General features: G+C 39.7%; 5 protein-coding genes across 7 annotated transcripts; 1 reads left to right on the forward strand and 4 right to left on the reverse strand.

Moving 5' to 3' along the window:
- Positions 1–5,217: 5,217 nt before the first annotated feature.
- On the reverse strand, positions 5,218–9,570 carry LOC104435004. Its single transcript, XM_010047839.3, has 2 exons — positions 8,825–9,570; positions 5,218–7,533 (listed from the first exon to the last, which is right to left on the reverse strand). The coding sequence occupies exons 1-2, from the start codon at positions 9,503–9,505 to the stop codon at positions 6,895–6,897; spliced, it is 1,320 nt and encodes a 439-aa protein (XP_010046141.2). The 5' UTR covers positions 9,506–9,570; the 3' UTR covers positions 5,218–6,894.
- LOC120290672 (protein FAR1-RELATED SEQUENCE 7-like) lies at positions 5,569–6,717 on the reverse strand. Its single transcript, XM_039307025.1, has one exon. It carries the CDS (start codon positions 6,715–6,717, stop codon positions 5,569–5,571), a length of 1,149 nt encoding a protein of 382 aa, XP_039162959.1.
- A 23,945-nt stretch (positions 9,571–33,515) lies between the features above and the next one.
- Positions 33,516–36,673, reverse strand: LOC104430881 (pentatricopeptide repeat-containing protein At3g12770). Its single transcript, XM_010043595.3, has one exon. The coding sequence runs from the start codon at positions 36,595–36,597 to the stop codon at positions 34,156–34,158; it is 2,442 nt and encodes an 813-aa protein (XP_010041897.2). The 5' UTR covers positions 36,598–36,673; the 3' UTR covers positions 33,516–34,155.
- A 2,330-nt stretch (positions 36,674–39,003) lies between these two features.
- LOC104430859 (hypothetical protein) lies at positions 39,004–45,053 on the forward strand. 3 transcript variants are annotated; one of them, XM_010043575.3, is made up of 4 exons: positions 39,004–39,376; positions 40,264–41,307; positions 43,377–44,244; positions 44,492–45,053. In XM_010043575.3, exons 2-4 carry the CDS (start codon positions 40,342–40,344, stop codon positions 44,545–44,547), a joined length of 1,890 nt encoding a protein of 629 aa, XP_010041877.1. In that variant the 5' UTR covers positions 39,004–39,376; positions 40,264–40,341; the 3' UTR covers positions 44,548–45,053. The 3 variants fall into 3 exon arrangements, with proteins under 3 accessions (XP_010041877.1, XP_010041885.1, XP_010041881.1); XM_010043583.3 differs by having other exon boundaries at positions 44,501–45,053; XM_010043579.3 differs by having other exon boundaries at positions 40,303–41,307.
- Positions 45,054–46,222: 1,169 nt separating this feature from the next.
- Positions 46,223–50,954, reverse strand: LOC104430849 (caffeic acid 3-O-methyltransferase). The gene is made up of 4 exons (XM_039306394.1): positions 50,382–50,954; positions 49,723–50,033; positions 49,445–49,509; positions 46,223–46,720 (listed from the first exon to the last, which is right to left on the reverse strand). Exons 1-4 carry the CDS (start codon positions 50,777–50,779, stop codon positions 46,418–46,420), a joined length of 1,077 nt encoding a protein of 358 aa, XP_039162328.1. The 5' UTR covers positions 50,780–50,954; the 3' UTR covers positions 46,223–46,417.
- Positions 50,955–72,089: the final 21,135 nt, after the last annotated feature.

Below are 72,089 nucleotides of genomic sequence, written 5' to 3' on the forward strand. Positions count from 1 at the left end.
TTTGAATTAGCCGGAAGGATTGAATTAGTATTGAATCAAAATATTTAGGACTAAATTAGCACTAGTTCAAAAGGTTTCAAACAAATTTGGCACCATTAAAAGGTTTAGGACTGAATTGATACCGAGTCAAAAGGTTTAGGATTATATTGCCGCCAATTAATAGATTCAAAACTTTTCCGACACTTTTTCCTTTAAGAAATTAGGCCTTTAAACATGATGAGAGAGACGATTGAGATACAGATCTACTAGCATGTGTGAGTACCATATTTAAGATGACATTATGGCTGTGCAACCAATCCAATTCTACCCTAGAACTAGACTAGACCACCCATATAAATAGGTCCCGTTGTTGGTTCAAGTGGAAATAGATTCGTTCTTGATTCCAAATTTTTGGAACTGGTACTATGTGAGTAGGTTCCTAATTCAGGGTGTTCAACCTACCAATTCTTTTGGGAACCTATTGGAACATGTTTTTTTTTAAGTTGAAAGAAGATTATTTATTATTCATTATTCTTAAATGAGCTTAACTTCTCTATGGTTTAAATTCATTTTTGTTTTGTATCGATTTTTTTATCTTGAGTTGTTTTGTTGCTTATATTATTTTGCTATAACAGCTATTTGCACAATATAGAAAAAAGAAGAAGAAGAAAAAAAACCAATTCCCAAGTTGATCTTGGATAGGACCAAACAAACATAGTAGGTTTCAAGATTGCTTTTAAGACAAATAAGATAAGTTCCGGGCTCTAATTCTGAAACATATCCATCTTAAAACCAATTACCCCTATATGGTATACATAGAAAACATAATAACGTTGCAAAATGATAGTGAAATGGATTTAACAATTACGTCACCAATAGCCCAAGATGACGTAGCAGTAGTATATAATGATGCGACATGATCGTGCATGACTGTACCAAGTATGCAATTGACAGGATGAGCGCGCACCATACTCTGTTGAGCCCGTGACCATAGCGTCTGGGGCTTCGTTGAGCTTGTGGCCATAGTGTGGGAGTTTCTTCCAGCTCGCGGCCATGGCGCTAGAGTTTCTTGCTCGCCTTCAACTGCCATGGCTGCTTGAGTTCCGTTTAGCTCAGCCATAATTGTTCGAGTTTAGTCCAGCTCGACCATGGCCACTCAAGCTTCGTGACCTTGCAGCCGCAATGTCCGAAGCTTCTTCGAGCTTATAGTCATGCCCACTCAAGCTTCGTCAAGCTCGGAGCCATGGTGGCTGGAGCTTCACTGTGCTCGTGACCGCGGCCGCTTGAGGGTTTTGCATGGGTGGGAATATTAGATTTTGTGGGTTTTTGTTTGGATTTGATGGGGTTTAAGTGGATAAAGAAGAAGATAAAAAAAATTATTCCAAGTCAACATATTTCTAAATGGCATAAAGCCAAGTTAGTAAATTTTTATAGGCTGCGTCAGTATATTCCATCCCTGGATTAATTATTACTGACTAATGACAGTTTTTAAAAAGCATAGGAATGATTTTGAAAAAAATATAAAGATGGACATTTTTTAATTTTCTGGACTAAAGTATAAAGACCTCGGGCGACACTTCACCTCAAGAAAAAAAGAGTGATCTTTCCCTATTTAGGGAAGTGCATGTTTCCCTTGTTTTTGGAAAGACCACCTACTTTGCATAGTGCATTTGTCCGGCTACCTCAATGGTCATACCCATCTGATTCACACCCCACCCATCTTCTTGCTGTGCTCGAATTTATATCATCCAAGTAATTTTCTTAAGAATTAGTACCAAACTTCATGCTCCATCAATGGTCTATATATATGTTCATCGACTTGTTTTGCACAGAACTCGCTTCCCTCTTCGATTTCCTTTTTGTTTCATCTTCCTGGCTCCACACATATCCCAAATTAACCAAATTCAAATATTCTATATCCCCACCTCGAATGGCTAGCTTTCCGAGATCATCGGGCCCAAATGCTCAAGGTCCTAGAGTAGTATTCGCAAACATTTCACTCGTATCGAACAGGCACTCAAACTGCTATCACTACCACTCATGGTCGGCCCAAGACGAACGGACCGTTTCCAACAAAATCAACCCTGTCGTTCTCTGTTTCACGCCGATCTTCCTAAACCTAGTCCAGTTGAAGTATGGCGGGGCTGGCGCTTCTCCATATAGGACACACCCGTTGACCATGGGCTTCAGCATCGCCTGCTTGCTCGTGAGCTGCCTCGCCTATCTTCTGAAGAATGCGTACCTTCCCGATTCGTCTCTCCTCGGTGTCTGTGGCCAAGCGCTCGAGCGTACGACGCTGTTGCTCGGGTCATTGTCGTTGGCGTCTCTGGTTACCCTGATTCTGCTCGGCTCATGGACCGCGTATTCCTATGTAGGATACATCTTTCTCTCCGTGGGAGCTGGGGCACTCGTGTGCTCCATGCTTCTTAAGTGCAAGATCAGTACATCATCCAAGACCGGGACAGCGCGTGGAAACTTGCTCTTGTCTGGCGCGGCGTCCGTTGACCAAGAAAGCGACCTTCCGGTCTAAACCCGGCATGTTGTACTCTGTGCAATAGGTCGCTCGGTGGTTGCTTTTTCTGTAGTTTTAACACGATGTATAATTTTGTCGACCAGACCGATGAATTTGAGATCATCTGCCCCATCGATCCAAACTAGTAATGTTTTTTTACTTTAGGCGACGGCTCATTTAGGCCTTAGATGGGGGATGCCTGACCGTGTTGTTAATTCGGATGTGCGCATTAAGAGATTCGATTTGTCAAACTCTCCTTTGATATCAGTTATGACCTACTTCATTAAATGAATGCTCCTAGTTTGTTTCATTAATCTCCAAACGAGATTCGTATGCGAATATTGATTCAGGTAAGCATTATTGATTACATTAATGATCTCCTCATCCATCTTCTATCTTTCCTTAAGAGAAGAGGAGGGCGCGTGTTAGAATATTTTTCTTTTTCTCTTTAAGAATATTTGGAAATGATAAATATTTCTTATACATTACGTTAATAATAGAGCGATGCTATAGTAACGGCTCCGTCGCTCTTTCCCCAATAACGGTGCCTTCCTGGTCACATAATATCCCATGGAACCGGCTTTCAAGGGAAAAATAAAAGCCTCACCTACCATATATATTGTTTGGACACAACAACAAAGAAATGAAGTTATAAGTAAAACATGGAAACGACGCACATGAAACAAATACTTTCATGTTTGTGATATTATGAAATATTATGTAGGCACAAAAAGATTTATTTGTTAATCAGTACAATGAAAATCAAGTTAGTAATCGCATATGTAATTTAGCCTAAATTAATGGAATTTTAAAGTATTACCGTACAAGTTTTAAAAAAAAAAAAGTCAAAAGTTGGTTAGCATTGAGAAAGTGGAGCCGTACGAAAAGAAAAAAAGTGCTGAGGTAAAAAAGTTTTATTCAAACACATCCAATATATTTGGTTAGTCACTAGATAATTATGATTTTGTGTATTTTCATATGTCATGAATCTTTAAAAAAAATAGTTTTTAAAAAGTTGTGAATTAATAAAAGGATGAAAAGTCATTGTATAACTTATTTACACATTCTTTGCCTAACAAGTTTGCAGACTTCAAGGAATTGTTTCTTAGTTTTGCATCACAAGAACTAGACAAAAAAGATAAGGTTCCAGGTGCAAATTTGTGGTTGGTAATGGCCCATCACTCTCTGCACGAGTCACGGTCCGTATTTAAGCATTATTGTTAATAATACCCTCATTACCTTTTTGTTTTAAGGAGTATTTGAAAGTAATAAATATTTCTTATTGAATTACCTTTTCTTCTTTCGACCCAAAAATTACCTTTTTACTTTATTGGATTTAGTTTTTGCAACTCCAACTCTTGCTCAGAGAGAGAGAGAGAGAGAGAGAGAGAGAGAGAGAGAGAGCTGCCGGTCAACGGAAGCCATGACGTATTAGGTTAGAACGATGGAAGAGTTTACTATATTGCTTATGATTTTGGCTTCATCATCACTAGAAGAGAGGCGAATAAAGAGAAGGAAGATAGATATATATTCGCAACATTAATTTTACAAGCCAAATGCATTGCAATTGTGTAACATGTTCAATAATGTCATTCTGTTGGTCGGGGGTCTGGCTCATTTGTGGTGCTCAGCTAACATTAAAAGGAAAAAAAGAAGTCGAAAGTCAAAAAGCAACAAGAACAAAAGAAATAAGTGCTTCGTGCAGGTGTGAGGAGCCCAAGAGAAAGAGAAAAATGTGCACATTTTTTTTTTTTTTATCTATCCTACTCTAACTCTTAATTTACTTTCATATTTTTGCTCCACTTCTTTGCTAAGCATGAAAATCGAGTTCCATACATAAAATTAAATTTCCCCAACCCAACCATTGAGCAAGTGGAGAATCAAATTCCCTACCTTCCCTTCTCATTTGGGAAGGGTGACTACTGAAATTATCTGTGATGGTTAGACAATGCATTTCACCGAGAGGAGGAAGGAGGACATGCTTATAGGACTTGGAGTGTGAATAAGCATGAACACCAAGTGCGACGAGTTTCTTTTCCGTGCTTGCTTTAAACCATTGGAAAACTTTTATGTAATTTGGGAAGTGGTTAGGATTTAGGGAGCAGATAATCCACAAACCCGGGAGGTCCGGATGCAGCTCGCTCAGCACCAAAGCATTTTCAATTTCGAGTTGATGATCGACCGGCCAAGGCAGAAGGCATGGGAGGAGCAGGACTAAATATCAACGTTGCGGGCCGTGCCTTTTCGTTCAGTTTATCCTTTGACAACCGGGCTAAAGTTTTACTTTCCCAGGCCAGGAGTACCATGAGTATTTTGTTTATCCCTTAAAACACGCTTGGACCGGGCAAGATTCATAGACGAATCACAAGAAAACAGAAAAGTGTCACAATGAAGGCGGAATTCTCACGATGCCCGCCCCACGAATCCATTCGCTGACATTTGTGGGATGCTTTCATCGACAGGAAGCGTTCACAACATGATTCACGATATATGAAGTTGAATTATTTGTTGAGGGCAGCCACAAAAACATAACTGGGAAACGAACGATTGGCTATTGAATTCATGCATTGACCGCTATCCTAAATATTGATATGCCTCTTTCATGTCAATCTGCAAGTTTCGAAAGTCAGTCAGACATGGACTTTGGAGGCTCCGAGCCCGTACGTAGGCACGTTTTGGACTTGATTGTGTCAATCCTCTATTCGATTGTCCAGCGTATCCACTTAAGGCAAAAGAAGAGTTCATGTTTTAAACCAATGAGTAATACCTATTTGTCGTTCTTAATTGGTAATAATGGTTACTATAAGAGAAGAAGACTAATCCTACTGAGATAATGCATTCTAATGTGGAAGTGCAGACACGGGGCAGTGAACTTGAGAAACAAATTGGTAAGGAAAAGACTAAACCTCTCTTCGGTTTCCAGCTGGTCCATGGCCTTCAAACTTCGCGTTTCACTCTCGAACATCTCATCCCAGATTTAGCTACGTTGTCCTGCTCGAGTTGTGATCTGAGGAATAATTCCAAATGGTCTGACCCATGTCATCGTTAGCATCTGAATTGTCAAGAGCAACCGTAACTTATTCTGTCTTCGGAACCTTGGCAATGTCCTCCAATGCAGATTTCATGATCGCCATAGCTTTTCTCTTCCTCTTCTTATTTACAGACATATAGGCGACATGCAAAGCCTGTCGCATAAACTCACCCATAAACAAATTATCAGGACCTCCGTCACGTGCAGTGCCTGTGCGGGGGCTGTCCAGTGGAAGGCTGTCTTTGGCAGATTTCGTCCATCGTTTCAGTAAGTAACGAGACGGTATATTGAATATATTCATAAAATTGAGTACTTTCAAAGCATGAAAGCATAAAATACCGACTGACTCGAACTTCCCACAGCTACATACCAATGTTGAATTGGAAGGATCAAACTTGACAGTGTCTATGTTCATGCTGCCTTGTTCGGTCAATTTAAACTCACGAAGAGTCGCCTTGCCCCCGATTTCTTCAATTGACAGTGATAGGATATTGCTCAACTCCTTTTGAAACATGTTGAAGATCGGTTTAGTATACAAGCGTTCAGCTTCTTTCTCTACCGGATTCTTGGATTGCAAATTCGCCGAGATTTTCTCGCAACGCATGTCCTCCAGAAATTCTTTCCGACGCATGTGCTCGGCCATCTTTTCACACTGTTGTGCAAATTGGGATAGTGTCATGGTCTTGCAGGAGAGATTCCCAAAAATAGCACGAGCATCCTCATTGTTTTGTATCGAGATGAGGCCAGCTGAGAACACGTTCTTTGTGAACGCATGAGACCATTTCTCACGCATTCCATACAAAGAAGCAAACCACCTATTTTCATGTAGCTTGTACTTTCCTATAAAAGAATTCCATTTAAACTCGAATTCTACCTGCGAGTGGACATGGAAGACGCAGTCCCTGAAGAGGTTGCCGACACTGGCTCGATCACTCAAAGTAGACAAGTTCTTAAAACCGTTCAAGATAGACCAAAATTGCAAACAATGGGCTGTCTCTGGCAAGACTACCCTTAAGGCATCGGCAATTTCTTCACTGACTTCAGTAATAATCGTCTTCGGTTTGTGACAGCTTACTTCGACGAAACTCCGGAGCAACCAATTTAATGAACCCACAGTTTGATCGACCAAGAAAGCACATCCGAATATGATGCGCTGCCGGTGATTATTAAGTCCCCAAAATACTGCACAGATCATGCCATACTTTTTTATCTCAGTTCTTGTGTCCAGGACCAAAACATCTCCGAAATGCTCGTAATCGATCTTAGACCGGCTATCCCTCCAAAAAAAAATTCGCCATGCCAGATGCCGCTTTTACTTGTGCCGTGTAAAAAAAGGAAGGATCTTCAATCTGCCTATTCTTGAAGTGATCAATTAAGTCTTGAGTATCCTTATGCTCAAGCATTGGGTGAATTTTCCACGTGCCTGGGGGACATCACTAGAATCAACATCGGAAACAAGAGCCTGCTCTCCAACTGTCCTAACTTCGTCCACAGTCTTGTCCGTCGAATGAGTCATCGTAGCACATGAATCGTCCGCTCTCCCATGGGTGATAGCGAGACATCCCTCGAGACTGTGATTATGCTCGAGAACAACCTTTGAGATCTTCCACATTCCATCACTTACCACACACTTGATGTTAGCTTCACAGCCTGTTCTCGTGTCCCGTCTTTTGTACAGCGTCTGCTTTTCGATCTGCTTTTTGGACTTGTGGCCTTGGCAAGAGCACAAGAAGTACTTTCCTGTGATGGTGTCCTTGTTTAATCTCGAGCGTTGTGGTTTTCCCTTTCTCACCCTGAAACCCGTTTGTTTAGCATACTTGTTGTAAAAATTATATACCGCCTCCTCTGAACAGAACTCCAGCCCCACTCTCGGCACCCCCAGATCAGACACGAGCTCCTCTCCATCTATATTAGCAGAAGTAGACTGCGCTTCATCTTCGTCGCCAATCGCCTCGGGCAATGTGGAGCAAGATGCTCCCTGACTCAATTTGTGATTGATCAAGCTATGTTCCTGTTGATTCCAGCACAAGAATGAATTTGATATAAATGAAGAGAACAATATGGAGTTTCAGTACAAAGAAATGGCTGAATGGCTAGTCGATGATTTTGTCTTCTTGAGAAATCTAATGTATATGCATGATTTAAAAAAAAGAATACATTAATTGACTTTAACTACCTATTAAAGTTTAGCCGGAGCGCAACATTCCTCTTTCTGCATTTCCATTTTTCATGGCTTTTTATTCCTTTTCTCGTTTTCTTTTTATTTTTTTGCTAGGTATTTACTGGGCGTTATCTAGTTCCAATAATCCTGCACAGGGCACAGAGAGAGAGAGAGAGAGAGAGCTCACTCCCCTCTCTCTCATCCCCTCTTTGCAACCACAACTTCTGGTGTTTATTTATTTATTTAGCTTTTTTTTTTTGGTCGGTATTTAGCTTTTCTGAAAGTGACCCAAATCGACGGGTCTTCTCTCTCTCTCTACCCATATCATAATGAATCATATTGCGACAAACATTTGGTCTTCTTCTTCTTCACAGTGACAAATCTGAAAAACCCAATTTTGTCCTCCTTCAAGACCGATCCACACTGATCTAACTATAGCACATCGATCAAGATTCGAAAAATGGGGTCTTTCCTTTGGGGGTACTGCTCTCTCCTCTTGCTCTTGTTCCTCCCTCTATCCGGCCTCGTTCCCACCGTCAGATCAGGCGACGCCGAGGCTCTACTTGCTCTCAAGTTTGCCGTCGACCTCTCAACTCGCTGCCCTGGCGAGAAGTGAACCCGAACGCGTCGGCACCGGCTGGGGTTAGAGACTGCAAGAACGGTCGTATCCCCAAGCTCGTCCTTGAGTCCTTGAACTTGACCGACACGTTGGACGGGAAGAACCTGTACCGGCTCGGCCAGCTTCACGTCATCAGCCTTAAGGACGATTCCATCTCCGGCAATGTCCCCGACTTCTGTGGCCTAGTCAACCTCAAGTCCCTCTCTTGTCAAAAAAAAAAAAAAAAAAAAAAAACCTCAAGTCCCTCTACCTAAACTCTTCCCCGCCTCCCTTACCGCCTCAAGATTCTCGTATTCGCCCACATCTCCGGCGAGATACCACGCAGTCAATAACCCCATAAATTTCTTTTATCTTGAATATTATTGGATTTGATTTTTCTAAAAATACTACATAAGTGCAAAATAGATGGTCTTCTACAGCAAATTCGTGGTCCGGTTGCCCATTAACAAGCAAAACCAAATGGATGGCCTAGATTGCAATGAAAAAAAAAAAGTATTGCTGAAATTGGAGACGGTTGATTACCTGGTTCCTGAAGCGATCGAGCTCATCTTTCCCAGGGTTGTAAGACTGAGTGCTGCACAGCTGGCTTGAGACCACAGTCTCGGTGTTGCCGGCTCTCTGGTTGCCACGGTGGATGCCAGAGATCCTGGAGTCCGCGAGGTTGTTGGAGCCATATTCATGAGTCGCCATTGCCTCCTCGAAATCATTATCGGCCCGATTCCTATCATTCGCTGTGTGCTCGACCCCTGGTTGCTGGTCGGAGTTGGAGAAGTAGACTTCGATGGCGTTCTGGGACTCGAACTCGCGGTCCAGATTAGCCATGGCCTCCTTTTCAGCTGTGATCGTGCCGAGGTAGAAGTCAGGGAAGAGAGGGCTCTGGGCCTGTGCCGCTGCCGGACCAGCCGCAGAAGGAAGAGGCTCTGTTTGTTCAGTGTTCGCTTCTTCCACAGCGTTGTCTCCGGGACAGAAGACCCTCGGTTCTCCAAGGCCGAGAACGGATGCTCTCTGGTTCTCTACCTCCGCTGCCGCCGCCTCAGCGAAAACAGCCGCAGGAGGATTGGGATCTGTTGGTTCGGTGTTCGCTCCATCCACAATGTCCTCCCTGTGACTGAGGTTCAACGGTTCTCTATACTCGAGGATTTTTAAAATTTCCGACGGATCCATTCCTTCCCAGAGTTCGCGACAGAAGTCATCCACATCCATTTCTTGCGAGCTAGCGAGAGAGAGAGAGGAGAGAGAAAGAGCGAGCGAGAGAGAGAGAGGAGTGAGAGAGGAGTGTGTCGACTGGACCATTCGCACCCCCAAACCTTAAAAAAAATATAAAAACCACCCCCACTCCTGCCATAAAAAAAAAGGGGGCAAAACGGGGGAAAAATCTAGGAAGGTTCGTCCGTTACGCCACATGTACGAGTATATTCACGCGTGAATCGGAACGAGCTTTATATTTGACGTCTCATCATGGGATCATGGGTGTGCAACGGAAACCGCCTGAACTGAAAATCGGCCGGACCGGACCAAATCGGTTGGTTTTGAGCAATTCTAGAGAGTCTCGATCCGGTCTTAGGTTACTATTTTAGAACCGGTGAATTCTTAGTTTTAGGGTCGGAACCGGATCGATCGGACCGACCATTTATATCTATATATAGTTTATGAACTAATCTACAATACCCATTACCATCAGATTCATTTTTCCTCTTATAACTCAAAGCTAATCCTTCTCCTCTTTTGAACTAACCTACAGTAACTATTACATCATATTTTCATTTTCAACTATTGCAATTCTCACTTACCCTTTCCCTCTTGAAACCTAAACCCCTGTCTCTGGTTTTTTAGTTTCTGCTCTAATCCACGAAAGCCATCACATCAATTCCATTTTCCCAAATTTTGCAATCCAATTCAGCGGCAATTACCGCAAGTCTCACTTTGCCTTTCTCTCTCAAAACCGTAACCTGTCCCCTCTTGCTCGCTCGACACCTTGCCCCCAACACCTCACCTCACGCCCCACTTGCTCTGATGCTCATCTCTCTTCCTTTGAGTGCCTCGTCGCAACGTCCTGCCTCACACCTCGCGCTTTTGGACACTTAGCTCTCTTCCTCCTCCGAGTGCCTTGCTGCAACATCTCGCCTCACACCTCACTCCCTCGGACGCTCGGCTCTCTTCCTCCTTCAAGTGCCTTGCCCCAACGCCTCGCTCTCTTTTTTGTTAAATGAAATGAAAATAAGTAATGGTTCATTGGAACCGGACCGGACTGGACCAGACTAGACCGGTTGGTTTGGTCCGATTCTCGATTCCAAGATCAACCGGTCTGGTCTAGAGTCTTGAAAAGTGGGATCGATCCTCCCAATCTAGTTCCTGATTCTTGGGTGGAATCGGACCAAACCAGGAACCAATCACCCCTACTACATCTTATGTCCTAGTAAAAGTGCATGCATGTGAAAAATTCACATTCAGAAATTTTTTGTAACTTGACAAAAAAGAAGAAACATTTTGTAAAATTGCCTTATACCAAAATACATGAATTGCAAATTAAATAAGAGAAGTCACGGACATAATATGAAGAAATTGTACAATAAATATGTAAGAAGAGAAAATAATTTAAGATTTACACTTTGTTCACAAGATTGATTATAGAATAGAATAGGTTCAAATTGTGAAGTTAAAATACGTTAGAAATAAACAGCTAGTTTATTCATTTACCCATTTTTTTCTTTTTGGTCGACCCATTTACCCTTTGATAGGATAACTAATCGAGGATTTTTGGGGGAGAAAACAAGGTTTATGATCCTTTAAGAGAAAGAGATCCTCTTTACTTTGTGTGATATTATAGATGGTAAATGTCTCCCTATTGGAAGTCTTTATGTTTAGGAGTTTCCCATGAAAATTCAAAAATTAAAACGGATGAACTTTAAACTTTAAAGTTGGCGTAAGATAAAGACAAAAAGTGTCATAATTCAAGAGAGACACTTAAGTGCCATAACTTTAAAAATGGTACACTTGAGTGCCAGTTTTAAAGTTAAATGAAACACTTAAGTGCCACTCCGCGAAAATCCGGCCAAATAGCTGACGTGGCGATTTTCCGGCGAGTTTGGTCCAAAATGGCGTTGTTTTGCACGCCGACGTGGCAGAAAATGCAAAAACGACGCCGTTTCGTGTCTACGTGTAAATAATAATATAAAAATTAATTAAATTAGATTTAAAATTAATTTTATTTAAAATATTCAAAATATTTAAAAATTTTAAAAATTAAGAAAATTTTAAAATTTTTAAAAATTAAGAAAATTAAAAAAGGGAGGGGGGGAGGTCGAAGGGGCGGCCGAGGGCGAGCCCTCGCCGCCGCCTCCCCCGTCCTCGCCGGGAAGGGCCGGCGACGGAGGGGGAGGGTCGGCCGGGGGTCGCCGGCCCCCTCGACCGACCGACGGCGAGGGCCGTGAGCCCGCCGCCGCCCCGGCCAGCGCCTGAGGCCGACCGACTCTCCCCACTTTGTTGCCGGCCCTTCCCGGCGGCGGCGGCCGACCGGCGGCAAGGGCCCGCGAGCCTCGCCCAGATTTGGGGCGAGGGTCGCGGCCTCGCCGCGATCCGGCGAGGGCTCGCAGCCCTCGTCGTCGGTCGGCCGGGGCCGGCGACCTCGGCCGACCCTCCCCCTCCGTCGTCGGCCCTTCCCGGGCGACGGCGGCGAGGGCTCACCCCGCCCGCCCCTTCGACCTCCCCCTCCTTTTGCTTTTTTCTTAATTTTTAAAATTTTTAAAATTTTCTTAATTTTTTAAAATTTTCTTAATTTTTTTAATTTTTTGAATATTTTTAATAAAATTAATTTTAAATCTAATTTAATTAATTTTTATATTATTATTTACACGTAGACACGAAATGGAGTCGTTTTGCATTTTCTCCGCCACGTTAGCGTGCAAAACGACGCCGTTTTGAACCAAACTCGTCGGAAAATGGCCACGTCACCATTCGGATTTTCGCCAGAGTAGCACTTAAGTGTCCCATTTTACTCCGATATTGGCACTCAAGTGTACCATTTTAAAGTTATGACACTTAAGTGTCCCTCCGTGCCAAGTTATAGCCCCGCGAACGAGAATTGGATTTGCAAAAAATAAGAAATATTTATCGATAAGAAATATTTATCATTTTCAATGTTTTACTTATTTCTTATTGAATTAATTGGCTGAGAGAAGAATGCTTTTAATTACAGGATAATATAAGCGTCAATGGCATCTAAAATCGGAAATCATTGATAAGAGCCGTGAATCGGAGAAGGGAACAATTTCTTCCTCATCCCACCTTCTCTTTTTTACAAGTTTCGGATATTCCTCCAAAGAAAAAAAGAGAAAATTCTAGCCCTCTCTCTTCTCTTACCTTAAGCAGAGTGAGAAGATGGATTGGGCGATGATTAACTTTAAAAAATAATGCTACGTTAAATAATATTGGCATACGAATTTCATTTGTAGATTAATGCAATAAATCGTCATAACCGACATCCAACAAGAGTTTGACGAATCAAAATTTTTAATGTGAACACAGAGGCCTCAATGGCTGGGCAATGAAAGTCAAAATGTTTCCGGCGTCAAACTACACAGGAAAAAGCAACTGTCGTGCGACCGACGGATGCAACACCGAATGTGTCCTTTGCGGGAGTTCGCTTTCTCATTCAATAGACGAAGCGCTGGACACAGAGCAAATTTCCACGCGCTGTGCTGGCCTCAGATGGTGATGGCCCCGTTCGGTTAAGCACTCCAAGGAGTTTTGAGCCCCTAAAGCCTTTTGAAAAAAAAATATTAGGTATTTGATTCAGATTTTTGAGACTTCATTAGCTAAATGCTTGCATTTGAAACGTTACCTATTTTAAACTTTCAGCATTTTTGGAATGTTAAATGAGGGTTTAATGATTTCTTTTTCTAATATTGCCCTCGTTGATAATCGTATTTTCTTCTTTTGCCCTGAAAAATCACTGTTCATCGTCTTCTTCCTCGGACTTGGACTTGCTGGTCCACCATGAAGCTTAGCCGACGGGCAACGCTTAGTTGCGAGCAAGACTCAATTGCCGATCTCAAGCGAGCCGCCTGCCCACCACCACCACCACCATTATCAAGCCGCCTCCCCCACAATTTTCCCCTCTCCAATGCAGTTGCATCTCCTCCTCTTTTTTGTTTTTTTTTTTTTTAACTTTTTCTTTTCACCTCAAAAGTTGTTTTGCAAAGTATACACAAAAAATGAGTATCAAAACACGCTTACTTTCACCAAAAGCCAATTTATTCAAAGATATTTAGGGAAATGCAAAGCCATTTCCATAAAGTTAACCAAATGGGTCTGATGTACTATGCTTGCACTTAGTAAAGCATCAAGCACGGTTGAAAATATAAGATTGAGAGATATACATGAAGGAAGAAGAACTGTTGCAGAAAAAATTTATAAAACTGATGCCATAGCCTTTATATAGGCTTTAAACCAACAGGTAACTACCACAGCCCACTAACTTAACATATATAGACCGACAAAAAAAAAACATGTACAGCAACAACCCCACATAATAGAAGTGCTTAACAGACTACTAACACATGAAAAACAAACCGAAAGGAAATTGACTCATTCAACAAGCATATCACTGCCCCCACCTCCCATGGAGAGACAGATAAACGCTTTATAGGAATACGAGGTCCATGATAGCTGGGCGAATGCAGAATAAACCAGAGATGATTGAGGTGGCCGTACTAGGAAAATGCAACAACACCTCCGCATAGGCAATGGATCACGCAAGGTAGGTGGTCTTTCCAAAACAGGGGAACGCGCTCTGCTCAAAATGGGGCACGATGCATATCGCTCTATTTTTCTTTAGGTGAAATGTCACGGTCGTTCCCATACGTTAATCCAAAAATCGAAATCGTCATTCTTTTATGTTTTTGTTAATTTTTTTTTGTTCAAAATCATTCCTATACTTTTTTAAAAATGTCACCAATCGTCCATAATCAATCCGGTGATGGAGTATACTAAATGCAGCGTTAAATGCCGAATTCGTCCACTTGGATAAGTTTTTTTTCTACGTCCACTTAAACCCCACCAAATCCAGAAAAAACCCCACAAATTCTAATATTTTCATCAACGCAAAACCTCAAGAGGCCACGGTTCTGAGCTTGAAGAAACTTCAGCTGCCATGGGCTTCAAGCTTGACGAAGCTTCGGCCACCATGGCCGACCTCGACGAAGCTCCGCCCGTCATGACAACAAGCTCAAAGAATTAGATAATTGACTTCCTTCTAGCACTTAGGGCTTTTTCTTAGGGTTCCGATTAAGCCTGTAACTTGCCCAGTACTTAGGATTAAGGAATGTCGTATAAATGTTAAGAACGGCAGCTTGGTGACCTTAGGTCGTTTGAGTTAGGATTGTCAGGAGGTGCTACAGAGCATTTAATCAATTATCCATGCTTATCCGTTTAAGGGATTGTCAGGAGGTAGTTTGATCCGATCCTTTTGATATCCGAGCTGCCATTTTCTTTTTCACATTCCTAATAGATGCACCTACCTTTGCTCACTGGTGGTCTGAAAGGGATGTCCCTGTCAAGCTTGAGGAGTGAGGAGTGAAAAATAAAATGATGAGGAGGGACTCACTTAGGAAAAAGAAAGGACCATCCAACTTAACCCAAGGGGCCATCCACAGGGAAGAAGAGAAGACCACCTACCTCGTCGGCTTCCCTCTTGTCCGCCTCTCATTTAGTCAGCATCAACCAATGACTACTCCTGGCGTTGAGTTCGTACAACCTACTAAAACGGAAACAGTTGGTCGTGCCGACGCGCGGGCAACATGTCTCCTATCAATGATCCATGAAGTAATCTTTCGTCAATTATTGATTGAATATTGCAACTCGTTGATGCGTCAAAAGAGTTCTATATTATTCGATAAAAAAAGAAAAGAAAAAGAGTTCTATTTTAACCAAGCTGAATATGTCTTATTGATTAGATTCTAGATGGGAAAGTGGAGTACTTTTCGTAATGAAGAGAGTGAGGTTTCTCACAGCAATGGTTAAACTATTTTGCTCCATACGTAGAGATCCGTGCTATCCACCGAGTTGATCATCGTTATACTTTACTTAAGTTTTGGGACGCATTTAATTTATTGTGTAGTTGGTAAGTCAGCATCTTGTGTCGTTTTTATTTTTTTATTTATTTTTATCATGTTACTTGTTGAGAATATGTCTTGAATTTGAGCTTGTGAAGGAAACCTAATCCAAGTAGTTTTCCTAATTTTAGTAAATTTCCTACTTTGAGCGGTTTTCTAATTTGAAAAGGTTTCAAGAGTGGGTCTTCTTTGTGAACTGTATCCAAGAGGAGCTTTTGGTGTTCAAGCCAATAGATCTTGTGGTAAGATTTGCGAATTTCTTTGTGAAATTAAGAGATTGTTTTGTAAGAAATTGTAAATGATGGACTAGTGAGTTATTGGGTATAACTGGGCTGAAAAATACTAAAAATATTTGAGTAACTTGAGTGTAATTACAATCTTTGTTGTGTCACTTGATTTATAATGGAATCATGTTTTGCTCTCTTTGTGGAGTAGGTCCTACTAACTAAATCACGTAACTTTGGTGTTCGGTTTATTTTTGCTTTATTTACTTTTTTGTTCGATCACTTGTTTTATTCTCAACAACTAGTATCAAAGCTAGGCTTGGCTTAGTTCAAGTGAACTGATAGTGACGAAAGAAGGAAAATTGAAAATCAACAAATTTGATGGGAATGATTTTGGTTTCTTAAACATCTTAGATAGAGGTTTATTTGTAATAAAGGAATTTGTAGTTACCTCTGTCTGGGTAGAAGCCAGGGTCAATATGGCAAGTTGACTACGATTTGCTAGACAAATGTCATTGGGTGTTATTTGGGTGACATTAGCTTGTAATATCACATATGGTAATGTGAAAAAGAATACCACTACGGGACTATGAATTCCTTGGCAAACATGTACAAGAAGCCTCTACACCTAACCAGGCTTACTTGATACAATGTATGTTTTACATAAAGATGGGAAAAGGTGTGTTGGTGGCTAGGCATATCAACGAATTCAATGTGGTTGTTAATCAATTAAGTTTAATTGAGATTGGTGATGATGATGAGGCACGTACTTTGATTCTATTATTCTCATTATTTGATAGTTGGAATACTACAATTACCGTTGTTAGTAATTTCTTTGGGTTAAGAAGCTTGAAGTCTAACGATGTTTGCAATTTGATTTCTAGTGAAGACATCATAGAAAAGAATATGGTGATCCTATATGGCTACTGTAATTGGTGGAGGTAGAGGAAGAACTAGTACTCGTGTTAACAAGATTGGTGCGAACCTAAATAGATGAACTTAGCTAGTACTTGTAATGCTATAATGTTGGAATTTTGACAAATTGGGCATCTTAGAATAGATTGCCTTAAGCTAGAACGAGGAGGGTAAATGAATTAGAGTTGAGTCTTCCGATAATATTATTGCAATAGTTATTTTATTATTATTATTATTATTATTATTATTATTATTATTTTATTATTATTATTATTATTATTTTATTATTATTATTATTATTATTATTATTATTATTATTATTATTATTATTATTATTTTTTGTCTTTGGAGGAAACCGCTTGACACCCGCGCCGTAAACCCCAGGTGACACTTAAGTAGGAGGACCCACCACCCTTGAGTCACACTTAATACACCTAGCGCCTCTCTTGGGTTTTGAACCCTTCATCTCTGGGCGAGGAAAGCAGGGCCTTATCCACCGGAGCTACCGCGGCCGGTGGTTTATTGCAATAGTTATTGGTATCTCAAATAATGTTGATTATATCTTGTCGTTTATTTAGGATTTATCATTTGATGGAAGGGTTGTGGATTCTGGTTGTTTGCTTCACAATACTCTATATAAAAATTAATTTACTACTTATTTGCATGGATAGTAGTGAAGTGCAATTGACAATTATCCACGTCAACGACTGATCATGCCACATAGGATAATCAGTGCTAACTAAATCACCACATTAGCAATTTTCAATCCAAATTGATCGGAATAATTAAATTGCCAAATCATCAAAAGTTTTAGGATTAAATTGGCACAATTAAATGTTTAGAATTGAATTGGCATATAATCAATGGATTTATGACTAAATTGATCAAATTGAAAAGTTCATGATTAAATTAGTACATGTATAATAAGCTTTCAAACTTTTTAGTAATTTTCTCTGTATATTTGGAGTATGCATTATAGAACAAGATGTAGTAAACAATGTAATATCGCCATGTACTATAGTCGGAACGTACATGATATAGTGATGAACGGCATGATATTATGAAATGGGATACGAGTAATATCATGGTGACATGACAACACAAAGAAATCATGATGATGGACTTAGTAAACTACGTAACAAACAATAATGTAAAAATCAAGGTTGGTAAATCCATCCATATTCGATCCACACAGCTATTTATGTTCAAGATTCTCACCCTCTCTCGAATGCAGCAGTCCACTACTCCGCCTAGCACTACGACAACCAAATAATTAATTTTATCAAATTCAAAATGATTGTATTTGTAAAAGCATCCATTTGACCAGAATTATCAATGAACCCGACCATTAGTATTCTGAATATCAAAACCAAAGCCGAAGAAAAATCCCAGAGTCAACTCATAAAGGGCAACTCGAGACAATAAGAAAAAGGCGAAGTCGTACTAGTAGTCCCTATACTCTTGTCCACAATTTAAAACCGCCCATGTATTTTTTTTTTTTTTATCTTTGTCCAAATCATCAATGTAAGTTTTTAGAATGCTCCATAGTTAGTCCTATTGCTAGACTTTTCTATTGGTCCATTTTTGCTGATGTGGATAATTGAGATGTCTGGTTAAGCGTTGGCATGTCCTATTATGATTTGCAAAAAAAAAAAAAAATTATGTGGCGTTTCATCAAACAAGATAAGCATAAAGATGAGAGAGAGAGAGAGAGAGAGAGAGAGAGAGAGAGAGAGAAGTGGTCACTAAAGTCAAAGGGCTTGGACAAGGAGTGGTTCTGATAGGTTTCTACGAATGAATCGAATTGCACACCAAATATGGGGAAAGTGGCTTGAGATATATGTGTGAAAACTAAAATTAACTCATTAAGATACCTTTTAATGTAAGAGAAGCTTTACTTTAAAATTCCAATGTTATGCATACTCAAACTAGAGAGAGAAGTGGTCACTAAAGTCAAAGGGCTTGGACAAGGAGTGGTTCTGACAGGTTTCTACGAATGAATCGAATTGCACACCAAATATGGGGAAAGTGGCTTGAGATATATGTGTGAAAACTAAAATTAACTCATTAAGATACCTTTTAATGTAACGACAAGCTTTACTTTAAAATTCCAATGTTATGCATACTCAAACTAGAGTAGTATCATATGAATAATCTCCTGAAAAAATGTCTATCTGTATGCTAAAGGACAAAATTGTGAGGACGAACCACAACGGATAATTCCTCAAGTGAGTTAATCTAGAAATATTACAAGATATCATGAGTTAAGAAATGGCACTTTTGGTTGCATAAATTGAATCGAGCATTTACCACCTTTTGTCTATTTGAAATGGCAAGTTACCTTTGATCACAATTTGAGTTGATTGGTTGTAAATGGCTCGCAAAACCCTTTTGAAAGAGTCACGAAAATTCATGATTAATAAATATGGTATCAGAGTGGGACCGCTTTCAATAGGTGTGTGGTTTGATGACAAACTAAGCAAAAGTTGGTGGGCCTATAATGGCTTGGTTCAATAAGGGTGGAGGGCTAGATAGCTCAGACAAGAAGTGGCTCCTAGTCGGCTTCTAGGATGACAGAGGGGTATGGATAAACCAAATTGCACACAATAGGGGGAGAGTGTGCTTGGAATAAATATATGAAACTCGCTCATGGAGATGCCTTTTGAGCAATGACAAGCTTTTCTTTAAATTCTAAAATTAAGAACGCTCGGGTTAGAGTACTACCAAGATAGGCGACCTTTTGGGAAAGTATCTACTTGTATGCCGAAGAACAAAACCATGAGGCTCAATATGGAATGGGTCAAAGAGAGAGAGAGAGGTAGTTGGAGCTTTTTCAAGCTCGTAGTTGTAGCAGCGGACATGGCAACCAAAGCTCCTTCGAGCTCATGACCATGGCCGCTCGAGGTTCTTTGAGAGGCCCCACTCAACTCGTAATGGGAACTTGATCTTCATCAAGCTCATAGCCACGGCAGCTAGAGCTTCTTCGAACTCATGACCATAGTTGCGTGAGTATGGTCGAGCTTAGCCATGGTGGCTGGAGCTTCTCAAACTCGCAGCCTTGTTGCTTGAGCTTCTTTAAGCTCATTCATGGCCGCTTGAGCTTCTTTCAGCTTCCAGCCAATGCAGCCTAAGCTTGATCAAGCTTCTCCATGATGAAGCTCAAGCGACCATGGCCATTCAAGCTACATCCAGCTCGACCGTGGCAACTCAAGCCATTGAGCTCATGGCGACGACTGTTGGATCTTCTTTGAGCCCATAGCTATGGTTGCTCAAGCTTTGTCTAGTTCGACCGGGATGAGTAGGGCTTCGTTGAGCTCCAAGGCATGATTGCTTGAGCTTTGTCGAGATCAACCATGTCGTGGAGGGGGAGAGAGAGAGAGCCAAGTCAAATTTCTAACGGTGTATAATCATCATCAAATGCTTAACAACGTTAATTCCATGTTAGTAGGTTCCATCGCCACTTGACTTGGAATGATCAATGTGGAAAATTACCAATTCAATCTTAAACTTTCTATTTTATCAATGTAGTCTTGAAATCTTTGTGCCAAATTTCCATATAATTCTTCCGGCTGACTGCCTCCAAATATTGCTGGCATGGTTATCCATTAGATGTCCATGTTAGCGCGCCATGCAAGACTATCGAAGCAAACTAGTTTTGTTGTTGCTGTGAAAAACTTTTTTTTTTTTTTTATTGAGTGGGGGGAGCCGGGCTCCTTATGGTTGGTAACATCACTCTCTCTTCGTTATAACAAAGCCACTATATATATATATTCAACAGGGACGTCTAACTTTGTCAAACGATTTGCAATATTAATTTAAAATTTGACAAAGATTACTTAATCGAACATTCCTTGGAGACATATTCCCCGAGCATCGCGTCCATCAATTGTCTTTTGGTTGCGGAAACAAAATGAAAAGAGAGTCCATGATTGGCTGATGTTTAGTTAAATGAGAGGTGGACAAGAAGGAAGCCGAGAGGAGGTAGGTGGTCTCGTTCTTCCACGGGGATGGTCTCTTGGGTGAGGCAGTACTTTGCTCCACTAATCCCTCCTCGATGATCTTCACTCCTCACTCCTCATCTGAACATCGACATCTAGCTGGGACCACCAGAGGCCGGAGGTTGGAGCATCTTTTAGGAATGTGAAAACGAGAAATGGCAGCTCAAATTACCGAGCAAGGATAGCAAAGGATCGGTTAGCGCTTGTTGACATCCCTTCAACGGGATAAAAAGGGATCATGGCTAAAATGCTTTCTATCATTATCACTTCGACTTTTGAAAATACAAAATATCGTTAATCGGGCTCCGACGAAAATAATCGCATCAAACACGCAATTAACGATCCAACCCCAGGTATAGTGCATGTGAACATGTTATTTATTTATTTATTTATTTATTTATTTTGAAAACGGTGCTATGCTTGTACCCATGATACATATGTTGAATGAATTACCTGACAAGGGCATCAAGATGATAGTCTATATATGATGCATGAATGGCAGATGACAATGATGCATAAAAGTGACTTTTAAGCATGATGAATGAGACACCGAAGATAAATATAAACGGACACGTGGGAGCAACATATCTATGATGACATCCATAGAAAAACAATATAACATTGCATGGTGACAGTGAAGATGATTCAATAATTAGGTATGAATAATCGATGATTATGTATGACTCGTGACCACCCACAGCACAAGATGGCGGATCTATAGCACAATAACCTGATGGTGCATGGCGTAACAAGTATGCAATTGTCAGACGAGCACGGAGAGTGATGAACGACATGTATTTATGGAGTATGCATGACAAAACATGATGTGGTAAAGAGGGTAGTGTCGCCATACGCAATACTTGGACCATACATGATATAATGATGAACGGCATGGTTTTGATAATTGGATCAAAGTAAGGAAAACAGAGTGATATGCATCCTTCCCTACCTTGGACGGACCATCCTCCCTTATTTTGGAAAGACCACTCATCCTGGAGGACTTCATTTGATAGGCGTAGTAGCTGCATCTTCCTTGTCCGACCACTTCAATTGTCACACTCCCGAGCCCATCTTATTGCTCTGCTCGAATTTAGATCATCCAAGTGCTTTTCTAAGAATTAGTCCCACACTCAATGCTCTATCAATAATCGACCCACACTATAAATATGCCAAGGGACTCTTTGCACAAAATACGCGTCTCTCTTCCCTCTTGGAGTTTCGTCTCCCTCACTTCACATATACCCCTAAATCCACCTAGTCTAAATATTCTTTAACCCCCTCTTGAATGGCAAGCACTCCGAGATCATCGGGCCCAGCTGCGCGCGGTCCTATTTCTGACAATATCAACCCAGTCATTCTCTGCTTCACGCCGATTTTCTTGAGCTTAGTCCAGCTGAAATATGGCAGAGACGGCGCTTCTCCGTATAGCACACACCCGGTGACCATGGGCTTCAGCATTGCCTGCTTGCTCGCGAGCTGCCTCGCCTATCTTCTCAAGAATGTGTACGTTCCTGATTCGTCTCTCCCCAGTGTCTACGGCCAAGTGCTCGAGCACGCGGAGCTGCTGCTTGGATCGTTGTGGTTGGTGTCCCTGGTTACTCTGCTTCTGCCTAGCACATGGACCACGTATTCCTCCGTAGTATACATCTTTCTCTCCATGGGAGTTGGGGCACTGATTTGCTCTATGCTTCTTAAATGCAAGCGCAGTACATCATCCGAGACCGGGACAGCAGGTGGAAACTTGCCTATGCCTGGCGCGGTGTCTGTTCACCAAGAAAGCGACCTCCCGGTCTAAACTCGGCGAGGACCCATTGGATGTTGTACCTATGCGTGGCTGGCCGCTTAATGGTTGCTTATTCTATGTAGTTTACACGATCTCAGACCATCTGTATTGTCCATTTGAATATGTAATATTTTGACTCTGGGCCCGAGGGCCATGTCGCCGAGTCATTTAGGTCTTGGATTGGGGATGCCCGACTCTATTGTCATTTTATGTGCATGTTAATAAATTCGATGTGTCAAACTCTTGTTGAATATCAATTATGATCTATTTAATTAAATGCATACTTGCAGCTTCTTCCATTAGTTCACAAATCAATTTTGTAGGTCAACATTAACATATCTAGCATTATTCATGACGTTAATAGTCTCGTCATAAGTGCACCCGTGGTCATCCTATCATGAGGAATTTTCGGCCTTATTTGGTATGAGAAAACAAGTCAAGGGGTTATCGTTCCAAATGTTTTATTATCAAGTTTTATATTTTTGTGGTAATTGCAACAATGTATTTGGTCACTCATTGATATTATAAATTGATCCCGGATAAAAAAAGAACTGGCATTTTACTTTCGAGGGGAAAAGTACCAAAAAAGTCCTATACCTATTGCATTGGTACTAATTCAGTCCTAAACTTTTCAATTGAACTAATTCAGTCCTAAACCTTTTAATATTGGTACTAATTCAGTCCATCCGGCCAATTTTGGCCGGCCGGCGCTGACATGGCAATTTTTATGATTTTTTAATGATTTTTTCCAATTTTTTTAAATTTTTTTTCCTTTTTTTTTCTGCTTTCTTCTTCGCGGTTGCGAGGCGAGGGCGCCGGCGAGGGTCCCTCCTCACCGGCCTCTCCCAGAGCCGCGGCAAGCGGCTTCGCCGGATCTAGGCGAGGCCCGGCCTCACCCACAGCCTAGCGAGGCCATGGTGGCCATCGCCGGGGCGGAGGCGATGGCCGCAAAACCCCGCCGGCCGCCGACAAGGGTCGCGACCCTCGCTTGGCCTCGCCCAGGGCCGCGGGCGAGGCTAGCCTCAGAAGAAGGAGAGGAGGGTGTTGGGACAGCGGGCTAGGGTTTCGGAGGTGAAGGTCGGGCGGAGGAGTGGCGGTGTGAGTCGCGGGAGGTGGGGGACCGGGGCCTCGGTGGGATCTCGTGGAGGTGAGGGCGGCGGTGACGAGGTCGAGAATCTCCGGGGTCGACAAGGCGGAGGAGGCGCCGGGGACTCAGCGGCAAGGCCAAGGTGAGGCCGAGCAGTGAGGGTCGCGACCCTCGCCGGCAGCTGTCGAGGGCTTCGTGGCCCTCGCCTCCGCCTTGGCAATGGCCGCCATGGCCTCGCTAGCCGTGGGCGAGGCTGGCCTCGCCCAGATCCGGGCAAAGCCGCCTCGCCGGCGATAGGCGAGGGCTTCATGGCCCTCGCCGGCAACCACAAAGAATAAAGCAGAAAAGAAAAGGAAAAAGAAAAGAAAAAAGGAAAAAAATTCATAAAAATTCATAAAAAAATCATAAAAAAATTCATAAAATTCATAAAAATTGCCATATCAGCGTCCGGCCGATGTCCATGTCCACGTCACACTTGGCTAGCCAAAATTGGCTGAATGGACTGAATTGGTACCAATATTAAAAGGTTTAGGACTGAATGGGTCCAATTAAAAAGTTTAGGACTGAATTGGTACCAATGCAATAGGTTTATGACTTTTTTGGTACTTTTCCCTACTTTCGAGCATCCCCTATCAGGGGTATCAATGGCTCGGCTCAAAATGTTTCTAGTTTGGATGGACGGTGTAGATGATCTCAGATTCTTCGATGCCATGAATGAAATTATTTCTGGCGTTAAACTACACAGGAAAAAGCAACTTTCGTGCCACCGACGGATGCAACACCGAAAATATCCTTTGCAGGAGGTCGCTTTCTTAGTCAACAGACGAAGCGCTGGACAAAGAGCAAATTTCCACGCGCTGTCCTGGCCTCGGATGACGATGTACTGCGCTTGCGCTAAGTAAAGCAAAGAGCACCTCACTGCCCCCAACTCCCGCGCCGTAAATAACAATCTTTGATCCGATCCTTTTGATATCCGAGCTGCCAATTTTATTTTTCACATTTCTAATAGATGCTCCTACCTTTGCTCACTGGTGGTCTGAAAGGGACGTCCATGTCAAGATGAGAAGTGAGGAGTGAAAAATAAAATAAACGACGAGGGAATCGTTGAGGAAAAAGAAGGGACCGTCCAAGTTAACCCAAGAGGCCATCCACAGGGAAGAAGAGAAGACCACCTACCTTCTTGGCTTCCCTCTTGTCCGCCTCTCGTTTAGTCAGCATCAACCAATGATGTACTCCTGTCGTTGAGTTCGTACAACCTTCTAAAACGGAAACAGTTGGTCGAGGCGACGCGCGGGGAACATGGCTCCTATGAATGTTCCATAAAGTAATCTTTTGTCAATTATTAAACGAATATGGCAACTCGTTGACGCGTCAAAAGAGTTCTGTTTTAACCAAGCTCAATATGTCTTATTGACTAGATTCTAGATGGGAAAGTGAAGTACCTTGCTCGTAACGAAGAGAGTGAGATTTCTCACGGCAACAATAAAACTATTTTGCTCTTTATATAGAGTGATAAAATAATTAGATATTAAACCACATTTTCATACAACTGTTTAAACTTTTGGAATAGTTAACTCTGGTCCCACCAAATCTCACATAGTGTCAAAATAGGAAATCCTGAGTTTAGATTTTACTGAGCCCCAATTACCTTCCCAATTAAACATGTTCATGCTTAGTACAAAGCAGAAAGATCAGACTAAGCGTGAAGGAGAGCGATATAATAATTAAATATTAAATCACGCATTCATTTAATAGTTTAGTTGGCTGTGCTTTTATCAAATCTCATATAAATATTACGTGCTATCCACCGAGTTGATCATTATTATACTTTACTTAAGGTATGGTACGCATTTAATTTATTGTGTAGTTGGTAAGTTAGCATCTTGTTTCATTTTTTTTTTACCATATCACTTCTTGAGAATACGTCTCGAGTTTGAACACATGAAGGAAATCTAATCCAAGTATTTTTGTTTATTTGAGTAGATTTCCTACTTTGAGTGGTTTCCTAATTTGAAAATTTTCGAGAGTGGGTCTTCTATGTGAACTATATCCAAGTGGAGCTTTTGGTGTTCAAGCCAATAAATCTTATGGTAAGATTTGTGAATTTCTTTGTGAACTTGAGAGATTGTTTTGTGAGAAATTGTAAGTGCTAGAATTTGTGAGTTGTTGCGTATAATTGGGCTAAAAAATACTAAAAGTATTTGAGTGACTTGAGTGTAATTGTAATTTTTGTTGTGTCATTTGATCTATAATGGAGTCCTATGCATATCTCTCCGTGGAGTAGGTCCTATTGACTAAATCACATAAATTCGGTGTTCTATTTACTTTATTGTTCAATCACTTGTTTTATATTCAACAACTAGTATCAGAGTTAGGCTTGGCTTAGTTCAAGTGAATTGATGGTGATGAAAGAAGGAAAACTGTAAATCAACAAATTCGATAAGAATGATTTTGGTTTCCAAAACCTCTTAGATGGAGGTTTATTTGTAACAAAGAAATTTGTAGTTACCTCTGTTTGAGTAGAAGCCAGGGTCGATATGGCAAGTTGACTACGATTTGCTAAACAAATGGCATTAGGGCTTATTCGGCTTACATTAGCTTGTAATATCGCATATGATAATGTGAAAAAGAATATCACTACAAGGCTAATGAATGCCTTGGCAAACATGTACGAGAAGCCCTCTACACTTAACAATGGTTGCTTGATATGACGTATATTTTACTTAAAGATGGGAAAAGGTGTATCGGTTGTCAGGCATATCAACAAATTCAATGTGGTCATTGGTAAATTAAGTTTAATTGAGATTGATGATGATAATGAGGCACGTATTTTGATTCTATTATTCTTATTGTCTAATAGTTGAAATACTACTATTACCGTTTTTAGTAATTCCTCTAGGTCAAGAAATTTGACATTTGATGATGTTCGCGATTTGATTTCTAGTGAAGACATCCACAAAAAAGAATAAGGTGAACTTGTATAGCTACTTTAATAGGTGAATATAGAGGAAGAACTAGTACTTGTGTTAGTAGGATTAGTGTGAAGCCGAATAGATGAACTTAGTCTAGTACTTGTATTGCTTTCCATTGGAATTGTGACAAATTGGCATCTTAGAATGGATTGTCTTAAGCTAGAACAAGGAGGGTAAATGAATTAGAGTTATGTCTTTTGATAATATTATTGAAATAGCTATTGGTATCTCGAATAATGTTGATTATATCTTGTTTATTATTGAGGATTTATGGTTGAAGAATGGGTCATGGATTTTGGTTGTTCGGTTCACATTACACTATATAGGAATTAGTTTATTATTTTATCGGTGCACATATAATGGTAAAGTGCAATTGACAATTATCCACATTAGTACTGACCATACCTCATAAGATAGTCAGTGCTAACTAGACCGCCATGCCATGTCAGCAATTTTCAATTGAAATTAACCGAAATGACTAAATTATCAAATTGTCAAATGTTTTAGGATTAAATTAGTACAATTAAAGGTTTATGACCGCATTGGCATATAATCAAAAGATTTATGACTAAATTGATCAAATTAAAAAGTATATGATTAAATTATCAAAAATATAATAAGTTTAGAACTTTTTTAGTAATATTCTTCTGTATGGTCGTAGTATGCATGACAAAACATGATGTGGTAAACAATGTGATATTGCCACGTGCAATAGTCAGACCGTACATGATATAGTGATGAACGGCATGATATTATGAAGTGGTAAACAAGTAATAACACAAAGAAATCATGATGTTCGACTTAGTGAAATGCAAGTGCTACACAACAAACAATAAAGTAAAAATCAAGGTTGGTAAATACATCCATATTCGATGCACACAGCTATTTATATTCTAGATTCTCACCCTCTCGAGTGTAGCATTCCACTAATCCGCCTAGCACTACGATGACCAAATAATTAATTCCATCAAAATTGAAGATGATTGTATTTGTGATGGCATCTATTTGACCAAAATTATCAATGAACCCAACCATTAGTATTCTGAATATAAAAACCGAGGCTGAAGAAAAATCTGAGAGTCAACACATAAAGGGCAATTCGAGACAATAAGTGAAAGGCGAAATCGTACTAGTAATCCTATACTCTTGTCCACAATTTAAAACCGTCCATTTATTTTTTTTTGTCCAAATCATTATTGTACGCTTTAAATGCTCAATAGTTAGTCCTATTGTTAGACTTTTCTATAATTTTTGCTGACGTGAATAATCGGTATGTCTGGTTAAGCATTGGCATGTCCTATTATGATTCGCACAAAAAAAAAAGAAAAAGAAAAATTATGTGGCATTTCATCAGCCAAGATAAACATAAAAATGAGAGAGATCGCCGATTCGAGTTGGGATGATCAATGGGGAAAATTACCAATTCAATCCTAAATATATTATACGCATGTCAATTCGGTTCTAGAATTTCTAATTTTACCAATGTAGTCCTAAAATCTTATGCTGAATTTCAATGTAATCCTTCCAGCCAATTGCTTCCAAATATTGCTAGCATGGCGATCCACAAGTTGTCAATTTAAGTGTTCCACGTATGAGTATTGAAGCAAAGTAGTTTTGTCATTGCTATGAAAAACCTTTTATTTGGGGGGAAGTTGGGGGAAAATTACCAAAAAAATCATAAACCTATTACAACTTTTCCAATTAAGTCCTAAACTGTTTTTTTTTTCCTATTCAGTCTCAAATATTTTGGCTGCGCGTGACAAAATTTCTGAAATAGAAATTGATTTCTGGTCAGAAATCAATTTCTTAATTTCTATTCCCCGGATAAGTTTTGAGCAAAAGAACCCGTTTGATAATGACTCAAATTTTTTATTTTTGAAATAGAAATCCGTTTGATAACAAAACAAAATTTTTATTTCTAGGATTAGAAATTGATTAGATAACAACATATGAAATCCTCAAATACAAAATAATAGTCAAAATAATACTAAAACAACATAGAAAATTCTCAAATACAAAATAATAGTCGAAATAATACTAATACATTACAAAAGTTGAAAATACAATTTCATGGAATTTTCGGTATATTATTATCCATTGCCATTTTATTAGCAATTGTTTTCTTAAGCGTATTTATTTGGTTTACCTCCTTGGTCAATGTATTGTTTGCAAGCTCATCCTGCGTAGGTTCAGACAAGTACTGCGGAAGCATGAATATGGGTGCCATCAATGGCGCCTATACAGCCTTGTCATTTTATCAAAAAATAGTATTATACAAGATTATCAACAAAATAAAATTAATTGTGTAAAGTAATATATGAGAATTCTACCTTAAAGTAACGTTTATGGTTAGGAACCAATCGAGGAAGGTTGGTTTATTTTGATTCTCGAATTGAATCAGTCTAGTTGCTCATCCTAATTTCTTTATTGTTGCTCAATGAACCTTTAATGGCCCTTGCATAGCAAAGAGAGAGATTCTCTTGAATCTCTTGCATTCGAATTAAAATTCAAGATTGTATAACAATCTAATTATTTTGATTTTGCAAGAATTTTGAATCCGTAAAAAAATACGGTTAAATTTCTAGGCACGTTTTTTATTCATCTATTACGTAAGAACTTTTTCTTCAACTGGCCATGTGCGTGGCTTTTCTAAGAGGAAAGAGCCCAATTGTTTTTAAGTAAGCATTTAAAAACCTTGGTCATTTTTGAAAATTGAGGACCCATTCGATTGCCTTTCATCCTAAAGAGGAAGTTATCAAAAGAAATTGAAAAAAATGCAAAAAAAAAAAAAAAAAAAAACACGAGCAAAATAAGAAAAAGAAAATTAGCAATAATTTGTGAAGTTGTGGTTATGAGTAAATTAAGTTAGCAAGAAAGCGCAATGTTCTTTTATATGGTTTGATTTCGTTTTCGATTTCTATTTCGAAACTAAGAAGTTAAAAATTTCAACTTCGATTTCTTCAATTTCTCTATTTCGAAATAGAAATCTGTTTCAGAAATAGAGAAATCAAATTGCGTTACCAAACGAATTTTTGTTTCCAAACCTGTTCTGGGAACAGAAAGAGAGAAATCAAGAAACATAAATTTTGTCATGCGTGCCCAAAGGGCAATTTTGACCAATCGGCATTGATGTAGACAATTTTTAATAATATTTAATTTTCCCTTTCTTTTCTTTTTCTCTTCTTTCTTCTTTTTCCTTTTTTTCCTACCATGGCCAACGAGGCTCGTTGACCACTAGGCAAGGCCCGGGGCTGCGGGAGAGGCTACTTAGCCCGGATCTAGGCAAGACTACCCTTGCCATGGCCTCGTCGCAAGTTAAGGGGCCTCACCCAGTGGTCGGTGAGTCTCGTCGAAGTCTTGCTGGCCACTGTGGGGAAAAAAGTAAAAAGAAGGAAGAAAGGAAAGAGAGAGAGAAAAAACAAAAAAAGAAAAAAAATAAAATTCAAAAAAAATATTATTAAAATTTGTCCACGTTAATGTCAACTTGATGATCGGTGCTAGTCGGCGTCCACCTCAGCGCTAGTCGGATAAAATTGGCTGAATGAACTGAATTTGCACAATTTTAAAAGGTTTATGACTTAATTGGAAAAATTGTAATATATTTAAAAATATTTTGATGATTTTCTTGGAAGTCGGGGGTCTTCGGGTTGGTAATGTCAGTCTCTTCGCCGTGACAAAGGTACTTCACTTTCGCATCTAGAAGCTTATGAATAAAACATATTTCGCTTGATTAAAAAGAACTTCTGACTTGTCAAACGAATCGCAATATTCATTTAAAACTTGACGAGATTACTTCATCGAATTTTCCCGGAAGACATATTCCCCGTGCATCGCCTCGATCAATTGCTTTTTGGTTGCGTGTACAAAATGACAAGAGAGTCCATAATTGGCTGATGTTTAAAATGAGAGGTAGACATGAGGGAGGCCGAGGGGAGGAAGGTGGTCTCTCTTCTTCCACGGGGATGGTCTCTTGGGTGAGGCAGTATTTTGCTCCGCTAATTCCTCCTCGATGATTTTCACTCCTCACTCCTCATCTGAACATCGACATCTAGTTGAGACCACCGGAGGGCAAAGGTAGGTGCATCTTTTAGGAATGTGAAAACGAGAAATGGCAGCTCAAATTACCGAGCAAGGGTAGACATCCCTTCAACGGGATAAACAGGGACAATGGCTAAAATGGTGTGTAGCGCCTCCGGAGAAGCCTTTAGGAAAATTAGACCTTTCAACTAACTTAGGTCACCAAAATGGTGCTGACTTTTTGATAAAAAAATTACCAAAAGAAAAATAAAAAATTTGCTGTGTGGGTCTAAAATTGCTAGAACATTCCTTAATCCTAAGTACGGGCCAGTCACCGGCATAATCGGAAAAATGAAAAAAAAAAAAAAAGTCCCACGCGTTAAAGGTTGATTGGTCTAAATGCAATGAAATCAGAGTCTAAAGGGTTCGATTACATATGGGGAAGGATTAGTACTTCTGCGACGTGTGTGAAAGTTTAGCACCCCCGATACCCTTTAGCTTCATAATACATATTCCTCGATTGAAATTCTTAGCATGCTATGAATTACCTGACAAGTGCATCAAGATAATAGTCGTTTCACGACGCATGAATGATGGATGACAATGATGCATAAAAATGACTTCTAGCAGGATGAATGAGACGCCGAAGATAAATATAAACGGATATGTGGTAGCAACATGTCTATGATGACGTACATTGAAAAATAATATAACATTGCACAATGATAGTGAAGATGATTCAATAATTAGGTATGAATAATCAATGAGTATGCACGACTCATGACCACCCACAGCACCAGATGGCGGAACCGTAGCACATAATAGCATGACCTGATGGTGCATGGTGTAACAAGTATGCAATTGACAAGACGAGCGCGTACGTGATATAGTGATGAACAACCTGTATTTATGGATTATGCATGACAAAAGATGACGTGGTAAACAGGGTAATGTTATAGTGATAAACGACATAATTTTGATAATTGGATTAAAGTAAGGAAAACACAGTGATATGCATCCTTCCCTACCTTGGACTGACCATCCTCCCCTATTTTGGAAAGACCACCTATCTCGGAGGAGTTCATTTGATGGGCGTAGTTGCTGCATCTTCCTTGTCCGACCACCTCAATTGTTACACTCCTCAGTATCACAGCTCATTTTACTGCTCTGCTCGAATTTAGGTCATCCAAGTATTTTTCTAAGAATTAGTCCCAAACTTAATGCTCCATCAATGGTCGACCCACGCTATAAATATGTAATAGGACTTATTTTGCACAAGACACGCGTTCTCTTTCCTCTTCGAGTTTGTTTTGTTTCGTCTCCCTCACTTCACATACACACCTCAATCCACTATTCTTTATCCCCCTCTTGAATGGCAAGCACTCCTAGATCGTCAGACCCAGACGCGCGCGGTCCTATTTCTGACAAAATCAAATCCGTCATTCTGCATTTCACACCGATTTTCCTAAGCTTGGTCCAGTTGAAATATGGCAGCGACGGCGCTTCTCCGTATACCACGCACCCCATGACCATGGGCTTCGGCATTGCCTGCTTGCTCGCGAGCTGCCTTGCCCATCTTCTCAAGAATGTATACCTTCCTGATTTGTCTCTCCCCGGTTTCTATGTCCAAGTGCTCGAGCACGCGGAGCTGCTGCTTGGATCGTTGTGGTTGGTGTCTCTGGTTACTCTGCTTCTGCCTAGCTCATGGTCCGCGTTTTCCTCTGTAGCATGCATCTTTCTCTCCATGGGAGTCGGGGCACTGATGTGCTCTATGCTTTTAAATGCAAGCGCAGTACATCATCCGAGACCGGGACAGCAGGTGGAATTTTGCCTATGCCTGGCGCGCTGTCTGTTCACCAAGAAAGCAAACTCCCGGTCTAAACTCGGCGAGGACACATTGAATGTTGTATCTAGGCGTGGTTGGCCGCTTAGTGGTTGCTTATTCTATGTAGTTTAACACGATCTCAGACCATCTGTATTGTCCATTTGAATATGTAATATTTTGACTGTGGGCACGAGGGCCATGTCGCCGAGTCATTTAGGTCTTGGATTGGGGATGCCCGACTATATTGTCATTTTATGTGCATGTTAATAAATTCGATGTGTCAAACTCTTGTTGAATATCAATTATGACCTACTTTATTAAATGTATACTTGCAGCTAGTTCCATTAGTTCACAAATCAAATTTGAGGTCGATATTAACATATCTAGTTGACGTTAATAGTCTCGTCATAAGTGCGGCCGTGCTCATCCTATCATGAGGAATTTTCAGCCTTGTTTGGTACGAGAAAACAAGTCGAGGTTATCGTTCCAAATGTTTTATTCTCAAGTTTTCTATTTCATTGTAATTGCAATAAAAATGTATCTGGTCACTCATTGACATTATAAATAGATCCCGAATAAATAAATAAACAATGACGTTTCCACTTTTTAAAACTAGCAGTTTACTTTCAAGTTTTCGTTTCAAATGGAAACACAGTCAATCGTTAACACATTTCTTAGTTTTGAAAACAACACAATCAAATTGTGAATAGCCTTTAGCAAAAATATAATTTTTCTTTTTATACAGTTCCTTTTTAAATTGAAATTTTTACATTCACAAACCAAAAGCATGTTCAAGGAAATAGAGAAAACTGTTCACGTTTTTTTTATTATTTATTTATCGAAATCGGAAGTTATAACAATTTCACAGATTTAGCGGAACCTCTACATCCTGACAAGTTTGAGCTTCATCGGCACAAAGCTAGGCATTGATTTTTCTTTTTCTTTTTCTTTTTTTATAACATGCAGTGTCCTATAATGTTAGGGTTTATTTGGTAATGTGCCAATTCATTATTATTATTCTTTTGTTCACCGGAATAAAAGAATAACAGAAATTCTTTTGGTAATAATTAATTTTTCTACTTCTAAAAATAAATTTGTTTTCGGAAATAAATTTGGAAGAGAATTAAGAAGTTAAAAAAAAAGTTACTTCTTTGTTCCCGCGAACAATTCTAGAATCAAGCATTCTCCCCTACTTGGGCAGACCACCTATCTTCGATGATTCTTAGATATGCGTAGTTGTTGCATCTCCTAGAGTAGTATGAGCAAAGATTTGACCCATGTCAATCAAACACTCGAGCAATTATTACTGTTACTCATGGTCGACCCAGCGTTAACATACAATCTCCAACAAAATCAACTGTACCATCCTCTGTTTCACGCCCATTTTCCTGAGCTTACTACAGTTGAAGTATGATGGGGACAGCGCTTCTCCGCATAGTACACACCTCGACTCATTTAGGCCTCCGTTAGGGGATGCCTGACTCTATTGTAAATTTGTGAGCACATTAATAAATCTGATGTGTTGGAATTCTTGTTGGATGAATTATGACTTATTTACTGAAAATCACCCTTGCAGTTTATTGCTTTAGTGTCCAAATCAAATCTATGGGTTGGCATTATCATGACACTAATAACCCCCACAAGCTCGGACCTCATCAGCACGAAGCTTGGCATTTATTGTCTCTGTAGCATGTGGTGTCCCTGTAGTGTTAGTCTCCAGAGAGAGAGGCAGAACCAAGGACCATCTCAAAGTTCCAACGATTCTCCATAAAGTTGTTATCTTCATGTTAATTCTGTGACCTGATAAGCAGCATAGATAAGTCTTATACTGAGTGTTTATTCAAGAGCGGACGTCCAAAAAGGTCACAGATGCTACTAAGCCGAACAGAGTCTCTGCCATTCGTGTCATCAGTAGGGAATTCACCAGTAGTCATTACAGGAACATTTCCCATTCTTGAAGTGATGAAAACGATTAGCATCTCGGACAACAATCTCTCTCTGAACTATTTTTGAAATGTATTTTGTTACATTATGACAATCATTGCACACACGCAGGTTCTTGATGATCCGAATCAAGCTTCCGGCTGGTGTACTTAAGAGCCCAAATGCAATAGCTAATCTCTCACTGTGACCCCAAAGCAACTTAACCTTTACTGATTCATCTACGTCTCGAAGAATACAACTAGTATCAGGAACATAACCAGAAGCCTCAACTTCTGTTTTCAAATTGTCCAAGTTCTCATCTATCTCCAACTGCTTTGGATGTGAACTGTCTCCAGCCAAAAATGTGTGCAACCGGTTACCAGTTTCTATCAAACTGTATCCAGGGGTTTTTTTCAACCCACATTGCCTCATAAGTCGTCTAACATGATCTACCTTATCCCATCGTCTTGCTACAGCATATATATTTGAAAGCACTACGTAAACACCTGGATTGGCGACACCAAGACAAAGCAATTTGTCTGCAGTCTTTACACCTAAATTGATGTTCTTGTGAGTCCGACAACCATTTAGCAGAGCTTCAAGAGAAGCACTGCTTGAGTTGAAAGGCATTTCTTCAATTAAAGCCTCTGCTTCTTCAAGACAGCCCGCACGACTAAGAAGGTCCACAAAGCAAGCATAGAGCTTCTCACTTTGTCTAATGTTGTGGTCTTTCTGCATGCTGTGAAACAGTCCAACTCCTTCTTCCACCAAGCCTGAATGATTGCAAGCAGTTAGAAGAGAAACAAAAGTGCTTTCGTTAGGTGAGACTCCTTCCTCTTTCATTTGGTGAAAGGCAGCAAGAGCTCGATCCCCAAAACCATGCATACCGTAACTACCTATCAAGGAATTCCATAATACAACATCTTTTTCACTAACTAGTGAATAATGAATTACTCTATCTGCATATTCAACCTTTCCGCATTTAGCATACATATCAATAAGTGCCGTCACGTTCACAACACTGAAAGCATAGCCAATACGTAGTAGGTGAGCATGGATGCTCTTCCCCTTCTTCAAAGATCCCAAGTGGGCACAGCAATGGACTAAGCTAACCAGAGTAATGGAATTGGCAGCGACTCCCTCCTGTTGCATATCAGAAAATAATCTCAAGGCTTCCTCAGCATGCCCATTTTGTGCCAACCCAACAAGCATTGCTGTCCATGTTATCACGTTCTTGTTAGGTGTTCTGCTGAAGACTGACAAGGCCCAACTCAGGGCATCGCATTTTGAGTACAGGTCCACAAGAGCAGTGCACAAAATAACATCCAACTCAAGACCCACTCTATAAATAAAACCGTGGAGCATCTTTCCAGTTTCAAAATTCGCTGTTAGAGCACAACCATGTATGAGGCTGACCATGGTCCCCGAATCGAACCTGCAATGATTCTTCAGTAGTTGAGAGAAAAGTTCAAAAGCTTCATGCACAAAACCACTTTGGACATATCCAGAGATCATGGCATTCCAAGACACCAAATTTCTCATTGTCATACCATCGAATACTCGACGAGCATTCACAACATCACCCGACTTAGCATACATATTAACCAGAGACGTGAGAACCAAAACATCATCACCCATCTCCAAGCACAGTACAAACCCATGAACCGATTTGCCTAGATCCAAATTCCCAACTCCCTCGCAGGCTTGGATTATGCTTGTCATAGTCACAGGAGTAGGCCTAACGCCATATTTACACATCTCAAAGAACAAAGTGAAAGCATCATTAAACTGTCTTGCCTGCACATACCCGCCAATCATTGAATTCCAACATACAACATCTCTCTCACGGAGACCATCAAAAATCATTCTTGCTTCTTTTACCTTCCCAAACTTCATCAGAAAATTTACCATCGAACTCACGAGAAACTGATTTCTCTGAATTCCCTTGTCAACGGCAATGTTTATTATACCCATGCCCCTTTCGTAATCAGACACCATCGAGCAAGCCTTCAGCGCGAAATTGCAAGCTCGGCCATCAATCTCCAAATCACGGGACCTCATAAATTCGAAAAAAGCAATGGCCTCATCGTACAGCTCGCATCTCATATACCCAACGAGCAAAGCCACGCATATCGACGCTTCCGGGTGGGGAATTTGATCGAACACCTTGCGTGCATAATCAAGGCAACCCAAATCGCGATACACACAGACAAGCACAGTAGCCAAACGGTGCTCGCTGCAAATGTCGTTGACAACAATCTGAGCATGGACGGACTTGACTCCGACAGCGCCGTTCGAGACCTCTCGCAGAAGAGACGAGAAACGACTGGAGGGAGCATCTCCGAGGGAAAGGGAACGGGATGAGAACGTGGAAGAAGAGGAAACTCTGGAGGGTATCTTCCGAGCGTGACGAAAGCTTTGGAAAAATGGCGATAACATGAAGAATGAGAAGAAGAGGAAGAGAGGCCATCAGCTAGAAGGTGGCCATTGGAAGATTGGCGCTTGTTTTGTCTGTGTAATCATCTCTTTAGAGGAGATTAGAGCTGTAGAGACATTTCACGATGGACTTTGGGCTTATGTTTTGAATATGGGCCTTTTGTTTTGTTCTCCTATTTTTATTTTTATTTTTCAAATTGTTCATTCAGACTAGTGAACTATATTTTGTGCAATTTAATCTTTAAAGTATATGTTCTTTTTTTTTTTTTTTTTTTTTCAAGTTGGTGCTTTTGTTGAATTTAAAGCGGAGTTTACTGACATGGACAAACACATAAGCATAAACGTCTATGCTGATCTAATAAGTTTGTGTTTGGATGTAACTTTTAAGTATTGCCTAGAAAAGTGAGAAGACGGGGAGGCAGCGGGAAGCGATGCCAGCAAGGGCCGACATCTAGTTGGATTGCACCACTGAGGGCCACGCGACTTGAATTGCTTGACTTGGGGCTGCGGACCCCCATCTCGGTAGTGGGGTTCACCAGACCCTTGGTGATGCTTGGCTGGGTAGGAATTGCTGAACCCAAGTCGGATTTGGCTTGGGTTGTGCAACTTAGACCTAACTTTTAAGTATTGCCTAGACCTAACTTATATCTCCGATAGTTTTGACAAAATCTAGAGAATATTCGAATAATTTACCTAGTGAAAAATTTACCATTTCATTAGGAATAAACAAGTAATGAAATAAAAATTATTGCAAACCAAACGAATTATACATATTAACTGGGGGTCTCCATATATTAATCCGGACTTTGTTCTGTATGTCGTCTATGAGTGCTTGTTGGAATATATAGTATATCATATATGTGCGCCTGTTGTGAAGGTCATCCTCCTATCCTTTGGGTTGGCTTTCTTTCTCATGCTGAAGTCGAAGTTTCTCATTGCCTACCTGCTGCAATGAAAATGCTTAGTCATGCACATCCCTTCAGTTTGCTTTGACAATTTTGTAGCAAGTGTGACTGTATTAATTGATTAATGCAATTTTGTAGGGATTAGGGATTGATTTCATAGATCCATCCAAGAATCGGATTGGTGAATGGAAACTATCTATTCGAACTATCCTCACTAAGGGTGTCAAAAATTTGAATCGAGAATCGAATCAAACCAAATCGAAAAGTTCCTTTTTTGGGTTCGGTTTTTATTTGGTTAAGATAATATTAAAAATTGAGACTTTTTTTTATAACTTTTTAGTTTTTATCAATTCAGTTAACTGAACAAAACCAATAAAATCTTCAAATTTTTCCTTTTTAATATTTCTTTTATTTTTAAAAATCATTTTTAATACAATGAAGAAGATGAAGAAAAACAAAGAAAATAAAAAGAAAACAAAAGAAAAAGAAAAAGAATAATTAAAAACGATTTTTTTACAAAAAAAAAAAAAAATATTGAAAGGAGGTTGTGTGAAAAGATTTTCCTTACCGAATAGCAAAAATTATTTTCTAATTCATTTTCGGTTTCAACTGAACAATGGAAAATATAATTATTTTTTTGGAAAATGACTTCTTGGGCCATATCTTCTACGAAACGAATGGAACCTTAATAAAACATTAATTTGCTTGGGCTCTAACATTTATTTCACTAATTTTAGACCACTCCACCCTTTCATAATTTGTCCAATTTACAATTAGTAAATTAAGATGATATAAAATTCATACATATTTTCGTAATGAAAATTCCTTTATTGAATTTTTTTATGAAAACCGATGAAATTTTTAACTTACTGGGCAAAAGATAATTTGATTGGAAAATTAACCTTGTAATATATAACAGCAAAAAAAAAGAAGTAAAAATTGAAAAATCGGACTAAATCGAATTGAATAAAATTGAAATTTCGGTTCATTTTGGTTTCAGTTCGGATCGAATTTCGGGTTGGGGTTGGTTCAATGAATTTCCTTATCAGTTCGGTTCAATTTTCTAAAAAAAATCAAACTAAATTAAACCGAACCCTACAAAACCGAACTGAGTTGAACTGAATCACTTACATCCTTACCTGATGGGCCCATTCAAGCTTGACCCATTGATATTTTTGGGTGAGTTTTGGACAATGGCATTCGTTGATATCGTCGCGTGCGTTTTTGCCTGATATCATCGTGCGTGTTTTGTGAAAGGCGGGATCGGATATAAGTTTGGGGCTCAATTTTGAATCCCAAATCGGGATTTGGACCCGACCCATCCGCGGCCACTAATTGTACTCGCCGGCGACGGTGGGGGAGTGGCCAGTCCCACGGTGGCCACGGTGGTGCGTCCCGACAAAAGGACGGTCGTGTGATAACCGTTGGACGGGCCCATGCCCTGAAGCAAGTGTCGGACTCAAAGCTCCTCCTTTCAAAAGACGGAGCCTTTGCCGCATCTCACTTCACACACATTCTCTCTCTCTCTCTCTCTCTCTCTCTATGTCAGTCCCCAGCTAGTCTACACTCTCCCCTTTTCTAGGCTTTTCCCCCCCTCTCTCTCTCTCTCTCTCTCGAGCGAATCAAAGTCACGGCGGTCCGATCTCCGCAGGTGGGGCCCGCTTCGGCTCTTCAGGGTGGTCCTGCTAAGCTTCCCTGTGCCTTTGCCGGGTTTTGGGAAGCCGAGGGCGCTCGCTCGACGGCTCGACGCCTGGCTCTGCTGTGCCCGGATCGCCGCCGGTGGAGGGTCGGTCCCGTTTTCCCGGATTCGCGTCTCTTGTGCCGGCTCGGTCGTCGGGCTTTTTGGGTTTTGACCGCGTCTCGTCCGGCTTGGGCTGGTATGTTAAAAATCGCTGCTTTCGCATTTTTACCGTGGTTTTTTTTTTTTCCTTTCTTTCTAATGAATTGGGATTCTTGTTCGAATGTTGGTGTCTAAGTTTGTCTCAGCTAGTCTCCGTTTAAGGATTTTCTTTTTCTTTTTCTTTTTTTGGGTGGAAACTTGGGCATTGATTTGTTCGAATCGGTTCTGTTTTGCGGCGATCGTATCGATTTCCGGCGCATTTATGTGGGTCGTGTTCTCCAGCATGAAAAACAACTGTTCTGTGGTGCAAGTTTGAATTTTGGCTTACTCTAGTGTAGAAATGGGATGGGCTTAGGAGTCGGGTGTATTTCGAGTAAATGCATAAATTTGTGAAGGATGATCCGAAATCGGGAGCCCTCATGAGCTTATTAAGTGGAAATCATGCTAATTGGCCTTTTCCCTTTGCTTTTACTGGTAACATCTTCTTCATCGTTTCATGCCACATCTGGTTTATTTGTGCCGAGGTTCTTTATTTCTGAGAGAAGGTGTACGTGCCGATGGTTCGTTATGGCCAACTCCTTGTGGAGTTTTTCGATGGGTTCGGAGGTAGATGGGTGCTTTTGACTGTAGTTGTTCACTATTTTTACTGTTGGACTTGAGGTCATTGTAGCATAGATGTAGAAGCCTGTGGGTGTACTGTTTATTCATTTTATATAGGGAACGGATGGTGGAGGGTATGGGATTGCTTTGGTTAGTTTGTACTGAAATGTTCTTGTGCAACTGCTATTTGCTAATTTCAATTTCAATTTCAATTAAATAATCAAAAGTAAAGTTGGTCATGGGTTCTTATATCATGTGTCATATCACTGAACAAGGTAGTAAACTTAAATAGTCCTTTTCTTTTCCTTTGTCTCTGTGATGCAGTGGTCGTGAATATTTAAGGTTTTCTTGGTGAACGTGTAGTGACTGAATGCTGCCTACTTAATAACGTGTGATGCAAACATGGACAAAACTACGGATTGTCCGTATCCGGGCTGCTTCTTTTGCGTCATGAAGGAGGGCAACCCAAGCAAGCGTAGAGCAAGCATTCTGAAATTCTTTAGAGAACTGCCTTCACAAGATGACAATGGTCAGGTCCTACCTATTAGTGGCCTTTGGAACACTGCAATGGCTCATCCTAATGACCCAGAGTTTATTGAATTGGGAATTTTCGAGTGCATGGCCGCCCTTATATGGAAGGGTCTTAAGAACCGCCGCTGGCTTTCGCATGACCAGAATATCTACATCCCTTATTATGCAGCTCATATAATTGGATCGTACACCATGAACATGGAAGAATTTGCTGAACGAGCTGTACGTGCTGGGGTGATCCCACCTCTAATAGAGCTTTTAAGGGGAAGATTGACGTGGGTTGAGCAGCGGGTGGCATTGCGAGCACTGGGACATTTGGCTACATATGCCAGCACTTTTCCAACAGTTGCTAGTCACGCTGAAATCCTCGAGCTCTCCATTCAGCTAGCGATGAGTTCTTTAGAGATAGTTTATTCTCATTTTTATCAGGACATTGACAGAAGACTTAGCTATCACTGCGATCTCCTTACGCGTGGCATGGGCGGTGTTGAGATGGAATCTAGAAAAGCAGAAGAATGGGCAAGTCAGCTGCAGTGCTGGGCTCTTCAGCTCATAAATTGTTTTGCTTTTAAGCCTGAATTTCTTCCTGCCATATGTAAGCCAGAGTTCTTGGTGAAATTACCTGGAATGTGGGGTGGACTTGTTAATGAGAACTCCCCAGCTGGAATTGGTTTACTCAGAACTATTTGTCATCATAAGATTGGTCGGGGAGCTGTTGCTAGTTGTCCTGGTATAGTTGAAGCATTGTGTAACATTGCTCGTTCATCAGATGATTGGCAATATATGGCTATTGACTGTCTTCTCTGGTTGCTCCAAGACCCAAATACTTCCCACAAGGTAATGTTTTCATTTTCATTTTTTTTTTTTTGTTAGCTCAAGAAACAGGATTGTTTGTATCTCCATCTTTTCTCATGTATGTAATTTTCTCAATTGTCTGTCCTCTTTCATGCTCAAAGAGGTTATCACATTAAGATATTTATTTCTTTTGTGATTGTGAAGATTTGTAAATTATTGTTATATTGTCAGATTTATCTTCTTCACTTGTGATGGAATTTTTTAAGGAATCACCCTGCGGGCGGTCTTCTGATAAGAAAATTGAATTCAGCTACTTTTAAAGTCACATGGTCCCTATTCTATAAGACAAATCTACTTCTTTTCTTTATATCTGTGAAGCCTGTTAGTAGTATATATATAAATATGTTCGCAAGGTGACACGCAACAATTCGACTTAACTGGTTCAACCATGAGATCATTTCTATTTTCTCAACTTGGATTTATTGTTCGAGCCTTTCTGATGCTTGGTCTCCTATTGTGCTCTGGCTTTCTCTTGGGCACCACTTGTGGGACAGCAGAGAGACAACTTAGACTTGAAAACTGTCAAAACTGCATGCCTTTACTTTTACCAGTTTGGGAACAAATACATTCATTTCTTTTATGTTCTCTGGGTCTGACCTGATTGTCCAGTAGATAGAGGCATGTAGGGAACTGTGATCTTGAACTGATTTATAGAGTGACAAGCTGAACATTGTTTTTGAACTGAGTGGATGTCTTTAAATTTTGAGAATTATTTGGGATAAACCAATTTACAGTGAAGACTCAATTTTGAAAAAAATTTATACTGCCACTCATGAATATGCAATGGAAAAATGAGACATGTTAGCTCTGTTTGACAGAGAATAATCAGGTTAACAGAAAGTTGATCAGAATTACTAATTTATGTACATATAAAGTTTACCTTGTGCTTCTTGTAGTTATGTGAATTATAGTTTCAGTGAAACTCAAACACTTTTGTCTGTATAAAAGAAATAATTATTGTACTTCTTTAGAAGTATTTTCTGTGTGATTGGCTGTTGGGAGGAAGGTATTACACTTTCTGTAACTTTAATTTTGAGTAGTTGAGCAGTTGGTGCTTTTGAGTTTTTTTTAGCTTTGCTTGTTTCCTGACACTTAGTGTGATTTCTTTTGGTTAGTATTTGAAAGAAGTAAGCCTATTTGAGGGAGGTTGAACCTCACACTTTGGCATATTAAAAGACAGCTGATAGCTCCCATTATAGATTGTAACTCATTTCGCAGACTGTCTTTGGGAGCTGTTGTTAATTTTTGGCTTCAGTGTTTGACCTTCACTGTAACTTTAGACCTTTGATATTTGAATTTTATTTTAAAAAATTATATTTGTTGTAAATAGTTTTAATGTTGAATACTTTGAATCCTCAAAAACATACAATCATGTACATTTAAAGTTTTTTAAAGAAAATTAGCATAATTCTATGTACTAAGTGCCATAAGTTGGTAAGTTAGGGCGGGCTTCTGCCTTACTTTTCCAGAAACCATAATTTGCAATCGTAGATCCTTGAATGTGTCCTTTTAATGATATGAACTCACATTCTTGATGTGTAATAGATAGGAATTCTTTCATCTGAATGAGTTATCCACTCATGCACTTTGTAAGATCAATTTGACAATAAGCCTCTCTGTTCATATGAATTACCCCTCTTCTTTTTTATGAAAAGTAAATAGTTCGATCCTCAGATGTACGGCTTAAGGTGGAAGATACATGACCTTGAAAACTGACTGCATTCATCATATTTCTGAGAATTAACTCATATAGATATTGAGTCTGCTTTTAGATTTTCTCTCTATTCCTGGTTATTTTCAGTTTAGTTTTGCTCTCCTTTTCTCTCTCTCTATTGAGGCTCAGAAAGTCAGGAGTTCATCAGTATATGACATGTTTTCAAAAATTTCCAACATGCAGGATGTTTAATTTTAGTGGCAGGTTTATACATTAACTTGATCAGACTCTGCTTCTTGTTCTGTATGAATTTACCTGAATGTAGGATATGCCAGAAACGTATTATCTATGAAGCCCGTTTAATTCTGTTGTTAAATTCTTCTGATCTGTTGTGTAGGTGGTTGATGAAGCAGTACCTGCTCTAGTAGATCTTTCAGAAATTACTGCTCTTGGTGATCACAAAAAGCTTGGAGATTCAATCGTCAATGTTCTTGAGGAATGTATCCAATCGCAAGCCACAGGTCCCAATTCTCTCAACAGTCGCACAAAGGAACACATTGAAGATCTCTTAAGTTCCCGACAGAGACTGAAATGGGAGAAAAATATGCCTAAAGAGGATCTCCATATTAAGCAAGCTGCCAGTCTGGTGGTTAAGCTTGAAGGAAATTCACTGTTCTCGTCAGGGGATATAGCTGGAGCAGCTTCAAAGTACTCAGAAGCGTTGCAACTATGTCCAATGAGGTCTAAGAGAGAGAGAGCAGTCCTTTACAGTAACCGAGCACAATGTTATCTTCTGTTGCAACAACCCTTAGCTGCCATAAGTGATGCGACACGTGCACTTGGTCTTCACACCCCTCTTAATCGTCATGCTAAAAGCCTCTGGAGAAGAGCGCAAGCTTATGACATGCTTGGCTTAGCTAAAGAAAGCCTACTAGATGCAATTTTGTTCATAAATGAGTGCTCTCAGTCTAATGATCCAGATCTGTCATTGAGGCCAAATAAGGTTCCTGACTATGCTGAGAGATTGGTCAAGAAGCAGATGCGTGCGGCTTGGCTATTTAGGGAAGCAGCAACTAAACACGGAGGTGTTCGTGGTGAGGGTGATTCCCATGCCATCTACGGTCAAGAATCTGATGATTCCGAATGGGAGACGGCCAGTGAAAGTGATATTGCAGATGATGGAAGAGATGAAATGGATGAAGATGATGAGAATGAGAATGAATGGAAGAATAAGGATGAACGAAAAGAAAAAGCTTTGAAAAAAGGTACTCGTCGATGGTCAACCCTTAATACCCTCTAGGCGCTCATTTTCATACAGCCTTTTTCTTCTTCACCGGACACAGACAAAAGATGACTTCTTTCTTTCCCACTTATTTTCCATATTTTTGGCCTTTTTCATGTGTGTTTCATTTGATTTTGAAATAAATTGTTAGTCTCTTTCTTCTCAGCTTCTAGCTTATTTTGGAATCTCCATGTATTGGCTGAACTCTTAATGTGTATTGAACTTGTAAGATTGCACAGACATCAAGCGTGGAAAACATTTGCCGCTTCTGGAAGATGAACCATGAAATTGTGGTTGAATGGAGACTTTAATGGAGTTGAAGCTGTGCCTAATGCTGTATTAAACTGTGTAAGAGTGTTCAGTTCCAGTCTTTTTTCCTTGGCTGTCCCCTGCAGACCCATCTAATCATCATCAGGAGAAGCAGCTTGGAAAATTTTCAGGTATTGCTCTTGAAAGAATGTGATTTGTGGCCTCTCTCTCAATAGATTTTTTTTTTCTTTTGTTATTCTTCCTGTTTTTCAAGTGTAAAAAGTATTTTGGAAGGTTTTGGTAAACAAGTCTTCTTTAGGCTTTCTTTCTGTTGTTCATTTACTTCCTTTCTGGAGGTGATTGAGAGGCTTGTGTGCATAAACAAGTCTTCTTTTGGCTTTCTTTGTGTTGCTCATCTACTTCCTTACCGGAGGTGATTTGAGAGTCTTGTGTGCACATATGATCATCAAGGTTCTTGTGCTTTGGACAATGAGTTAGTGAAGATTGATACAGTTCTCTTTATCAATTTCTGTCTGGTTGACATTTTCCTTTCCTGTCTTACTTTGTTTTTTGGAAAGCTTATTGCCATTGCTTATTGCCTATTCTGGTTTCTGTATTACTGGTCTTTGCAAAGTCTATCCAGCAATGCATTTAGCTTACATGCATAACAAGGCAAAAATTCAAGAATTAAGAAGGAGCTTATGAGAAGCCTTCATTCCCTGACACAATGTAGTTCGAAGTGTTTCTGGTCTGGTTAATTTGCTTTTAGTTTAGAGTTTTTTTTTTTTAATTAATTTATACAAACCAAATTGGTCTGGTTAATTTGCTTTTAGTTTAGAGTTTTTTTTTTTTATAATTAATTTATACAAACCAAATTCGTTGGTCCTGATGTCGATTAGAGAATGAACAATAACAAAAGCTCAATGCCTTCTTGTACTTCTCGCACATATAGAGAGTTTAATTGTATTTCCTTGCTCCCTTTCTTCAAAAGGATTGATTGGTCATATGTGTGCTTTACGTAGCTAATGCATGCTTTCTGTCTACACTTGCACTTCGATTAGTCCCTAGGTCTTTGGATGTTACCTCCTTACAATGTCATTTGTGTGTTCATATTGCTCCATATCTATCCTTATCATCTTCTTCACGTCTTTTTAGTCTTTCGCTGCCCCTTGATTTTTAACTTTCTAAGATTTTGTTCGATTTAAATTGTCCAGCACACGCTATTCCCTATTCTTGAATGACATCTCTTTATTAGATCTCCCGACATCTCTCTATTAGAGCACCTGACGGCCCTCTTGGCAAACAAATGTTCCTTTTCTGATATGTGTTTCTTTCCTTAACCCATTCTTTCCCCAAGCTTCAACCTGAGCTCGATCATTCTTTCCCCAAGCTTCATTGTACAACTCATCAGCCCTATTGTCTCTGCGGTAGACACAATTTCGGATGTAAAATTACCCAATTCAAAAGCATTAATTCGAAGATCATTTGCTCTTCCATTCTTCATCCTTGTCAAAGCATAAAAACTTCACTTTCTTCCCAGGTTTCCTTAAAGAGCTTAAGGGAAGTAGCTTCTCTATCTGTCTTTGACTATGTTTTCGACAATTTGAGCCTTTTAATGTCGTTGTCGATGCATCATTTGCTGTTCATATTTCGCTCATAGTCTTTTCTTGTCCTTTTATCGTGTTATGATGCCCCAAATCAATATGTGAAAATGAGAAGGAAGTGAGGAACCGCCTCATGGAGACGGAACAATCACGCTTTCTTATTGAATCTCAAGGATTATGCTGCATTATTCTACCCGATAAGATGGCTTTTATTTTACGGGTGACTCCTTTTTTATCTTTCATTTTTCCGGGCATGAGAAATCCTAAAATGAGGGAATCATGCCACGAGCGACTCGAGAGTGATCACTTCTTTTTGTGCAACTCCATAACCCACATGTTGTAAGCTCGACACAGGATCCTTGGCTTATCAAATCCGGCTGAAAGAGCGAGTGCTTCCAGCTCTTTCCTCGTCCGGTCGACCCCTCCTGGGCTTGCACCTAGCATGATCATGTCGGAGGTGAATGTGTTCCTTGACACTATGTCGGTCTCGGGGTAATCAGGAAGGATAGGGTCCAGGATGACCACCTTGCCATTTGGTGGCAGTGCATCGTAACAGTTCTTGAGTAGCTTTTTGCAGAAATCGTCGGGTCGACCATGGAAAAGCCACTGCGCAAGAACAAAACCTCAACAACCCAAACATGGAGGGTCCAAACAAGAACATATAAATGCGCTATAGACAGCACAAAACGAAATAGATAAATGCATTGTAAGCGACAACATAATCATCGCCGTCCGATCCAATCGAGAAATCTGAGTGTGTATTAGGGGCATTTAGGGAAAGAAATCCAAAAACATATAAAACTTTTCATCCAATGAGCATCGACATACTTTTATTTTTCAAAATGTCAAATCTATGCATGAATTTTACTATTGAAGATCACTTTGCACTGTTACATGATAATGGTTGTCTCTAATTGCGGAAATGTTCCTTTCTTTTAAAAATTGTTTATATCCAAATCCTAAATTCTCGCATTCGCCTAAAACACTCAAAATCCAACCGTGAATAAAATCACTCAAATCCTAAGCAAGATACTAAAATGAGTTTGCAAGAAAGGGTAATTTGGTCTTTTAATTTGACGTTTTGCTTAAAGATAGTTGAGAGTATTTGCAAGAATAAAAAGAGGATCAAAAGTGATGTGTATTTTTTATATTTTCCCCAAAATTTTATGGACACCTCTTTTCTAGGTGATCCACCCTCCGGAGGTGAGCCTTGCCTTTCCTTACTTTCCTTTTTTTAGGTTCAAGATTTCTATTCTTCTAAGAAAAATTCGGTGGACACTTATACTTTAACCAAATTTCTCTAATCTTCTAATTTTTCAGTGAAATCCCATTAGTATTATATAGAGGTGATTGGTTTTCGGGTGAGTAGTTCCAGATATTGAACCTGGTACCTACCCTGTTATAACCTATGTTGTCCGTGCTTCCGTGTCGTGTCCGACACATGTCGGACACGTCTACACGCTTGGACACGTCTACACGCTTGGACACGGTGGGACACGCGGTCAACGCGTGTCGGGTTTTCCGACACGTGGTCAACCTTTGCCCGACACGTTTTGACATGCGTGTCCGGGAGGGAGTAGACGGCGAGAGACGACCGAGCATAGACTGAGGCGAGGGCCGACCTTGTGATGCTGCGACGGATCCGACGAGGCTGCAGCTGCAAGGGAGAAAGGACCAAAGGTGAGAGGAAGAGGCGAGGAAGGGGGTTGTGCGTGCGGCGAGGAGTAGCGAGCGGCGAGCGGCGAGGAGTAGCGAGCGGCGAGCGGCGAGGAAGGGGGTCGTGCGTGCGGCAAGGAGCGGCGAGCGGCGAGGAAGGAGGTCGTGCGGTGAGCGGCAAGGAGGGAGGAGGAGAAGAGGAAGGGTCGCGAGCGGCGAGGAGGAGTAAAGGAGCTAGGGTTTCTGAGAAACTCAAAAGTAATTAAAAAGTGGGGGTCTATGGGTACCTATTTTGGGGGAGGGTAAGTGACGGACAGATGGGGGAAATGGACCGGGGAGGGGGGAATGGACGATTGTGGGAGGGAAAGGAAAAAAATAAATTTGGGTGGGGGAGTGGACGATGGTGGGGACTGGGGAGGGAAAGGAAAATAAATTTGGGGATGGGGGAAATGGATAAGGAAAAGAAGAGAGTTGGGTGGACTCTAATGGGAATTTTTTTTTAATCGGAAAAATAAATAAATGAGATTAAAAAATAAAAGTAAATTTAGGGAGAGGGGGAAAAATAAATGTAAATTTGGGATAATGAAATAAAAAAAGTGTAAGATTTATTAATATTATTAGTATAAATTCATTATAGACTCTTTATTTATTTATGAATTTGAATCAAATTAATTAAAAATAAAAATATTTATTTAATATTTAACGTGTCGGAACGTGTTGAAATTCTCAACTTTTTGAAAAATGACGTGTCGCGTGTCGTGTCGTGTCATATCGTGTATCCGTGTCGCCGTGTCCGTGCTACATAGGTTATAACCAGTTCCAATTTTTAGACCTTGGAACCAACCGAGTTTACCTAGAATCGATTCTAGAACCTATCTTGTTTTTCTGGTCCAATTTTGGGGTCTACCCAAGGACCTCTTTTTTTTTTCCTTTCTTTTTGTTCCTTTGTTTGGTTTCTTTTTGACAACAAAACCATATGAGGCTATGAGTAATGGGCAAAAGATGAACAGCAAAATTCCTAATCGCCAAAAACAACAATTCATAAGATGAATACGTAATCACATATAATTAACGATAAAAAGTTCAAATATGTAACATATAACATACATTATGAAACTCCATTCTCCATTCATCATAAAAATTTAGGAAAAGAGGAAAGACTGATAAGGAGTTTTGAGGAAAGACAATGGACAATGGAGTGCTGAGGTTAGAATTTAGGGAAAAAAGAAATTAGGAATTTGGCATTTTAGCTTATAAAACTGGCTCCAAAACATAGCGGTTTGGTATAGCTCTCGGGTAGCTATTCACTAGGAATTTGTTCTCGGACAAGTTACAACTAATTTAAAAAATATGGAACCCGTTCCCGGACCGGTTCCAACGGGAACCAGTTTCTCGATCTATTTTTCAGGCGGTCTGATCTAGTTCTTATATAGAACTGGTTTGGTTGCACATCCCTCGTACTCTATATCCTAAAAAAATCTCTTTACCGTATCCACATGCATCCAACACTGAGTGTGCACATGAGATTTCTCTAACAATTTAAGTAGTGATCGTGAAATATCACTAGACTTGCTCGAAGAAAATTTGATCTTGGTGTCTTCTCAATCATTCCCCGCATGGCTAAGCCAAAATAGGTTGAGTAAATTTAAAGGGTGGGAAGAATATGAAGATAACCTTCATGAAGAGGATATCTGCTTTTGGAATAGACTTTGACAAGTCTCCTCCGACATGTTCCATGCCTGTTCAATTAAAAAATTGCATTATACATACATACCTACATACATATATGTGTGTGCATGCTTTTTTAAGGGGAACGTCAAATATCAGTATTTTTTTCACTCTTTAGTCAAAAATAAAAATGTGATTATAGAGAGAGAGAGAGAGAGAGGAGAAAGAGAGAGAGAGAGAGAGAGAGAGAGAGAGAGAGAGAGAGAGAGAGAGAGAGATTTTACGAGGATGGGTAGGTGCATCTTTGACCACATGAGGCAGATCATAATTTATGCCCCTGAGATTTGGGAACTTGTCCAATATGAGCCGGAGGGTCTCGCCCACCCCACCGCCCACGTCGGCGACCGTCTTCGCGCCTTCAAACCCGTGGTAAGACTCGAGCAACTTGTTCATGTAAAGCGGGGTCGGGGCTTTCATCCCGTTGTTCAAGAGCGTGCTGAACGCGGGGTCCTTCATGGCGCACTCGAAGATGCTCATCCCGTTTGCATTCTGAAAGGGGCTTCCTCCATTTTTAACTGCTTCCTGCAACCCATACCTGCACAATGGTAAGTGTAAAGTTGTAGTTGGCAAGCGAGGTGCAGCTGGTGTCCGTAAGTGAACCGAGATGAAGAAGCATGGTTGCGACGCTTATAGCGCCAAATGATTCGTGATTGATGATCTTTTTGTGCCATCTCTTTCTCCAGCAAAGCATTTTAGGCTCATGGAGCAATCAGCAAGTATCTCTTGCCATCCTCTTCTCTCATAGATAATTAAACAAGTTTAGTTCATCATGAAAAAGTGAAGAGAACTTCGAGTTACATAATCAGTGTGGTTTTTAATTTGTGATACGTGCTTAGTTATAGCGAGTTGAAAACTTCGACGGAAAGAAAGAATGAACACAAACCAGCCGTTGATGACGGTCTTATGTTGGAGGAATCGCAGCAATGGCGTGAAAGAACCGGCTTCGCTGTTCACAAAGTACTTGCTCTTTGGCCCGAGGCCATACAGACTCTGATCGCCATGAAGAGTGCACGACAAGTAGGAGAAGCTCGCCAGGAGCCGTAGCATGCGGTTGATGGTGCGTGGGGCGTCCGGGTTGGTGATCCCGAGGCGGACCGCAATCTGGGACGGTGAGAGCCGGGCGGAGGCCCCGCCTTCCTGGGCTAGCAAGTCGATGATCCCAAGCTCGACGGCGGACGTGAACACCATGGGGACGGCCGTGAGGATGCAAGTCTCGAAGGCAGCCACGAGCTCCTCATCCTCAGCAGGCGTCGTGATCGATTGGGTCTCGCTAGGATCCATGTTGGCTTCTGCACTGTTGCTGAGAGATCAAAGGTGGAGTTTGAGAAATGAGGGATTGAAGAGTTGGTTTGTGGATGGGTTGGTAAACATGAGGAGCTGCCCTTTATATAGTGTTCTTCATGAGTCTTGGGAGGTTAATGGCAGAGGACAGGAATCCTCCGTGTCCAGCAAGAATGTCTCAACAAATCTCAACCATTAACCGATTCGGTATTCGGGGTAGATCTCTTATCATCACCTTCATTTGCGTAGGTTAGAAATCTGAATGAGAGAGAATCATGAAACTGGTCCTTCCTCTACAAGAAGCATTTATGATGTGCCACCCAGTTATAAACCCTAGAAAACATGTAGATGGGGGTGACGGACTAGGAGGGTGGCTGAGAGGGGGCTCTTCACATGGATCGGTGTCTTGAATGGATGCAGTAGGAGCTGGCGTGGAAAAGAAGGGTTCGTCTCTTTGAAGGAATACTGTTTTTATGAAAAATTGTTTTATGACTTTTCGGTATTTGAACGACTGATAAATGATCGATTTACAAGAAACATTTTTAATAGGTTGACAACAAGTTTAGATTTGTAAAACTAACTTCATATTCTGATAAGAAGGAAATCACTTTCCCTAAACCACTAAACAAATGGAAAATGATTTTCGTGAAAAATATTGTTCTTTATCATGAAGTTTTCAATGAAACAAAATACACCTGAAGATTTAGATGACAAATATGAGTGATGGTGAACTGACACGTATACTTTAAAATCCATTTTGGATATTGAGAAAAGATTGACCTCCGTTGCATTTCTTTGACACAAGGTAATGAGGGATTGAAAAGTTGGTTTGTGGATGGGTTGGTAAACATGAGGAGCTGTCCTTTATATAGTGTCCTTCATGAGTCTTGGGAGGTTAATGGCAGAGGAAGGAATCCTCCGTGTCCAGCTCGAATGTCTCAACAATTCTCAACCATTAACCGATTCGGTATTCGGGGTAGATCTCTTATCGTCACCTTCATTTGCGTAGGTTAGAAATCTGAATGAGAGAGAATCAAGAAACTGGTCCTTCCTCTACAAGAAGCATTTATGATTTTCCACCCAGTTATAAACCCTAGAAAACATGTAGATGGGGGTGATGGACTAGGAAGGTGGCTGAGAGGGGGCTCTTTACATGGATCAGTGTCTTGAATGGATGCAGTAGGAGCTGGCGTGGAAAAGAAGGGTTCGTCTCTTTGAAGGAATACTGTTTTTATGAAAAATTGTTTTCTGACTTTTCGGTATTTGGACGATTGATAAATGATTGATTTACAAGAAATAGATTTGTAAAACTGACTTCATATTCTTATAAGAAGGAAATCACTTTTCCTAAACCACTAAACAAATGGAAAATGATTTTCGTGAAAAATATTATTCTTTATCATGAAGTTTTTGATGAAACAAAATGCACCCGACGATTTAGAGGACAAATATGAGTGATGGTGTGCTAACACGTATACTTTAAAATCCATTTTGGATATTGAGAAAAGATTGACCTCCGTTGTATTTCTTTGACACAAGGTAATTGAATTCAAGATTCTTTGTAGAGTTCTCACAAAATGAAAAGGGAAAATTTCAAATAAGAGCATAAAAAGCCATCATTTTTTCAAATAAGGGCATGAAGTTGACATTATTTCAAATAAAAGCCTAAAATGACAATGTCAATCCCAAAGAATGGCCTGAAGTGATTATGATTGTTTTAAATAAGGATATGCTCTCACTAACTCACCGGTCAGCAAAATATTCTGGCTGACGAGGAATATTTTTATCAAAATACAATTTAAATTTAAATTTAATTACATTAAAATTTTTAAAAATAACAATTTAAAAAAATAAAAAAAAAATGGGAAAATTCAAGCGGGAGGGCTCCCCTCCCCTAGTGGCCGCCGCCCCATTGCTGGTGGGGCGGCAGCAGTGGGGCGGCAGCAACACCTGACGAGGTTGCCAGCGCCTGGGCAAGGGCCCCCGCCTTCTCTCCCACTCTACCTCGCTCGCCCTTAATTCCGCTGCTCATCCTTTTGCAATCGCCGTCGCCACCCGGAGGACCGATCATGGCGAGTGAGGTTTTGTTGTCCTCGGGATTTTGCTATTTCGGTCGATTGCCCGCTGATGGATCGCCGTTTATGAGCCGTAAGAGGGGGGATGGCCGATGCCCTTTCAACTTGGAGCTCCAATGCTGTTTTCTCTTCTTTTTTTTTTTTTTTTTCTTTTCCCGATTGTTTGTTTGTTTGATATTTTTGGTGGGCTTTGTCCAATCAACAGACTGTCGATTACCTGAGTTTCAAGCTCATCATCGTCGGCGACGGAGGCACGAGTGAGTTCCTTGTATTCCTAGTTTCGATTTGATCTGTGTGTGGGCGGGGGATGGGATCGTTGCTTGTGGGATTTAACTTGAGTTTCGATGGCTACACCGGATGAAGCTTGGTAGCGAGTTCCTGTTTTTCAATGTCGATGCTTATTATCTAGAATTGTGGGGAAAATCGCCGGCCCTCGCTCAGGCGTGCCGGTGACCCCACCGGCTGTCGCCACCACCCCACCGGCGATGGGGCGCAGCCACAAGCGGAAGGGAGCCCCTAGGCTTCCTTCATTGATTTTCTTTTTAGTTTTTTTAATGAAAATGAAATAAAAAGAAAAAAAGAAAGAAAAATTCAAAATTCAAAAGACAAAATTATCTTTCATAAGCCCCTTCTTTGAAACTAATATGATCCACTTTATGCTTTTATTTGAAACAATGTCTACTTAGACTTTTATTTAGAAAAATAAGAGTACTTCAGACCCTTATTTAAAACAATGTCAATTTCAAACCCTTATTTGAGAAAACAATAATACTTCAGACTCTTATTTGAAATTTTCCCAAATGAAAAATCTAATAGGTAATGACATTTTGAAAATATAAAAACTATTTCTCTTGGATTTCCAGATCCGACACAATAATTATGTAAAATTTAACAGATCTTTTTCATGTTACCGAAATGATAAGCAAAAATGGTGAATTTATTAATAAGAAATTCATTTTCATCACTACTACTATTAATATTAGAATGATATAAAGAATTGGTCGATGTTGCATAAGCAATTATTATTATTATTACTATTATTATTATTAAGAGAAGCGGCTTCATTACGAGAAAGTTTTTAATCACTAAATGATAAATTGATAAACCTACACAATTCAAAAATATCGTTTGTAGATAAATGTAGAAAGAAAAAGATATTGCAAGTTTTGAATTTTATGAAGATTTATTGTAAAATAAAAAAAAATTAATTTTATAATTGAAATTTAGGAGATTAAAATTAAAATTATTAACTTATACAATTATCCCTGGATAATTATAATTACTCCTACTGCTGCTACTACTATCATGCAATAAGAACCGGTCCAAATTGCATAATTAGAAATTGATGCAACCTAAGATAGCTAAACTTTTATTGTCTTTTGAAAATTTGGTCATTTTAAACCTAAAGTTTTAAAGCAAAAGAACAAGAAGAGGAGGAAGAAGAAAACCCTGAAGTTGGATGTAAATTTAAAACACACTTTAATAGCAAATTCCAGCTGGCAATGCGATAGAAGCTGCAAAATAAAGTAAGAAATTACCTAATCAATCATAAACATGTTATACAAAATGATAATTCACTTTTTAATTTTACCAATTTAACTCTAAATATTTCTGCAAAATTCCAATGCAATCTTGTTGTTCCAATTTTGTTGGAAATAGCTAACATAATAGTTTAGCCATGCAAATAGTTTCTTGTGGCGCATCGCCATGTTAGCTTAATGACCAAATTAGAATTTCATGTAAAATTTTAAGATTGAATCAACAAATTTTTCAAAAATTTGGCACTGAATTAATATCCATGCAATAGATTTAGGATTGAATGGACAATTTCTCAATCATAATGACATAAAGAGAGAGCTCACTTTTTACATGTTCACTAGAATTGATAGAGGAGGGGCCAACTCTACTCTCATTGTCATTATTCACCACCTAACAAAGTTGCTTTCAATTGTTGCCTTTACTTCACCTCAAGGGTAAGGACATATCAGGGTTGCTGAGGGTAGCCATAGCCCATACCAGCCCCCGCTGCGTTCCCCCTTCGATAGATGATACACCGAAAGCAGACAATTACAAATCCTAGATACAAGATACGATATCTAATAATGTATCATAAGGTTAGAGGGCGGTCGAGGGGGCCTCCCCCTAAGAGAAATGCTAGATTTATTAAGACCTTGACTTCTTTCAAGATAACGTGAAGTATAAACCTTTTGATTTTGTGTTCCCAAACCATTTCATCCACCATAGGACTGAAGATTATGATGACGAGTAACATATGTACCGATGTTCCTATCGTCATAAGTCCGGTTATCAATGGAGACGGGTTTTATCCAATAGAAGGAATTAATTCGTGATCCAACGATTAATGATGCATCTCTTTCATCTGATAGTGAAGATAACCCTCAGTTACTTTATCATCACCGTCATCGTTATTGTTATTGAAACGTGAAGGGTGATACTGTTTCAAGATTTTTCCTTTTTCAAAATTGCTCTTTTTAAAGAATTATTGCTCCTTCCAATTCCAATGACTCCTCCTTCTCGGCTCCTTTTACTACTACCATTATTACTAGGGAAAATTACCCAATTCATCCTAAATTTTCCATTTTTTGTCAATTTAGTTGTAAAATATTGGTGGAATTCTAATATATTCATTCTAGTTAATTTACTGTAAGTCACTAAGGTAGGTCTAGGCATCGCAAGCCATCCTACATCAGTTATTTCCGAATTACATTGAAATCTCAAATAAAAGTTTAGGCAAAATTGGAAAGTTAAGAATCGAGTTAGTAATTGCACAACAATTTTAGGATTGATAGGACAAATTTTCCATCGGTGGTACCGCAGCAACAACTGACATTATCTATCTGTAAATGAAATTATGAAACTAGGGTTTTCAAACCAAGAGAGACAGCACACAAAACATGCATGAGCTTTCGACTTCCACCAACTCCACTCTTTTTGCACTTTTTACTTCATTTTACCATTAATTTTATATTTAAAGTTTTCCTTTATCTCAGCTTTTGATTTATCACAAACGCTACATAAATAGACCGTTCTTTTTACTTAATTTCTCAGCACGTGATACTTGAGAAAATGGGACCAAGGGACTAAGGCGAACGCAAACTCATACTGAAATTGATTTGCAAGCGATTCAATCTGGTTATGGGCTTTGATAAAAAAAAAAAAAAATCTGGTTATGGGCGTCCTTGCTTTCATTGGCATTCTTCTTAGTAGTATTTCGTGGATCTGGTTAGGAAAAGCTATATGTCCAGTTAAACCTATGCTTGTAGAATATATTCGATCCCTGATCGACGCCTTCTATTCTCTGGCTCTAGCTCGAACATCGCAGCTTCGTGACTTGCGTTCGCCATGCACTTGCGAGACAACTAGAAGTCCTCGTGGTAACCATGTTTGTATCGGTTGCCATGAACACCTACTGGCAGCACTCTATGACTACTTTGATGCGCTACAACATTGGAGTTATCTTGGCTAGTACCTTTGATCCAACCGTGCTCGACAAGCACACTGACGAGTAGCTCTCCATGCTAGATTCGACGTACCGAGCATGTTCATCTTCCTCTTCCCATACTTGTAGGGTATTGAACTCCTCGGCTTTCACATAGCCTCATACCGAGCTAGTGGGGAAGGTAAACACCTGATAGTGCAGATATCAATGCACAGCCGTTAAAATAAGTGAAATGGAAGGAAACTCTATGCATTTTGATATTGAACAAATAAAGTGGGATCCAAGGCATTGCAATGCGCGTACATCAGAGGTGAAGCAACCAATTTGGGTGATGAAATCACGTTCCTCGCAGTAATAAACAGGATTCTTCAGCAAATATAAGTTCATTCGTTCTGTCTTCCCGATTCCAACCAGATCATGCGAAAGAATTAGAGAATGACTGTAATGCTTATGCTCAATGGTTTCTGGCAGAGATAGCGAAGCGCAGCTGATATCAGGCCATGACCGTAGTTGGGTACTACACAGACGAATGACCCTGCATAATGATCGGTATCATCACAGAAGTCGCAGTGGCCATGAAAATCTGTATCCCGAAGGAGGCATAGACCATCTCAGAACTTGGTCGAGTGGTCCCTCGATATGCGTTGAAGCAATGATGGTTGCGCTTGCAACCGTGTAGCCCCAGAGGAACATAGGTTCAGTAGGGGCAAAGTGAAGAGCGAGAGACTGTAATGCGTGGAAGTGCGATGGGTGATAAAGGCCGGTGGCCGGTGACCTGCTGATTAGGGGTGTCCAAAAACCCGACCTGACCTGACTCGACCCGAACACAACCTGAACACGAACCAAACATGAAACAAGTTGAGTACATGTTTTGGGTCTTAATATTGTTCGGGTAATTGTTATGAAACAAGAAAACAAACATGTTTTGGGTCGGGTTAGGGTTGAAACATTGTTCGGCCCGAACACATTATTGGCTCATTGTGTTTGAAACAAACACGTTCTCCTCTCACCCAAACCCAAACACTCTTTAGTCTTCACCCAAACACATTATTGACCCTCCTGACATGACGATTGCGCCTTCTCCGGTCGTTGACTCCGCCACTGCCACTGCTGCCGCCGCCATCGATGACTACGCCCTCTCGTCGATTCTACCACCGCGCTCTTCTTTGCTCCTTGCATTCTAGGATTTCACAGAGTAGCAACAACAACAGGATCTTTTACCACGAAACAAGAACCAACAAGACAGTAGCAATGAACCCAAGAGTGAAAAACGAATTCTTGACTACAATGGGAAAGTAAAAAGTCAAGGGGATGACCTTGCGAACCCTCTTGCGGCGGACGGCCTTGATCTCGTAAAAGCCCTCGTCTAGCTTCGGCCACTTGGCTCCCTCCTCATCAGCCTCGGCCTTAGCCTCGGCGTTGTCCTTGTCGTCATCCTCGTCCTCATCGACTTCCTCTTTTTCCTCGGCTTCCTCCGCCGCCTCCTTCTCCTAGAGAGGATGCCCTCCTCCTGCCACCTCTGCCCACAGACACACACTGAGCGGGAGTCAATGCCAAGTGAAACTGACATCGCGAAAACTGAAAATATAGACAATCGGAGTCATTAGAGCTTACTGCCGCCGCCGTTGGCAATGGGGGTCGTCTTCAAGAAGACCTTGGCTTGACGCTGCCACGCTCTTTTTCTTACCTCCACCCTTCACCTTCATCCTCTCTCTCCCCCCCTCTCTCTCTACTCTCTCCCATGTGGACTGAGTGATTGATGGAATTTCAAAGTCCTGTCTTTGGGGGTAGTAGGTTGGAATTCTTTTGCTAGTCTCTGACCTGAGCTGGGAGTCCAAGTTGTTGTAGCCAAGTTGAAATCACTCCACGAAGGAAAGAGAAAGGGGGGAGAGAGAGAGGTGAAAAGCTTTTTTGGCTTTGTAGGGTTTACTCTCGTGTGCGTCGTCTCGCGACAGGGCCAGAGCATTTGGTCAAGTTTTAACTATGTGTTCTTACTTGGAAAGAGAGAGGTGAAAAAAAAAAAAGAGAGAGGAAAACCCAGAAACCCGACCCGTCTTGACCCGACTCGAACCGGCCTGATCCAAATTTTCGATGCGGGTCTAATGTGTTTTGGGTTGGTTCGGGTCAACTCATAGTTAGTGACCCTTAAGATTTAGGTCGGGTCAGCTAACATCAAAACCCAACCCGACCCATTGACACGCCTACTGCTGATGATATGTGGGAAGACTTGAGTGGCAGAGTCAACAAACACAGGTTTGGCCTCTTATGGATTCACCACATGCATAGTTCCTGTAGCTAGGATAATTGAACTTTGGAAGCTCGTTCTCCATCTGTTTGCAGAATCCTAGCATGTGATTCTCGTTTTATCCAAATCATATTGCATGATCGGGTACTCGTAAGTGTGATGTCGAATATGCATTGATCTAGTTCTGCCTCGATGCTTCATTTGTTTTGACTCCATCTTCACCACATGATAGTGGCTGTGTTTTCGGCCATGTAAAGTCAAAGCCGAGAGTTAGATACTGTAGGAAGAAAGTCGGCGGAAGACGACTAACCTCTTTTTGATGCGCAATAAACAATTTACCCCATAACGAACGTTAAATTATGGGTGAACGACGAGTAGTATGACTTTGCGATGGTTTGAATGTAGTCATGATAAAAACATCCAATTTTCACAGTATAAATGTCAATTGTCTTCGTAAAGGAGTAATGGAACGCCTTTTTTTCTTTGATGGAAAGGGGAGAAGAAGAGAGAACAATTTCTTTTTTAACGTTCTTTTTGCCAACCATCCCAATGGTTATTTTCAGGAGTTTTTTTATATGACTCCCTCATACCCTTCCAAAATGTGTCTCTCCATCATAACATATTAAGACGAAACGGTGCATCTTAATTGCACCCTATCATGGACGTACTAATAAAATACAACATCTCCCACTCGGATATGATGGGCTTGATAGTTCTCTATCAAGAATATAAGGTATTCAACATTCATCAACTTTAGAGATGATTCATATTGGCAAGAAAGCCGTGCGACCAGTGAGTACACTTACACTTGGGAGCTCAAATTATGCATCTATTAGGGATGATATAATGGCTACAAACCTAAAAAGAAATAAATAATTGATGTCCCATAGTGTCCTAGACATATTTTGCTACATCAATCCCTTAAGAGATATACTTAATTATTCTCATAACACCACATATTTACAATTATATCTACAACCATAGATGGCGATATAATTGGTCAACTAGTAAATACATGCGATAGATATAAAACAACGATAGTCTTCATTCGCATTTATGTCTCTCTCCATTTTAGAACAATTGATTTCTAAACACGTCCCATAAAGTCATATCTATTTATGACCACTGGTAACATGATAAAGTAGTAATATTGATCTTTCACTTCGAAAACATAGTCAGAAGTAACATATGACACAAAATGAGGTAAATTATAAATTACCTCAATGACTCATACGATGAGTAAATATAGATAATTTCACTCATATTCCATTGTCGGTCATACAATGCACATGTAATATGAATTACATACTATAGTGAATTTCTCTTTTTATAAAAGCATATGTCATTTATTAAATATATCAATTATATGGATTTTTGTTTAAACATAGTCACTTGTTTCTCAAGTACTCAAGTTCAGCTTGAGTGCTATATCAGCTCACTTTCTATAGAGCCCAATTAAGTACTTGTATTTGGCATCTTTTAGACATACATGATTGTGGGATTATCATATTTGGTCTTATCATATACAAATTACAGACCTCATCTTGACTCCAATCAAGGTAACATATTATTTTATGTACCAAACTTGCTATTCAGCATTTATTTGTACATAACGTCTCGTCTCAATATGCTAATTATAGCATTTGAGGTGATTGTTCGTGTGAATGAGCCAATCATTGCTTGTTGATATACTTTTCAATAACATATGTGTGTTTGTACTAGGCTCATAATGGATTTATATTTATTGATAAAACATCAAGTCACTAATAAACTAACAAGTACAATACATATGTTCACATATACATAAGCCAACGATCCTCTATAATATTACATAAACATTCTACGTAACTCTAGTAACATCCTGTGAGTCAAGAATACGTCTCTAGGAACAACTTTCATAAATGGATCAGTAATCATTTTATTAGTTGAAATATATTGCATGACCACTTCTTTTTGTGCTATTATATCTTTGCTGAAGTTGTTTTATTATGTCAATATGCTTCGTCCTTCCATGATACTTGGGATTTTTCACATAGGTAATGGCTGTTTGACTATCACAATAAACTATCACTAGTCTTGGAACCTCAGTGACAAATTTTTAACCATACTGCTTGTTGCACTGCGGCAGAGGACATAATAAATTTTGCCTCTATCGTAGATAAAGCCGTGCATGTCTATTTCTTAATATTCTAAGAAGTTAAACATTCACTGAGCAAGAATGCATATCTAAAATCGATTTACGCTCATCTAGATCTTCTCCCCAATCAACATCTGAATAGCATAATAAGGGTAAATTATTCCCTTGGTAATAAAGTCGATAGTCCATGGTGCATTTTAAGTATCTCAGGATTCTCTTCACTGCTTTCCAGTGTGCTTGACCATGATTTGATTGATATCGGCTCACCAACCCCATGGCACAATTTATGTCGGGTCAAGTACACATCATAACATACATCAAACTTCCATTGCACTAACGTAAGGAACAGTTTCAATTTCCTTATTTTCTTCCGGAATCTTAAGACATATCTTAGTACTTAGACCTTCACCTTGCATAATATGGGTATCAATGAGATTACAATACTGCATATTGAAATATTTAAGTATTTTCATTATATAAGACTCTTGTGATAAAGCAATGATTTTCCTTGATCAATCTCTTTTGATATTAACTCCTAATATATAAGCAATATTTCCCATGTTCTTCATTTCAAAATTGGAGGACAATCATTATTTTATAGTAATAACCAAAACTTTATCATTTTTAGCCAATAGAATATTGTCCACATAAAGTGATAAGATCACAAATTTATCTTCGAACTGCTTAACATATACACAGTAATCTTCTTTAATGATCGTGAATCCAAAAGTCATTATGGCTAAATGAAAACAAAGATACCATGGTCTAGATGATTGCTTAAGGTCATATATTGAGCGATGGAACTTGTAAATTTTGTGCTCTTGACCTTTTACTATGAAACCTATTGGTTGTTTCATATAGATTTCTTCATCTAGTTCTCCATTGAGAACTACTGTCTTTACATCTATTTGATGTAATTCAAAGTCCAAACGTGCAATGATGGCTAGGATAAAACGTATTGAGACAAACCTTACAATTGGTGAAAATGTTTCCTCATAATTTATACTCTTTTGTTTGAGTATAATCTTTCGCCACAAGACGAGCTTTATACTTTTCAATGGATCCATATGCCTTTCACTTAATCTCAAAAACCCATTTGTTTTCAATAGCCCTGCGATTGGTTTGGAGATCAAATAAGTCCCAGACATGATTTGCCCTCATTGACTCAATCTCATCTTCCAGAGTTTTTCTCTATTCTTCCTTATTAAAGGATGAGAGAGCTTTTTGAACAATCTTAGGTTTGGTATCGTCATGCTGAGCAATCATAAATACTTCCCATTCAATTTCAAAATGACGATGATGAATACTTTTACGATTACTTTTACGTAACTAAACTTTTCTTGAATTCAGTTTGCCAAACGATGCAACACTCCCATTAGGTCTTGTATGTTGAGGTAAATATTCATTTTCATCTACAACATTAGTGGGTGTGTTATTAGGATCTTCTATCTCATATAATTGAAAATCCTTATCAATCTCACTTCTATTAGGAAAATCATTTTCCAATAACGTGACATATCGTGACTCCATTTTGGTTACACTTCTATTAACTTGTTCACCTATGAACACATATCCTTTGGAATGTTCGGAATAACTTATAAAGATACATTTCTTCATTCTAGGACCTAATTTGTCATATTTATGGCAGAATCATGAATATAAACTGCATACCCCCATTGACGTAGATTACTTAAGTCTGATTTTCTACTAGTCAATAACGCATCTCCCCAATACGAGATAGGTAAATGTGCTTGCACTATCATAAACCTAACAATTTCTAATAATGTTCTATTTTTTCTTTCAGCAACCCAATTCTGTTGCGAAGTATTAGGAATAGTCTATTGTTGTACAATTCATTTTCATCACGTCCGCGATCGATTCTCAATGCCTTTATTATTTTATTTAACTGATTATCTACCAGCGCTATATATCGTCTAAAGTAGTCTAATGCTTCTGACTTATGGGAGATCAAAATGACATAACTAAAATGCGTGAAATTATTTATGAAAGTGATGAAATATGAGGCTCCATGCCTCGCCCTCACGTTTAATGGACCACAAATGTCAGAATGTATGAGTTGCAATGGAAGTTCGACTCTAATTCCTTTATCGAATGGCTTTCTAGTTGCTTTTCCTACTAAACAATGTTCACAGATGGGTAGATCAACATTAGCGAGTGACCCTAAAAGGCATTCTCTTGCTAACCTTCGCATTCTTTGTAATCCAATGTGACTCAATCTAGTATGCTAAGTATTTACATCAATCTCAATATTATTAGAAGATGCAATCAAAGAGAAACAACTATTAGCATTAACATTATACATATCATAGTCAATGTTTAATACCATAAAACCATTCCATACATGACTAGAACCATAATAAATTATTCCAAACAAAATGTCAACACAATCACCATGGAAATTCAATACATAACCTAGGCTAAGAAGAACAATTACAGAGACCAAGTTTCGTCGAATATCTAGAGCATAGAGGATATCATGTAGGAATAGGCTTCGACCACCATGTAAAATTAATTTACATATGCCAATACCCTTCACTTCAACTCTTGAGTTATTCTCAACATATGTTCATCTTTTTCCAGGTTGTATCCGACGATATTCCACAAATACTTCTCGGTTTCTAGTTACGGGGTCTGTTACTTTTGAGTCTACAGTCTATATTAGATGAAATTTAGCAAGTATTACAATGCTAGAAATAAAAGCATTACTTAAAGTAATAGAGTAATAGGGTATCTCTTTCGACTCAATGCATTCATGAGCAAAGTGACCAATCTTGCCACAATTGTAGCACTTCATCTGGGCCTTATCAATCTTCCCATCACGCTTTTTGCATTGGACGGTCTTAGCTCTCTTAGGTGCTTGATTAGTTTTCTTTCCTTTTGCGCTTGAAGCCCGAAACTTTGCGCGAACTCGATTAAGCAACATAAGCATGGGTAGAGGATCTTGCAGTCTCTAAATGCTCATCATCTAATTCCAAATGACGCACTATATTATCAAAAGTGACAATATTCTCATTATGTGTCCTGTCGATCTTCATATGTTCCCAATTATTAAGAAGATACCTTATAACAGCCTGAATTTGTTGTTTATTAGTAAGGGAATGACCTGTCGATTTCAGCTCACGAATCATGTTTGACATTTCCTAAAGATATAGCCTCATCGTTATATTTAGGTGTTTTTGGTATGGGTCAAACTTGATGGTGAGTCTCCTCAACTTAGTGGCAAATGTATCCCCAAATTTATCTTTCAAGGTAACCCACATTATTTGAGCTTTATCATAACTTTCAAACTCACACATGAGATCATGTTTCATACAACTCAGTAACGTAATGCGAGCAATGCTATTTTTCTTCTTCCAAGCTTGATAAGTTTATAAATCTCTCCTGTGTTGAGTTGAACTTTTATGCTCAGGTTTATCTATCGTGTGGTTGAGGGTTTCCAAAACCGCTTGCTCCTCAAGGATGTATTGAACATTTCGGTGCCAAATATCATAATTATCACCATTTAGCTTTTCACCCTTATTGAGGTCAGCCACAATGGTTTTGGATGCCGAAACCATAATCAATTGCTATAACATATTGACATACTAAACGCACAATCAATACTAGCGCATTTTTCATAGTAACACACATATTTAATTTTCAACAAAGGCAAACTATATTAATGATAATTCAATAAAAGATATAGAAATGAAAGTTCACTATGTTCCCAATCAGCTTCTATGTATGATTATTCTATTATTATTCATTAGTTTAATTTGCACAAATTTTAAGTTCTAAGTGAGAATTCTTTCGAATTTTACCAACCTACGAACTTCCTCTAGAAAAAATAATTATATGACCTCATGCAATTTCCACATTTTTCCATTAACACAAAAGGCACAGCATGATGTGAACCAACGTACAAAAAACAATCATGCAACAACTATAGTTAAAACCGTAATTCAACATGTAATGAAAAAATCAATGATTTCAAACCATTGTTCGAATTTACTTAGAACCAAGAAATTGCAAGCATATTAAATTATATACATGTTATTATCGAACCAAGTTCTACACAACATATATGTTGCCATTTTCATGTAGGCTAGCTTCTATTTCCAAAACCATAAGAAAATACATGCTAAAAAAGAATAAACAATGCATTTATACCCTCAAATATATGCGTACTTAGTTTTGTACACATTTTTATACCTTTAAAAACCTCAAACATGTAAAATAACTATACCATAGTGTAGATAACATCCATACGAACCAAAGGCCGTTCATCTTTTGTCAATCGAACCATCCACACGCCTAAGTGTGTGGTGCGTGTGACGCATGGGCTAGTGAGCCATTAAGGCTCTTGATCGGTTCGATCGGTTTGACTGCTAGACTGGTTCAACGGTCGGATCGGTTGACCAGTCATCGGGTCAGGTTAGGTCGCTGGTCGAGTTGATTCTCTGGTTTGGGTCTCGGGTCGAGTCGCTAGTCGATTGCTGGTTGGCCAACTACCGCTAGTAGGGTGACATTAGCCAACAATCAGTCATATAGTAGTTACCAACTGTTAGCTGACGTCATCGATGACGCAGCACACATCGCTTCGCTAACGCACGCATGGCGCTCACACGTTGGGCATGCCCGATGTGTCGAGCGTGTGGCGCCCATGCGTAGTGGCTTCTGGCCGTCATGTGGGCACGTCCAGTGTCCTTCAGCGACGATTGACCTGCCGTTTGATTCATCTCAATGAGTACTTTTACCCCGTATATTTAAAAATTGATTTTGGCAAAAAAATATTTCGAAAAATGGCCAAAATTGTACGGGTATACGTGACCTCTAAACCCGTTCTTCGTTTCAGTTTGTTTTTTGATGATTCATGTTGCAATATCCGAGCAATAAACATCTAGACAATGTAAAGTTCATTCTCTTGATCTTGATATCAAATGGTAAATGAGAAAATTCGATGGAAAAATAAGGCAGAAATCATAACCTGGCTTTGATACTGATATAAGAAGAAAGTTGATGGAAGACGACTAATCTTTTTTTGATGTGCAATGAATAATTTACCCCAAAACGAACGTTGAATTATGGGTGAAAAACGAACAATATGACTTCACAATGGTCTGAATGTAGTCATGAGAAAAACATCCAATTTCCACAGCATAAATGCCGATTGTCTTCGTAAAAGAGTAATGGAACACTTTTTTTTTCTTTGATGGAAATGGGAGAAGAAGAAAGAACAATTTCTTTATGAACGTTCTTTCTGCCAATTGTCCTAATGGTTATTTTCAGAAGGTTTTTTTATATGATTCTCTCATATCCTTTCAAATGATGTCTTTCAATCATAATATATCAAGATGAAACGGTGCGTCTTAATTGCACCCTGTGACATCCTGATTTTCGAGTCTGACTTCGATGAGATGAAATTGGCTTTTCATCGATATGCTTATGGCTTTATTCTCTGAGAGGACCCCTCATGAGATAACTACCATATCGGGTGAAAGCATTAAAACATTTTAAAGCAATAGACTTGAGAATTCGACTAGGAATCGACTACTCGACCGTGTTGATCTGCAAGGGTCATTATGACATTGTCAGAAATCGATAAGAGACCGGAGATAGGTTGATTCGATTGAGATACGTGATCAGAGTGTGGGTGATTCCACCTGATTGTAAAATACTCATCGATCGGCATTAGATCAATTTTTCTATCGTTTTGATACCTGGTACCTATAATTGAAACCTCGAGATTTTCACAACAACCGAGAGTCGCCAATATGTCGAAAATGTACAATGTGATTCGAGATAAATCGATCACGGTTCATTTGCATAAAAAATTCCTAAAAGTTACCCGATAGACTATGTCACGCTAAAAGCGCGTTGGATTGAAATTAACTGTGAACTGGAACCCGATTTTAGAAATCGAAAGTTTTGTCATGTCACGATCTATTTTAGGAACGTCGACTTATCTTTCGAGGAATTTTCGGAGATCTCGATATTTTTACGGAAAATCGTTTCGGACGTTGCGGAAAATTAACGGAAATTCGGATGTGCCAAATTAAAGGAAATTGAGACTTCCAAGCTAAGCCTTTGAGTGTCAGAGACTGTCGCGACCTAAATTTTCGGGTGAATCACCTAAAATTAGGCTAATGGATTGCTAAGCCTAGACTTAACTCGGGCTCTCCCAAGCCCATACCAATTCGTGACTTTCGATTCAAGTTCTTAATATGCAAATTTTTTAATTAGAAGTCGCCACTAATCTATTTTTGGTGGGTCGATTAGAATCTTTAGTAAAGTAACGGGAGATTTACTTTACTCCTACGAACCAGAGATTTATGAATTCGGGGACTTGGTTACACTAGATTTCTCTAACGCCATTTCGGTACCTTTCTCTTTTATTTTGAAAAAAAAATGTTTGACAAGCAGCTTGAATTAATTTTAAATCTATTTCCCTAACATGTGAAGTGACCATGCGGGTGCGCAAACCACCAATTTAACACCTAAGTAAAGCAATAAATAAATTGCAGGAGTTACCTCGTAGCAACGAAAGCATCTACATTATTAGATCTGAATTTATATCAACAACCCTAGATATGATTTCTAATTAACACACTTTTTCTTTTTGCTTTCACTTTTTTAACGAGAATATAATCCATATGTAATGCAATGCTTCTAATCTAATATGAAATGATATGACATAGTAACATGTCCTAAATTATATGAATGAGTAAAAAATTTTGTGATTTCTTAATGAACATGCAATAATTAAATATGCAATCTAAATTAACCAAAATGACCTAATTCTAATGACGGGCAATTTCTAATTAAATGAACCTAACAATAGTCACTAAATGACGTGCATTTCATGAACCTGTTTCTAATTTTTTTTCTTTTATGAAATTTGAAATTAAAACTGCCAAATAATTAAACGTGCAATTCAAATTTAAAACTAACATGCTAAATGAATGCATTTTTTTATTTAAAAAATTCGAAATAAATAAATTTCATATTCTAAACATGCAAGATAACCCTAAAACGAGGAATATTTTAAAACGAACCTAATCTATCTTAGATTTTTTTTTTTGATGTTTTTCTTTACGAAAACAAAATTGATTCAAGCGACATGGCAGCAGATCAGAGCAAGATAAGATTGATATCCAAAAATTAACGAACCATATCTCACACATGAGATCGGGTTGGTCAATTTTAAATAAAACCGCGGATTGAATCTCGAGCGTGAGATTGGATTGGCAATTTTTCCGTGCAATTGCGAGTCATATTTCGGGCATGAAATCGAACTGACAATCATATGCACGTTATGAAATTGGGAAAATTTCCCAACTTATAAGGCAACTCGAGACTACAGATACATCAGCATATCGAGAATTTCCATTATGTGCATCAACGAACATATCAAATAAGGAAATGGAAGTTTCAGAAATCAAAATAGACAAATTTTTTACCTATTCCGAATATTGGCTTCCAAATTTACGACTTGCAATTGGCGAATGATGGATGGACGATGACCTACTCAGCAGTGGCAGTGCTAAGCCTGGTGGTTGAAGATTTGGGACAGCGGATCGAACGGTGGTGCTCGGTCATGGAGGGTTGCGGCTAGTAAATGGTGCAGGGACGACAATGTTGATGATACCCGCACCGGATGGCCAACAAAAATAGTATGGCTATTTTTCTTCACTGAAATTTGCACATCGCCATGCGCCTGAGCTGCTCACGCTCATCTGGCCAAGGAAGATTCTTTTGCATGCATGAAGTAAAATCACAAAAATCCACATGTGTTATTGTCCAATCTGGACAACATGCAAAAGAAGATAAATCCACCACTTGGAATTATTCAATCGAGATTCTAGTAATTCTTTTAACCATGAACTTTAGGCTCGCCAACGGTGATTGGTGGGATTCTTGGTGAGTGGACGATCACCGGAAAACCTACAAAAAGAAGAGCACAATGAACTCCATGAATTGAAGTGCGCCGAGAAACGAAGAAGGAACAATTTGCTGGCTTTTGCTGAAGAGCTTGCGAGATTGCTCGCTGAATCTGCAGTGATTGGCGTCGAGGCTTCGCGATATGCTTTTCTATTTTTTCTTCTTTTTGCTTGCATTAAGCGAGGCCATAAAAATCACAACTTTTGCTGCCTTCTTCCATCGAAGTCTGGACAAAGACCAAAAGACAACAACATCCACCGCCTTCTGCTTTCCTTTGCAAGTGCACGTGTGGTGTGCCCACTATTCTTTTCAATCGCAGTCTGGTGTCTTTTTGCTTGACCGAGTCTCAAACTCTGCTCAATCTCTTGAAGACCTCATCATAGCCTCCCTTCGGCATCCGAGACGTGCGTTGCCAGTGATGTCTCAATTGCAAGCTTGTGGATATTGGTGAAACGTGTTGAGGTGCAGCAAGCTGCCGTCGCCAATGTCAAGCGAGGACTGGACGCGGCGAAGTTGATGAACCGCGAGCGAGCCGTCGATGGCATTTAGGAAGGAGGCGCATCGATAGATGGGGACAAGCACCGAGAGAATTTTTTAATCTCACTTTCCACGTCAATCGTCAACCCCTTCGTGGGGTGAAGACTCCGCAAAGGAGGCGTGAACCCTATATGTTTTTACTTATTTATAGGCCACGAATTAGGGTTTTTAATATTTCCAAATCGATATCCACAAAAATTATTTTTCCAAATGCAATACTCGTTTTGCCGAACGCAATATTCGTTTTTGCACTTGCTCTATCCGAAAAATTCCATCATATCTCGGAAAATTTCAAATTCTTATTTTCACAAGATAATTTCCGATCATAAAAAAAATGGGCTTGGGCCAATTTGCTCGCTTCGTGGGCTTAGTCCGGCTTGTTAATTTAAAGTTCAGAACCACTGATTCAAACCCATCTGCCACCGGTCCAATAAATGCAAAATTATGCAAATGCACCTAAATCTATATGCTATGCAATTAACTATTTTTTCAGGGATAAAATTGACCCATAATTTTCTATGCAATAAATTACCGGATCGCCAAAATTTAGGTGTCAACAGAGATTTACAAAAAATTGTTCAGGCTGTTTCCTTGGCAAAATTAGACCTCAATTGGGAGATTTGAGTGAGGAATTGAAGTTAATATTGGTGAAATTCGGATTAAGGCATGGGGCAGCATCTTTGGCTTCAAAAATTGGATAATTGGTGGTTTATTTTGTGGATTATAAGGCTGGAAAATATTATGAGACATTAGGCATAGAATTGGTGGGCTGAAAAATTGGATAATTGGGGTTTGAGGGGACCGAGCAATCAATGGAAGGGATAGAATTGGTGGGCTCCCTTCTTTAGCAAGTCAAGGCCGCCGCCCTCCTCCTTCTTACGTTTCAATCTGTCGACCCCTTCTGCTTTTGGTCTCGTTTTCATTATTTGCTTTCTACCTCATCCCCATTTTCATTTATTCCTCACGCCTCTTCCCATCATCATCACCAATCCATCATCCAACGTCCACCAATTTCTCCACTCACTCTCTTCCTCACAGCCACAGAAGCCCACGAACGAAGCCTCCACTGAGTCAAACTTCCTTGGCCTATTTTGGTTGTTGACTCCTCTTGCCGAGCGTCCTTCAATCCACGAGACTGCAGCTCCACCACTTCCTCTCTCTCTCTCTCTCTCTCTCTCTCTCTCTCTCTCTCATTGAACCCTCTGCCATCTCACGTCCGAAGCTCCATCCCTCTTCTCCACCGAAATTCAACGCCAGTTGAAGACCACCGAAGCCATGAAACAGCTTCCGTTTAACCACCGAGCTCCCATCTCTTCACGTGCTGCTGCCTGCCACTCCACGCCAGCGCCCTTTGAATACCGAGCAAACCAACGCCTCCACGATTTCCATTTGTCCAGCAACCGAATCTACACGTCCCAGCTTCTTCGGTCAAAACCCCAAGTCGAAGCCCTTCCATCGTCGACCGAAGCCGTCCCACGAATCGTCCAGCAGCTTCGGTCTTTTTCAGCTCATGGATCAGCCGCAACAAAGCCCGCAGCCCATCCAACCTGTTCTCAGCCCAGTTAAAGTCTTCAAGTCCAGCAAGTGTCTTCAGCCCATTGGATTTTGGCCCAGTCCAGCGAAGCCCAACAAGATCAGAAGCTCGCAATTTTAAGGCCCAAGCTCGCGAAGTCAGCCCGCTTCAGGCCCGGTCCAATTCAAAAGCAAATCTCAGATTGGACTGAGATTTGTTGGCCTGTTTAGGCCCGGCCCAAGTGTTCGTTGACGCCGCCGAAAATTCAGATTTCGGCCGTCGTCACGGTGAACCGGTTTCCGCAATTAACTTGTGAGTTTATTTACTAAACTCTTCTTAGTGGGCTAATGACGTCTAAGGGGTGTTTAGATTTATTTAATTAGGAATTAGGTGGTTAGTTAGATTAATTTAGTGATTTAATTATGCAATTATGCATGTTAGGTGGTTAGATTAGATTAAGTGAGGCCTAGATAAATTGTGTTATTTATCTAGAAGGGTTCGGGAATTTTCCGGGTTTGTATTGGTATTTAATTTAGTGATGTTGGCTCTAGGTTGGCATTTTAGTATTTAAATTGATTGATTTAATTAATTTTAGAAATTAATTAATTATTAAATATTTTCCGGAAATTAGTCTGAGATAGTCGGTGACCGGAATTACGTGTTGATTGCAATGGTGTGTTCAATTTTTGCAATTGGATGTTATTGTGCAAATTGAGTGCCGATTGGAAATTTGAGTATTCAATTCCAAAAATTATGAATTTCGATATTTATTCAGAAAATCCCGGGTGTTGGGTTTTAACACCAAAAATAGTTTTATACACTATATAAACCAGTGTGATTTTAAATTGGAAAATATCAATTTTTCTAGTGTGAATTGACCGTGTATCCACACACGACTATTTTACCATATATTTCTAATACGAAGAAAATAGGCCAGGTTCACTATTTTAATTGAGACATTTGAGTGCAATGCACAGTATCTTGGGCTGAGATTAATTGGTCATGTGTTGGTTAAGAAAAACTGTCATGGGTTGTTAAGCCGGACGTTGCCCATTCATTAGGACTCGGGTCGCAGTAGATTCTGGACCTACGCCCCTTCAGGGAAGCCGTCTAATTGAGAGACGTTGCCGTGCTCAAAGGAGGTGAGACGACGCTTGGCAATGCTAGAAGACCGCCAATTTTGGAGTTAGCCGTACCCTTAAGGGGTGTAATTAACAATTTGAACGCATGATGATTGAGTTTGATGCACCTGATTATGAGACCAAAACTGTGTGGCATGGAACGGGTTCTTGGTGATTAATTGAATTGATGAGGTGTTCTAGTTGTTATGTACATTAATTATATGCATTGCGATATGGACTGTACTGACTTGCAGGAAGGAACTGAGGTGAGGTAAGTTCCT

Source organism: Eucalyptus grandis, chromosome 2, assembly GCF_016545825.1.
Source record: "Eucalyptus grandis isolate ANBG69807.140 chromosome 2, ASM1654582v1, whole genome shotgun sequence".
Lineage (NCBI taxonomy): Eukaryota > Viridiplantae > Streptophyta > Magnoliopsida > Myrtales > Myrtaceae > Eucalyptus > Eucalyptus grandis.

Coding starts and splice junctions, on each gene's coding strand:
- LOC120290672 (XM_039307025.1), bottom strand. CDS start 6,717: ATGATCTGTGCAGTATTTTGGGGACTTAATAATCACCGGCAGCGCATC.
- LOC104435004 (XM_010047839.3), bottom strand. CDS start 9,505: ATGGATGTGGATGACTTCTGTCGCGAACTCTGGGAAGGAATGGATCCG. Junction 7,534..8,824: donor TCGATCGCTTCAGGAACCAG/GTAATCAACCGT, acceptor TGGAATCAACAG/GAACATAGCTTGATCAATCA.
- LOC104430881 (XM_010043595.3), bottom strand. CDS start 36,597: ATGTTATCGCCATTTTTCCAAAGCTTTCGTCACGCTCGGAAGATACCC.
- LOC104430859 (XM_010043575.3), top strand. CDS start 40,342: ATGGACAAAACTACGGATTGTCCGTATCCGGGCTGCTTCTTTTGCGTC. Junction 41,308..43,376: donor ACCCAAATACTTCCCACAAG/GTAATGTTTTCA, acceptor TCTGTTGTGTAG/GTGGTTGATGAAGCAGTACC. Junction 44,245..44,491: donor AGAAAAAGCTTTGAAAAAAG/GTACTCGTCGAT, acceptor TGAACTTGTAAG/ATTGCACAGACATCAAGCGT.
- LOC104430849 (XM_039306394.1), bottom strand. CDS start 50,779: ATGGATCCTAGCGAGACCCAATCGATCACGACGCCTGCTGAGGATGAG. Junction 50,034..50,381: donor AAGACCGTCATCAACGGCTG/GTTTGTGTTCAT, acceptor ACCATTGTGCAG/GTATGGGTTGCAGGAAGCAG. Junction 49,510..49,722: donor AGATGCACCTACCCATCCTC/GTAAAATCTCTC, acceptor TTAATTGAACAG/GCATGGAACATGTCGGAGGA.